Source organism: Schistocerca americana, chromosome X (genome assembly GCF_021461395.2).
Source record: "Schistocerca americana isolate TAMUIC-IGC-003095 chromosome X, iqSchAmer2.1, whole genome shotgun sequence".
Classification (NCBI taxonomy): Eukaryota; Metazoa; Arthropoda; class Insecta; order Orthoptera; family Acrididae; genus Schistocerca; species Schistocerca americana.
In genome coordinates this window covers 47417621-47489709 of record NC_060130.1, presented here as the reverse complement: position 1 = coordinate 47489709, position 72089 = coordinate 47417621, and positions in this window count along the sequence as shown.

Here is a 72089-nt window from a genome sequence, read left to right as displayed (position 1 = left end):
CTATCCCTAGGACCTTCTTATTGACGATGGAACACAGAAATTGCATCGGAACTAAATACAAAAGGCACAATGCCGTTTGAAGTACAAGAAGACTGACTCTTCCTGCTGTCTATGTTTGAACGATTCCTGTGACATTAGTTATAGATTCCGATGCTTCACTTCAGGTTTACTATATCCTTTGGACTTTTTTATTGGCGACGAAGTACAGAAATTGCATTGGAATTAAATAGAAAAGGCACATTGCCGACGTAAGTACAAGAAGACTGACTCTTCTTACAGTCTATGTTCTGAGCCATTCCTGTGACACTAGTTATAGATTCCGATGCTTCACTTCAGGTTCGCTGTATCCCGCTGACATTCTTTTTCACGATGAAACACAGATTTTGCATCGGAATTAAATACAAAAGGCACAATGCCGACTTAAGTACAAGAAGACTGACTCTGCCTACTGTCTATGTTTTGAACCATTCCTGTGACATTAGTTATTGATTCCGATGCTTCACTTCAGGTCTACTGTATCCTTTGGACCTTCTAATTGGCGGCGAAATGCCGAAATAGCTTCGGAATTAAATACAAAATGCACAATGCCGACTTAAGTACAAGATGACTGACTCTTCTTACTGACTGTTTTGAACCATTCCTGTGACACGTGTTATAGATTCCGAGGCTTCACTTCAGGTTTACTGTATCCCTCTGACCTTCTTATTGACGATGAAACACAGAAATTGCATCGGAATTAAATAGAAAAGGCACAATGCCGACTTAAGCACAAGAAGACTGACTCTTCTTACTGAATATGTTTTGAACCATTCCTGTGACACTAGTTATAGATTCCGATGCTTCACTTCAGGTTTACTGTATCCCTAGGACCTTCTTATTGACGATGAAACACAGAAATTGCATCGGAACTAAATACAAAATGCACAATGCCGACTTAAGTACAAGAAGACTGACTCTTCCTACTGTCTATGTTTGAACGATTCCTGTGACATTAGTTATAGATTCCGATGCTTCGCTTCAGGTTTACTGTATTCCTCTGACATTCTTATTGACGATGAAACACAGAAATTGCATCGGAACTAAATACAAAAGGCACAATGTCGACGTAAGTACAAGAAGACTGACTCTTCCTACTGTCTATGTTTGAACGATTCCTGTGACATTAGTTATAGATTCCAATGCTTCACTTCAGGTTTACTATATCCTTTGGACTTCCTTATTGGCGACGAAATACAGAAATTGCATTGGAATTAAATAGAAAAGGCACATTGCCGACGTAAGTACAAGAAGACTGTCTCTTGTTACTGTCTATGTTTTGAACCTTTCCTGTGACACTAGTTATAGATTCCGATGCTTCACTTCAGGTTTACTGTATCCCTTGGACCTTCTTATTGACGATGAAACACAGAGATTGCATCGGAATTAAATAGATAAGGCACAATGCCGACTTAAGTACAAGAAGACTGACACTTCTTCCTGTCTATAATTTGAACCATTCCTGTGACGCTAGTTACAGATTCCGATGCTTCACTTCAGGGTTACTGTATCCCTTGGACCTTTTTATTGACGATGAAACACAGAAATTGCATCGGAATTAAATACAAAAGGCACAATGCCGACTTAAGTACAAGAAGACTGACTCTTCTTACTGACTGTTTTGAACAATTCCTGTGACACTTGTTATAGATTCCGATGCTTCACTTCAGGTTTACTGTATCCCTCTGACCTTCTTTTTGACGATGAAATACAGAAATTGCATCGGAATTAAATACAAAATGCACAATGCCGACTTAAGTACAAGAAGACTGACTCGTCGTACTGACTATGTTTTGAACCATTCCTGTGACACTAGTTATAGATTACGATGATTCAGTTCAGGTTTACTGTATCCGTTGGACCTTCTTATTGACGATGAAACACAGAAATTGCATCGGAATTAAATAGAAAAGGCACAATGCCGACTTAAGTACAAGAAGACTGACTCTTCTTACTGACTATGTTTGGAACCATTTCTGTGACCCTAGTTATAGATTCCGATGCCTCACTTCAGGTTTACTGTATCCCTGTGACCTTCTTATTGACGATGAAACACAGATATTGCATCGGAATTAAATAGAAAAGGCACAATGCCGACTTAAGAACAAGAAGACTGACTCTTCTTACTGACTAAGTTTTGAACCATTCATGTGACACTAGTTATAGATTCCGATGCTTAACTTCAGGTTTACTGTATCCTTCTGACCTTCTTATTGACGATGAAACACAGAAATTGCATCGGAATTAAATACAAAAGGCACAATGCCGACTTAAGTACAAGAAGACTAACTCTTATTACTGTCTATGTTTTGAACCGTTCCTGTGACACTAGTTATAGATTCCGATGCTTCACTCAGGTTTACTGTATCCCTTGGACCTTCTTATTGACGATGAAACATAGAAATTGCATCGGAATTAAATGGAAAATGCACAATGCCGACTTAAGTACAAGAAGACTGACTCTTCTTACTGACTATGTTTGGAACCATTCCTGTGACACTAGTTATAGATTCCGATGCCTCATTTCAGGTTTACTGTATCCCTCTGGCTTTCTTATTGACGATGAAACACTGAAATTGCATCGGAATTAAATAGAAAAGGCACAATGCCGACTTAAGTACTTGAAGACTGACTCTTCCCAGTGTCTATGTTTTGAGCGATTCCTGTGACATTAGTTATAGATTCCGATGCTTCACATCGGGTTTACTGTATCCTTTGGACCTTCTTATTGACGATAAAACACAGAAATTGCATCGGAACTAAATACAAAAGCCACAATGCCGACTTAAGTACAAGAAGACTGTCCATTCCTACTGTCTATGTTTTGAACGATTCCTGTGAAATTAGTTATAGATTCCGATGCTTCACTTCAGGTTTACTCTATCCCTAGGACCTTCTTATTGACGATGAAACACAGAAATTGCATCGGAATTAAATAGAAAAGCACAATGCCGACTTAAGTACAACAAGACTGACTCTTCCTACTGTCTATGTTTTGAACCATTCCTGTGACACTAGTTATAGATTCCGATGCTACACTTCAGGTTCACTGTATCCCTCTGACCTTCTTTTTGACGATGAAACACAGAGATTGCATCGGAATTAAATACAAAACTCACAATGCCGACTTAAGTACAAGAAGACTGACTCTTCTTACCGACTATGTTTTGAACCATTGCTGTGACACTAGTTATAGATTCCGATGCTGCAATTCACGTTTACTCTATCCCTAGGACCTTCTTATTGACGATGGAACACAGAAATTGCATCGGAACTAAATACAAAAGGCACAATGCCGTTTGAAGTACAAGAAGACTGACTCTTCCTGCTGTCTATGTTTGAACGATTCCTGTGACATTAGTTATAGATTCCGATGCTTCACTTCAGGTTTACTATATCCTTTGGACTTTTTTATTGGCGACGAAGTACAGAAATTGCATTGGAATTAAATAGAAAAGGCACATTGCCGACGTAAGTACAAGAAGACTGACTCTTCTTACAGTCTATGTTCTGAGCCATTCCTGTGACACTAGTTATAGATTCCGATGCTTCACTTCAGGTTCGCTGTATCCCGCTGACATTCTTTTTCACGATGAAACACAGATTTTGCATCGGAATTAAATACAAAAGGCACAATGCCGACTTAAGTACAAGAAGACTGACTCTGCCTACTGTCTATGTTTTGAACCATTCCTGTGACATTAGTTATTGATTCCGATGCTTCACTTCAGGTCTACTGTATCCTTTGGACCTTCTAATTGGCGGCGAAATGCCGAAATAGCTTCGGAATTAAATACAAAATGCACAATGCCGACTTAAGTACAAGATGACTGACTCTTCTTACTGACTGTTTTGAACCATTCCTGTGACACGTGTTATAGATTCCGAGGCTTCACTTCAGGTTTACTGTATCCCTCTGACCTTCTTATTGACGATGAAACACAGAAATTGCATCGGAATTAAATAGAAAAGGCACAATGCCGACTTAAGCACAAGAAGACTGACTCTTCTTACTGAATATGTTTTGAACCATTCCTGTGACACTAGTTATAGATTCCGATGCTTCACTTCAGGTTTACTGTATCCCTAGGACCTTCTTATTGACGATGAAACACAGAAATTGCATCGGAACTAAATACAAAATGCACAATGCCGACTTAAGTACAAGAAGACTGACTCTTCCTACTGTCTATGTTTGAACGATTCCTGTGACATTAGTTATAGATTCCGATGCTTCGCTTCAGGTTTACTGTATTCCTCTGACATTCTTATTGACGATGAAACACAGAAATTGCATCGGAACTAAATACAAAAGGCACAATGTCGACGTAAGTACAAGAAGACTGACTCTTCCTACTGTCTATGTTTGAACGATTCCTGTGACATTAGTTATAGATTCCAATGCTTCACTTCAGGTTTACTATATCCTTTGGACTTCCTTATTGGCGACGAAATACAGAAATTGCATTGGAATTAAATAGAAAAGGCACATTGCCGACGTAAGTACAAGAAGACTGTCTCTTGTTACTGTCTATGTTTTGAACCTTTCCTGTGACACTAGTTATAGATTCCGATGCTTCACTTCAGGTTTACTGTATCCCTTGGACCTTCTTATTGACGATGAAACACAGAAAATGCATCGGAATTAAATACAAAAGGCACAATGCCGACTTAAGTACAAGAAGGTTGACTCTTCTTACTGACTGTTTTGAACCTTTCCTGTGACACTAGTTATAGATTCCGGCGCTTCACTTCAGGATTACTGTATCCCTCTGACCTTCTTATTGACGATGAAACACAGAAATTGCATCGGAATTAAATACAAAAGGCACAATGCCGACTTAAGTACAAGAAGACTGACCCTTCTTACCGTCTATGTTTAGAACCATTCCTGTGACACTAGTTATAGATTCCGATGCTTCACTTCAGGTTTACTGTATCCCTTGCACCTTCGTATTGACGATGAAACACAGAAATTGCATCGGAATTAAATAGAAAAGGCACAATGCCGACCTAAGTACAAGAAGACTGACTCTTCTTAGTGTCTATGTTTTGAACCATTCCTGTGACACTAGTTACAGATTCCGATGCTTCACTTCAGGTTTACTGTATCCCTTGGACCTTCTTATTGACGATGAAACACAGAAATTGTGTCGGAATTTAATATAAAAGGTACAATGCCGACTTAAGTACAAGAAGACTGACTCTTCCTACTGTCTATGTTTTGAATAATTCCTGTGACATTAGTTATTGATTCCGATGCTTCACTTCAGGTTTACTGTATCCTTTGGACCTTCTAATTGGCGACGAAATGCCGAAATAGCTTCGGATTTAAATACAAAATGCACAATGCCGACTTAAGTACAAGAAGACAGACTCTTCTTACTGACTATGTCTTGAACCATTCCTGTGACACTAGTTATAGATTCCGATGCTCCACTTCAGGTTTACTGTATCCCTTGCACCTTCTTGTTGACGGTGAAACACAGATATTGCATCGGAATTAAATACAAAACGCACAATGCCAACTTAAGTACAAGAAGACTGACCCTTCTTACTGTCTATGTTTTAAACCATTCCTGTGACACTAGTTATAGATTCCTATGCTTCACTTCAGGGTTACTGTATTCCTCTGACATTCATATTGACGATGAAACACAGAAATTGCATCGGAACTAAATACAAAAGGCACAATGTCGACTTAAGTACAAGAAGACTGACTCTTCCTACTGCCTATGTTTGAACGATTCCTGTGACATTAGTTATAGATTCCGATGCTACACTTCAGGTTTACTATATCCTGTGGACCTTCTTATTGGCGACGAAATACAGAAATTGCATTGGAATTAAATAGAAAAGGCACATTGCCGACCTAAGTACAAGAAGACTGACTCTTCGTACTGCCTATGTTTTGAATCATTCCTGTGACACTAGATATTGATTCCGATGCTTCACTTTAGGTTATGCATCCCTTGGACCTTCTTATTGACGAAGAACACGGAAATTGCATCGGAATTAATTAGAAATGGCACAATGCCGACTTAAGTACAAGAAGACTGACTCTTCCTACTGTCTATGTTTTAAACCATTCCTGTGACACTTGTTATAGATTCCGATGCTTCACTTCAGGTTTACTGTATCCCTCTGACCTTCTATTCGACGATGAAACACAGAAATTGCATCGGAATTAAAAACAAAAGGCACAATGCCGACTTAAGTACAAGAAGACTGACTGTTGTTACTGAATATGTTTTGAACCATTCCTGTGACACTAGTTATAGATTCCGATGCTTCACTTCAGGTCTACTGTATCCCTAGGACCTTCTTATTGACGATGAAACACAGAAATTGCATCGGAACAAAATACAAAAGGCACAATGCCGACTTAAGTACAAGAAGACTGACTCTTCCTAGTGTCTCTGTTTGAACGATTCCTGTGACATTAGTTATAGCTTCCGATGCTTTGCTTCAGGTTTACTATATCCTTTGGACTTTCTTATTGGCGACGAAATACAGAAATCGCATTGGAATTAAATAGAGAAGGCACATTGCCGACGAAAGTACAAGAAGACTGACTCTTCTTACTGTCTATGTTTTGAACCTATCCTGTGACACTAGTTATAGATTCCGATGCTTCACTTCAGGTTTACTGTATACCTTGGACCTTCTTATTGACGATGAAACACAGAAAATGCATCGGAATTAAATACAAAAGGGACAATGCCGACTTAAGTACAAGAAGGTTGACTCTTCTTACTGACTGTTTTGAACCTTTCCTGTGACACTAGTTATAGATTCCGATGCTTCACTTCAGGATTACTGTGTCCCTCTGACCTACTTATTGACGATGAAACACACAAATTGCATCGGAATTAAATACAAAAGGCACAATGCCGACTTAAGTACAAGAAGACTGACCCTTCTTACCGTCTATGTTTAGAACAATTCCTGTGACACTAGTTATAGTCTCCGATGCTTCACTTCAGGTTTACTGTATCCCTTGCACCTTCTTATTGACGATGAAACACAGATATTGCATCGAAATTATTTACAAAAGGCACAACGCCGACTTAAGTACAAGAAGACTGACCCTTCTCACTGTCTATGTTTTGAACCATTCCTGTGACACTAGTTACAGATTCCGATGCTTCATTTCAGGTTTACTGTATCCGTCTGACCTTCTAATTGACGATGAAACACAGAAATTGCATCGGAATTAAATAGAAAAGGCACAATGCCGACTTAAGTACAAGAAGACTGACTCTTTTTGCGTCTATGATTTGAACCATTCCTGTGACGCTAGTTAAAGATTCCGATGCTTCACTTTAGGGTTACTGTAACCCTTGGTCCTTCTTATTCACGATGAAACACAGATATTGCATCGGAATTAAATGCAAATGGCACAATGCCGACTTAAGTACAAGAAGACTGACTCTTCCTACTGTCTACGTTTTGAACCATTCCTGTGACACTAGTTACAGATTCCGATGCTTCACTTCAGGTTTACTGTATCCCTCTGACTTTCTTTTTCACGATTAAACACAAAAATTGCATCGGAATGAAATACAAAAGGCACAATGTCGACTTAAGTACAAGAAGACTGACTCTTCCTACTGTCTATGTTTTGAACCATTCCTGTGACACTAGTTATAGATTCCGATGCTTCACTTCAGGTTCACTGTATCCCTCTGACCTTCTTTTTGACGATCAAACACAGAAATTGCATCGGAATTACATACAAATGGCACAATGCCCACTTAAGTACAAGAAGACTGATTCTTCTTACTGACTATGTTTTGTACCATTCCAGTGACACTAGTTATGGAGTCCGATGCTTCACTTCAGGTTTACTCTATCCCTAGGACCTTCTTATTGACGATGAAACACAGAAATTGCTTTGGAACTAAATACAAAAGGCACAATGCCGACTTAAGTACAAGAAGACTGACTCTTCCTACTGTCTATGTTTGAACGATTCCTGTGACATTAGTTATAGATTCCGATGCTTCACTTCAGGTTTACTATTTCCTTTTGACTTTCTTATTGGCGACGAAATACAGAAATTGCATTGGAATTAAATAGAAAAGGCACATTGCCGACGTAAGTACAAGAAGACTGACTCTTTTTACTGTCTATGCTTTAAACCTTTCCTGTGACACTAGTTATAGATTCCGATGCTTCACTTCTGGTTTACTGTATCCCTCTGACCTTCTTTTTGACGATGAAACACAGAAATTGCACCGGAATTAAATACAAAAGGCACAATGCCGACTTAAGTACTAGAAGACTGACTCTTCCTACTGTCTATGTTTTGAATGATTCCTGTGACATTAGTTATAGATTCCGATGCTTCACAACAGGTTTACTGTATCCTTTGGACCTTCTTATTGACGATAAAACACAGAAATTGCATCGGAACTAAATACAAAAGGCACAATGCCGACTTAAGTACAAGAAGACTGACTCTTCCTACTGTCTATGTTTTGAACGATTCCTGTGACATTAGTTATAGATTCCGATGCTTCAGTTCAGGTTTACTCTATCCCTAGGACCTTCTTATTGACGATGAAACACAGAAATTGCATCGGAATTAAATACAAAAGGCACAATGCCGACTTAAGTACAAGAAGACTGACCCTTCCTACTGTCTATGTTTTGAACCATTCCTGTGTCACTAGTTATAGATTCCGATGCTTCACTTCAGGTTCACTGTATCCCTCTGACCTTCTTTTTGACGATGAAACACAGAAATTGCAACGGAATTAAATACAAAAGGCACAATGCCGACGTAAGTACAAGAAGACTGACTCTTCTTACTGACTATGTTTTGAACCATTCCAGTGACACTAGTTATAGATTCCGATTCTTCACTTCACGTTTACTCTATCCATAGGACCTTCTTATTGACGATGAAACACAGAAATTGCATCGGAACTAAATACCGAAGGCACAATGCCGACTTAGAGTACAAGAAGACTGACTCCGCCTACTGTCTATGTTTTGAACCATTCCTGTGACATTAGTTATTGATTCCGATGCTTCACTTCAGGTTTACTGTATCCCTCTGACCTTCTTATTGGCGATGAAACACAGAAATTGCATCGGAATTAAATAGAAAATGCACAATGCCGACTTAAGTACAAGAAGACTGACTCTTCTTACTGTCTGTGATTTGAACCATTCGTGTGACACTAGTTATAGATTCCGATGCTTCACTTCAGGTTTACTGTATCCCTCTGACCTTCTTATTGACGATGAAACACAGATATTGCATTGGAATTAAATAGAAAAGGCACAATGCCGACTTAAGTACAAGAAGACTGACTCTTCTTACTGTCTATGTTTTGAACCATTCCTGTGACACTAGTTATAGATTCCGATGCTTCAATTCTGGTTTACTGTATCCCTTGGACCTTCTTATTGACGATTAAACACAGATAATGCATCGGAATTAAATACAAAAGGCACAATGCCTACTTAAGTACAAGAAGACTGACTCTTTTTACTGTCTGTGATTTGAACCATTCGTGTGACACTAGTTATAGATTCCGATGCTTCACTTCAGGTTTACTGTATCCCTTGCACCTTCTTATTGACGATGAAACACAGAAATTGCATCGGAATTAAATATAAATGGCAGAATGCCGACTTCAGTACTAGAAGACTGACCCTTCTTACTGTCTATGTATTGAACCATTCCTGTGACACTAGTTATAGATTCCGATGCCTCACTTCAGGTTTACTGTATACCTCTTACCTTCTTATTGACGATGAAACACAGATATTGCATTGGAATTAAATGGAAAAGGCACAATGCCGACTTAAGTACAAGATGACTGACTCTTCCTACTGTTTATGTTTTGAACCATTCATGTGACACTAGTTATAGATTCCGATGCTTCACTTCAGGTTTACTGTATCCCTTGGACGTTCTTTTTGACGAAGAAACACAGAAATTGCATCGGAATTAAATAGAAAAGGCACAATGCCGACTTAAGTACAAGAAGACTGACTCTTCTTACTGACTATGTTTTGAACCATTCCTGTGACGCTAGTTACAGATCCCGATGCTTCACTTCAGGTTTACTGTATCCCTCTGACCTTCGTTTAGACGATGAAACACAGAAATTGCATCGGAGTTAAATACAAAAGGTACAATGCTGACTTAAGTACAAGAAGACTGACTCCTCCTACTGTCTATGTTTTGAACGATACCTGTGATATTAGTTATACATTCCGATGCTTCACTTACGGTTTACAGTATCCTTTGGACCTTCTTATTGGCGACGAAGTACAGAAATTGCATCGGAATGAAATACAAAAGGCACAATGCCGACATAAGTACAAGATGACTGACCCTTCTTACCGACTGTTTTGAACCATTTCTGTGACACTAGTTATAGATTCCGATGTTTCACTTCAGGTTTACTGTATCCCGTGGACATTTATATTGACGATGAAACACAGAAAATGCATCGGAATTAAATGCAAAAGGCACAATGCCGACTAAGTACAAGAAGATTGACTCTTCTTACTGACTGTTTTGAACCATTCCTGTGACACTAGTTATAGATTCCGATGCTTCACTTCAGGTTTACTGTATCCCTCTGACCTTCTTATTGACGATGAAACACAGAAATTGCATCGGAATTAAATACAAAAGGCACAATGCCGACTTAAGTACAAGAAGACCGTCTCTTCATACTGACTATGTTTTGAACAATTCCTGTGACACTAGTTATAGATTCCGATGCTACACTTCAGGTTTACTGTATCCCTCTGACCTTCTTATTGACGATGAAACACAGAAATTCCATCGGAATTAAATAGAAAAGGCACAATGCCGAATTAAGTACAAGAAGACTGACTCTTCCTACTGAATATGTTTTGAACCATTCCTGTGACACTAGTTATAGATTCCGATGCTTCACTTCAGGTCTACTGTATCCCTAGGACCTTCTTATTGACGATGAAACACAGAAATTGCGTCGGATCTAAATACAAAAGGCACAATTCCGACCTAAGTACAAGAAGACTGACTCTTCCTACTGTCTATGTCTGAACGATTCCTGTGACATTAGTTGTAGATTCCGATGCTTCGCTTCAGGTTTACTATATCCTTTGGACTTTCTTATTGGCGACGAAATACAGAAATTGCATTGGAATTAAATAGGAAAGGCACATTGCCGACGTAAGTACAAGAAGACTGACTGTTCTTACTGTCTATGTTTTGAACCTTTCCTGTGACACTAGTTATAGATTCCGATGATTCACTTCAGGTTTACTGTATCCCTTGGACCTTCTTATTGACGATGAAACACAAAAAATGCATCGGAATTAAATACAAAAGGCACAATGCCGACTTAAGTACAAGAAGACTGACACTTCTTGCTGTCTATGATTTGAACCATTCCTGTGACGCTAGTTACAGATTCCGATGCTTCACTTTAGGGTTACTGTAACCCTTGGACCTTCTTATTCACGATGAAACACAGATATTGCATCGGAATTAAATGCAAATGGCACAATGCCGACTTAAGTACAAGAAGTCTGACTCTTACTACTGTCTACGTTTTGAACCATTCCTGTGACACTAGATACATATTCCGATGCTTCACTTCAGGTTTTCTGTATCCCTCTGACCTTCTTTTTCACGATTAAACACAAAAATTGCATCGGAATGAAATACAAAAGGCACAATGTCGACTTAAGTACAAGAAGACTGACTCTTCCTACTGTCTATGTTTTGACCGAATTCCTGTGACATTAGTTATTGATTTCGATGCTTCACTTCAGGTTTACTGTATCCTTTGGACCTTCTAATTGGCGACGAAATGCAGAAATAGCTTCGATATTAAATACAAAAGGCACAATTCCGACTTAAGTACAAGAAGCCTGACTCTTCTTACTGACTGCTTTGAACCATTCCTGTGACACTTGTTATAGATTCCGATGCTTCACTTCAGGTTTACTCTATCCCTCTGAGCTTCTTTTTGACGATGAAACACAGAAATTGCATCGGAATTAAATACAAATGGCACAATGCCGACTTAAGTACAAGAGGACTGACTCTTCCCACTGTCTATGTTTTGAACCATTCCTGTGACACTAGTTATTGATTCCGATGCTTCACTTCAGGTTCACTGTATCCCTCTGACCTTCTTTTTGACGATGAAACACAGAAATTGCAACGGAATTAAATACAAATGGCACAATGCCCTCTTAAGTACAAGAAGACTGACTCTTCTTACTGACTATGTTTTGAACCATTCCAGTGACACTAGTTATGGATTCCGATGCTTCACTTCAGGTTTACTCTATCCCTAGGACCTTCTTATTGACGATGAAACACAGAAATTGCATCGGAACTAGATACAAAAGGCACAATGCCGACTTAAGTACAAGAAGACTGACTCTTCCTACTGCCTATGTTTGAACGATTCCTGTGACATTAGTTATAGATTCCGATGCTTCACTTCAGGTTTACTATATCCTTTTGACTTTCTTATTGACGATAAAACACAGAAATTGCATCGGAACTAAATACAAAAGGCACAATGCCGACTTAAGTACAAGAAGACTGACTCTTCTTACTGACTGTTTTGAACCATTCCTGTGACACTTGTTATAGATTCCGATGCTTCACTTCAGGTATACTCTATCCCTCTGAGCTTCTTTTTGACGATGAAACACAGAAATTGCATCGGAATTAAATATAAAAGGCACAATGCCGACTTAAGTACAAGAAGACTGACTCTTCCTACTGCCTATGTTTGAACGATTCCTGTGACATTAGTTATAGATTCCGATGCTTCACTTCAGGTTTACTATATCCTTTTGACTTTCTTATTGGCGACGAAATACAGAAATTGCATTGGAATTATATAGAAAAGGCACATTGCCGACGTAAGTACAAGAAGACTGACTCTTTTTACTGTCTATGCTTTGAACCTTTCCAGTGACACTAGTTATAGATTCCGATGCTTCACTTCAGGTTCACTGTATCCCTCTGACCTTCTTTTTGACGATGAAACACAGAAATTGCATCGGAATTAAATACAAAAGGCACAATGCCGACGTAAGTACAAGAAGACTGACTCTTCCTACTGCCTATGTTTTGAATAATTCCTGTGACATTAGTTATAGATTCCGATGCTTCACAACAGGTTTACTGTATCCTTTGGACCTTCTTATTGACGATGAAACACAGATATTGAATCGGAATTTAATACAAAAGGCACAATGCCGACTTAAGTACAAGAAGACTGACTCTTCCTACTGTCTATGTTCTGAACCATTCCTGTGTCATTAGTTATTGATTCCGATGCTTCACTTCAGGTTTACTGTATCCTTTGGACCTTCTAATTGGCGACGAAATGCCGAAATAGCTTCGGAATTAAATACAAAATGCACAATGCCGACTTAAGTACAAGATGACTGAGTCTTCTAACTGACTGTTTTGAACCATTCCTGTGACACGTGTTATAGATTCCGAGGCTTCACTTCAGGTTTACTGTATCCCTCTGACCCTCTTATTGACGATGAAACACAGATATTGCATTGGAATTAAATAGAAAAGGCACTATGCCGACTTAAGCACAAGAAGACTGACTCTTCTTAATGACTATGTCTTGAACCATTCCTGTGACACTAGTTATAGATTCCGATGCTCCACTTCAGGTTTACCGTATCCCTTGCACCTTCTTATTGACGGTAAAACACAGATATTGCATCGGAATTAAATACAAAACGCACAATTCCGACTTAAGTACAAGAAGACTGACCCTTCTTACCGTCTATGTTTTCAACCATTCCTGTGACACTAGTTATAGATTCCGATGCTTCACTTCATGTTTACTGTATCCGTTGGACCTTCTTATTGACGATGAAACACAGAAATTGCATCGGAATTAAATAGAAAAGGCACAATGCCGACTTAAGTACAAGAAGACTGACTCTTCTTACTGTCTATGATTTGAACCATTCCTGTGACACTAGTTATAGATTCCGATGCTTCACTTCAGGTTTACTGTATCCCTTGGACCTTCTGATTGACGATGAAACACAGAAATTGCTTCGGAATTAAATAGAAAAGGCACAAAGCCGACTTAAGTACAAGAAGACTGACTCTTCTTTCTGTCTATGTTTTGAACCATTCCTGTGACGCTAGTTACAGATTCCGATGCTTCACTTCAGGTTTACTGTATCCCTTGGACCTTCTTATTGGCGATGAAAAACAGGAATTGCATCGGAATTAAATACAAAAGGCACAATGCCGACTTAAGCACAAGAAGACTGACTCTTCCTACTGTCTACGATTTGAACGATTCCTGTGACATTAGATATAGATTCCGATGTTTCACTTCAGGTTTACTGTATCCCTTGGACCTTCTTATTGACGATGAATCACAGATATTGCATCGGAATTAAATACAAAGGGTACAATGCCGACTTAAGTACAAGAAGATTGACTCTTCTTACTGACTGTTTTGAACCATTCCTGTGACACTAGTAATAGATTCCGATGCTTCACTTCAGGTTTACTGTATCCCTCTGACCTTCTTATTGACGATGAAACACAGAAATTGCATCGGAATTTAATACAAAAGGCACAATCCCGACATAAGTACAAGAAGACTGACTCTTCTTACTGTCTATGTTTTGAACCATTCCTCTGACGCTAGTTACAGATTCCGATACTTCACTTCAGGTTTACTGTATCCCTTGGACTTTCTTATTGGCGATGAAACACAGAAATTTCATCGGAATTAAATACAAAAGGCACAATGCCGACATAAGCACAAGAAGACTGACTCTTCCTACTGTCTACGATTTGAACGATTCGTGTGACATTAGATATAGATTCCGATGCTTCACTTCAGGTTTACTGTATCCCTTGGACCTTCTTATTGACGATGAAACACAGATATTGAATCGGAATTTAATACAAAAGGCACAATGCCGACTTAAGTACAAGAAGACTGACTCTTCCTACTGTCTATGTTTTGAACCACTCATGTGTCATTAGTTATTGATTCCGATGCTTCACTTCAGGTTTACTGTATCCTTTGGACCTTCTAATTGGCGACGAAATGCCTAAATAGCTTCGGAATTAAATACAAAATGCACAATCCCGACTTAAGTACAAGATGACTGAGTCCTCTAACTGACTGTTTTGAACCATTCCTGTGACACGTGTTATAGATTCCGAGGCTTCACTTCAGGTTTACTGTATCCCTCTGACCCTCTTATTGACGATGAAACACAGATATTGCATTGGAATTAAATAGAAAAGGCACAATGCCGACTTAAGCACAAGAAGACTGACTCTTCTTAATGACTATGTCTTGAACCATTCCTGTGACACTAGTTATAGATTCCGATGCTCCACTTCAGGTTTACCGTATCCCTTGCACTTTCTTATTGACGGTAAAACACAGATATTGCATCGGAATTAAATACAAAACGCACAATGCCGACTTAAGTACAAGAAGACTGACCCTTCTTACTGTCTATGTTTTCAACCATTCCTGTGACACTAGTTATAGATTCCGATGCTTCACTTCATGTTTACTGTATCCGTTGGACCTTCTTATTGACGATGAAACACAGAAATTGCATCGGAATTAAATAGAAAAGGCACAATGCCGACTTAAGTACAAGAAGACTGACTCTTCTTACTGTCTATGATTTGAACCATTCCTGTGACACTAGTTATAGATTCCGATGCTTCACTTCATGTTTACTGTATCCGTTGGACCTTCTTATTGACGATGAAACACAGAAATTGCATCGGAATTAAATAGAAAAGGCACAATGCCGACTTAAGTACAAGAAGACTGACTCTTCTTACTGTCTATGATTTGAACCATTCCTGTGACACTAGTTATAGATTCCGATGCTTCACTTCATGTTTACTGTATCCGTTGGACCTTCTTATTGACGATGAAACACTGAAATTGCATCGGAATTAAATAGAAAAGGCACAATGCCGACTTAAGTACAAGAAGACTGACTCTTCTTACTGTCTATGATTTGAACCATTCCTGTGACACTAGTTACAGATTCCGATGCTTCACTTCAGGTTTACTGTATCCCTCTGACCTTCTTTTTGACGATGAAACACAGGAATTGCACCGGAATTAAATACAAAAGGCACAATGCCGACTTAAGTACAAGAAGACTGACTCTTCCTACTCTCTATATTTTCAACGATTCCTGTGACATTAGTTATTGATTCCGATGCTTCACTTCAGGTTTACTGTATCCTTTGGACCTTCTAATTGGCGACGAAATGCAGAAATAGCTTCGGAATTTAATACAAAAGGCACAATGCCGACTTAAGTACAAGAAGATTGACTCTTAGTACTGACTGTTTTGAACCATTCCTGTGACACTTGTTATAGATTCCGAGGCTTCACGTCAGGTATACTGTATCCCTCTGACCTTCTTTTTGACGATGAAACACAGAAATTGCATCGCAATGAAATACAGAAGGCACAAATCCGACTTAAGTATTAGAAGACTGACTCTTCCTACTGTCTATGTTTTGAACGATTCCTGTGACATTAGTTATAGATTCCGATGATTCACATCAGGTTTACTGTATCCTTTGGACCTTCTTATAGACGATGAAACACAGAAATTGCATCGGAACTAAATACAAGAGGCACAATGCCGACTTAAGTTCAAGATGACTGACTCTTCCTACTGTCTATGTTTTGAACGAATCCTGTGACATTAGTTATAGATTCCGATGCCTCACTTCAGGTTTACTCTATCCCTAGGACCTTCTTATTGACGATGAAACACAGAAATTGCATCGGAACTAAATACAAAAGGCACAATGCCGACTTAAGTACAAGAAGACTGACTCTTCCTACTGTCTATGTTTGAACGATTCCTGTGACATTAGTTATAGATTCCGATGCTTCACTTCAGGTTTACTATATCCTTTGGACTTTTATATTGGCATCGAAATACAGAAATTGCATTGGAATTAAATAGAAAAGGCACATTGCCGACGTAAGTACAAGAAGACTGACTCTTCTTACTGTCTATGTTTTGAACCATTCCTGTGACGCTAGTTACTGATTCTGATGCTTCACTTCAGGTTTACTGTATCCCTTGGACCTTCTTATTGACGATGAAACACAGAAATTGCATCGGACGTAAATAGAAAAGGCACAATGCCGACTTAAGTACAAGAAGACTGACTCTTCTTTCTGTCTATGTTTTGAACCAATCCTGTGACGCTAGTTACAGATTCCGATGCTTCACTTCAGGTTTACTGTATCCCTTGGACTTTCTTATTGACGATGAAACACCGAAAATGCATCGGAATTAAATACAAAAGGCACAATACCGACTTATGTACAAGAAGATTGTCTCTTCTTACTGACTGTTCTGAACCATTCCTATGACACTAGTTATAGATTCCGATGCTTCACTTCAGGATTACTGTATCCCTCTGACCTTCTTTTTGACGATGAAACACAGACATTGCATCGGAACTATATACAAAAGGCACAATGCCGACTTAAGTACAAGAAGACTGACCCTTCTTACTGTCTATGTTTAGAACCATTCCTGTGAGACTAGTTATAGATTCCGATGCTTCACTTCAGGTTTACTGTATCCCTTGCACCTTCTTATTGACGATGAAACACTGATATTGCATCGGAATTAAATGCAAAAGGCACAATGCCGACTTAAGTACAAGTAGACTGACTCTTCTTACTGTCTATGTTATGAACCAATCCTGTGACACTAGTTATAGATTCCGATGCTTCACTTCAAGTTTACTGTATCCCTCTGACCTTCTTATTGATGTCGAAACACAGAAATTGCATCGGAATTAAATACAAAAGGCACAATGCCAACTTAAGTACAAGAAGACTGACTCTTCGTACTGACTATGTTTTGAACCATTCCTGTGACACTAGTTTTAGATTACGATGATTCACTTCAGGTTTACAGTATTCCTTGGACCGTCGTATTGACGATGAAACACAGAAATTGCATCGGAATTAAATAGAAAAGGCACAATGCCGACTTAAGTACAAGAAGACTGATTCTTCTTACTGACTATGTTTGGAACAATTCCTGTGACACTAGTTATAGATTCCGATGCCTCACTTAGGGTTCACTGTATCCCTCTGACCCTCTTATTGACGATGAAACACAGTTATTGCATCGGAATTAAATAGAAAGGGCACAATGCCGGCTTAAGTACAAGAAGACGGACTCTTCTTGCTGTCTATGATTTGAACCATTCCTGTGACGCTAGTTACAGATTCCGATGCATCACTTCAGGGTTACTGTATCCCTTGGACCTTCTTATTGACTATGAAACACAGAAATTGCGTCGGAATTCAATAGAAAAGGCACAATGCCGACTTAAGTACAAGAAGACTGACTCTTCTTTCTGTCTATGTTTTGAACCATTCCTGTGACGCTAGTTACAGATTCCGATGCTTCACTTCAAAGTTACCGTTTCCCTTGGACCTTCTTATTGACGATGAAACACAGATATTGCATCGGAATTAAATACAAAAGGCACAATGCCGACTTAAGTACAACAAGACTGACTCTTCCTAATGTCCATGTTTTGAACCATTCCTGTGACACTAGTTAGAGATTCCGATGCTTCACTTCAGGTTTACTGTATCCCTCTGAACTTCTTTTTGACGATGAAACACAGAAATTTCATCGGAATTAAATACAAAAGGCACAATGCCGACTTAAGTACAAGAAGTCTGACCCTTCTTACCGTCTATGTTTAGAACCATTCCTGTGACACTAGTTATAGATTCCTATGCTTCACTTCAGGTTTACTGTATCCCTTGCACCTTCTTATTGACGATGAAACACAGATATTGCATCGGATATAAATACAAAACGCACAATGCCGACTTAAGTACAAGAAGACGGACTCTTCTTGCTGTCTATGATTTGAACCATTCCTGTGACACTAGTTTTAGATTACGATGATTCACTTCAGGTTTACAGTATTCCTTGGACCGTCGTATTGACGATGAAACACAGAAATTGCATTGGAATTAAATAGAAAAGGCACAGTGCCGACTTAAGTACAAGAAGACTGACTCTTCTTACTGACTATGTTTGGAACCATTCCTGTGACACTAGTTATAGATTCCGATGCTTCACTTCACGTTTATTGTATCCCTCTGTCCTTCGTATTGACGATGAAACACAGAATTTGCACCGGAATTAAATAGAAAAGGCACAATGCCGACTTAAGTACAAGATGACGGACTCTTCTTGCTGTCTATGATTTGAACCATTCCTGTGACGCTAGTTACAGATTCCGATGCATCACTTCAGGGTTACTGTATCCCTTGGACCTTCTTATTCACGATGAAACACAGATATTGCATCGGAATTAAATGCAAGTGGCACAATGCCGACTTAAGTACAAGAAGACTGACTCTTCCTACTGTCTATGTTTTGAACCATTCCTGTGACACTAGTTACAGATTCCGATGCTTCACTTCAGGTTTACTGTATCCCTCTGACCTTCTTTTTCACGTTGAAACACAGAAATTGCATCGGAATGAAATACAAAAGGCACAATGCCGACTTAAGTACAAGAAGACTGACTCTTCCCACTGTCTATGTTTTGAACGATTCCTGTGACATTAGTTATTGATTCCGATGCTTCACTTTAGGTTTACTGTATCCTTTGGACCTTCTAATAGGCGACGATATGCAGAAATAGCTTCGAAATTAAATATAAAAGGCACAATGCCGACTTAAGTACAAGAAGACTGACTCTTCTTACTGACTGTTTTAAACCATCCCTGTGACACTTGTTATAGATTCCGATGCTTCACTTCAGGTTTGCTCTATCCCTACGACCTTCTTACTGACGATGAAACACAGAAATTGCATCGGAATTAAATAGAAAAGGCACAATGCAGACTTAAGTACAAGAAGACTGACTCTTCCTCCTGTCTATGTTTTGAACCATTACTGTGACACTAGTTATAGATTCCGATGCTTCACCTTAAGTTCACTTTATCCCTCTGACCTTCTTTTTGACGATGAAACACAGAAATTGCATCGGAATTAAACACAAATTGCACAATGCCCACTTAAGTACAAGAGGACTGACTCTTCTTACTGTCTATGTTTGAACGATTCCTGTGACATTAGTTATAGATTCCGATGCTTCACTTCAGGTTTACTATATCCTTTGGACTTTCTTATTGGCGACGAAATACAGAAATTGCATTGGAATTAAATAGAAAACGCACATTGCCGACGTAAGTACAAGAAGATTGACTCTTCTTACTGACTGTTTAGAACCATTCCTGTGACACTAGTTATAGATTCCGATGCTTCACTTCAGGTTTACAGTATCCCTTGGACATTCTTAATGACGACGAAACACAGAAAATGCATTGGAATTAAATACAAAAGGCACAATGCCGACTTAAGTACAAGAAGATTGACTCTTCTTACTGACTGTTTAGAACCATTCCTGTGACACTAGTTATAGATTCCGATGCTTCACTTCAGGTTTACAGTATCCCTTGGACCTTCTTATTGACGATGAAACACAGAAAATGCATCGGAATTAAATACAAAAGGCACAATGCCGACTTAAGTACAAGAAGACAGATTCTTCTTACTGACTATGTTTGGAACCATTCCTGTGACACTAGTTATAGATTCCGATGCCTCACTTCAGGTTTACTGTATCCCTCTGACCTTCTTATTGACGATGAAACACAGATATTGCATCGGAATTAAATAGAAAAGGCACAATGCCGACTTAAGTACAAGAAGACTGACTCTTCTTACTGACTATGTTTTGAACCATTCCTGTGACACTAGTTATAGATTCCGATGCCTCACTTCAGGTTTACTGTATCCCTCTGACCTTCTTTTTGACGATGAAACACAGAAATTGCATCGGAATTAAATAGAAAAGGCACAATGCCGACATAAGTACAAGAAGACTCACTCTTCTTACTGTCTATGTTTTGAACCATTCCTGTGACACTAGTTATCGATTCCGATGCGTCACTTCAGGTTTACTGTATCCCTTGGTTCTACTTATTGACGATGAAATACAGAAATTGCATCGGAATTAAATAGAAATAGCACAATGCCGACTTAAGTACAAGAAGACTGACTCTTCCTACTGTCTATGTTTTGAACCATTCCTGTGACACTAGTTACAGATTCCAATGCTTCACTTCAGGTTTACTGTATCCCTCTGAATTTCATTTTGACAATAAAGCGCAGAAATTTCATCGGAATTAAATAGAAAAGGCACAATGCCGACTTAAGTACAAGAAGAGTGACTCTTCTTACTGACTATGTTTTGAACCATTCCTGTGACACTAGTTACAGATTCCTATGCTTCACTTCAGGTTTACTGTATCCCTCTGAATTTCATTTTGACAATAAAGCACAGAAATTTCATCGGAATTAAATACAAAAGGCACAACGCCGACTTAAGTACAAGAAGACTGACTCTTCTTACTAAATATGTTTTGAACCATTCCTGTGACACTAGTTATAGATTCCGATGCTTCACTTCAGGTTTACTGAATCCCTGTGACCTTCTTATTGACGATGAAACACAGAAATTGCATCGGAATTAAATACAAAAGGCACAATGTCGACTTAAGTACAAGGCGACTGACTCTTCCTACTGTCTATGTTTTGAACGATTCCTGTGACATTAGTTATTGATTCCGATGCTTCACTTCAGGTTTACTGTATCCTTTGGACCTTCTAACTGGCGGCGAAATGCAGAAATAGTTTCGGAATTAAATACGAAAGGCACAATGCCGACTTAAGTACAAGAAGACTGACTATTCTTACTGACTGTTTTGAACCAATCCTGTGACACTTGTTATAGATTCCGAGGCTTCACTTCAAGTTCACTCTATCCCTAGGACCTACTTATTTACGATGATACACAGAAATTGCATCAGAATTAAATACAAAAGGCACAATGCCGACTTAAGTACAAGAAGACTGACCCTTCTTACTGTCTATGTTTAGAACCATTCCTGTGACACTAGTTATAGATACCGATGCTTCAGATAAGGTTCACTGTATCCCTTGGACCTTCTTATTGACGATGCAACACAGAAAATGCATCAGAATTATGTAAAAAAGGCACAATGCCGACTTAAGTACACGAAGATTGACTCTTTTACTGACTGTTTTGAACCATTCCAGTGACACTAGTCATAGATTCCGATGCATCACTTCAGCTTTACTGTATCCCTGTGACCTTGTTATTGACGATGAAACACAGATATTGCATCGGAATTAAATACAAAAGGCACAATGCCGACTTAAGTACAAGAAGACTGATCCTACTTACTGTCTATGTTTAGAACCATTCCTGTGACACTAGTTATAGATTCCGATGCTTCACTTCACGTTTACTGTATCCCTTGCACCTTCTTATTGACGATGAAACACAGATATTGCATCGGAATTAAATACAAAAGGCACAATGCCTGCTTAAGTACTAGAAGACTGACCCTTCTTACTGTCTATGTTTAGAACCATTCCTGTGACACTAGTTATAGATTCCGATGCTTCACTTCAGGTTTACTGTATCCCTTGGACCTTCTCATTGACGATGAAACACAGAAATTGCATCGGAATTAAATAGAAAAGGCACAATGCCGCCTTAAGTACAAGAAGACTGATTCTTCTTCTGACTATGTTTGGAACCATTCCTGTGACACTAGTTATAGATTCCGATGCCTCACTTCAGGTTTACTGTATCCCTCTGATCTTCTTATTGACGATGAAACACAGATATTGCATCGGAATTAAATTGAAAAGGCACAATGCCGACTTAAGTACAAGAAGACTGACTCTTCTTACTGACTACGATTTGAACCATTCCTGTGACACTAGTTGTGGATTCCGGTGCTTCACTTCAGGTTTACTGTATCCGTCTGACCTTCTTATAGACGATGAAACACAGAAATTGCATCGGAATTAAATAGAAAAAGCACAATGCCGACTTAAGTACAAGAAGACTGACTCTTCTTACTGTCTACGTTTTGAACCTTTCCTGTGGCACTAGTTATAGATTCCGATGCTTCACTTCAGGTTTACTGTATCCCTTGGACCTTCTTATTGACGATGAAACACAGAAATTGCATCGGAACTAAATAGAAAAGTCACAATGCCGACTTAAGTACAAGAAGACTGACTCTTCTTTCTGTCTATGTTTTGAACCACTCCTGTGACGCTAGTTACAGATTCCGATGCTTCACTTCAGGTTTACTGTATCCCTCTGAACTTCTATTTGACGATGAAACACAGAAATTGCATCGGAATTAAATACAAAAGGCACAATGCCGACTTAAGTACAAGAAGACTGACTCTTCCTACTGTCTATGTTTGAACGATTACTGTGACATTAGTTATTATTTCCGATGCTTCACTTCAGGTTTACTGTATCCTTTGGACCCTCTAATTGGCGACGAAATGCAGAAATAGCTTCGAAATTAAATACAAAAGGCACAATGCCGACTTTAGTACAAGAAGACTGACTCTTCTTAGTGACTGCTTTGAACCATTCCTGTGACACTTGTTATAGATTCCGAGGCTTCACTTCAGGTTTACTATATCCCTCTGACCTTATTGACGATGAAACACAGATATTGCATTGGAATTAAATAGAAAAGGCACAATGCCGACGTAAGCACAAGAAGACTGACTCTTCTTACTGACTATGTTTTGAACCATTCCTGTGACACTAGTTATAGATTCCAACGCATCACTTCAGGTTTACTGTATCCCTTGCACCTTCTTATTGACGGTGAAACACAGATATTGCATCGGAATTATATACAAAAGCCACAATGCCGACTTATGTACAAGAAGACTGACCCTTCTTACTGTCTATGTTTTGAACCATTCCTGTGACGCTAGTTATAGAATCCGATGCTTCACTTCAGGTTTACTCTATCCCTAGGACCTTCTTATTGACGATGAAACACAGAAATTGCACCGGAACTAAATACAAAAGGCACAATGCCGACTTAAGTACAAGAAGACTGACTCTTCTTACTGAATATGTTTTCAACCAATCCTGTGACACTAGTTATAGATTCCGATGCTTCACTTCAGGTTTACTGTATCCCTCTGACCTTCTTATTGACGATGAAACACAGAAATTGCATCGGAATTAAATACAAAAGGCACAATGCCGACTTAAGTACAAGAAGACTGACCCTTCTTACTGTCTATGTTTAGAACCATTCCTGTGACACTAGTTATAGATTCCGATGCTTCACTTCATGTTTACTGTATCCCTTGCACCTTCTTATTGACGATGAAACACAGATATTGCATCGGAATTAAATACAAAAGGCACAATGCCGGCTTAAGTACAAGAAGACTGACCCTTCTTACTGTCTATGTTTCGAACCATTCCTGTGACACTAGTTATAGATTCCGATGCTTCACTTCAGGTTTACTGTATCCCTTGGACCTTCTCATTGACGATGAAACACAGAATTTGCATCGGAATTAAATAGAAAAGGCACAATGCCGCCTTAAGTACAAGAAGACTGATTCTTCTTCTGACTATGTTTGGAACCATTCCTGTGACACTGGTTATAGATTCCGATGCCTCACTACAGGTTTACTGTATCCCTCTGACCTTCTTATTGACGATGAAACACAGATATTGCATCGGAATTAAATACAAAAGGCACAATGCCGACTTAAGTACAAGAAGACTGACCCTTCTTACTGTCTATGTTTAGAACCATTCCTGTGACATTAGTTATTGATTCCGATGCTTCACTTCAGGTTTACTGTATCCTTTGGACCTTCTAACTGGCGGCGAAATGCAGAAATAGCTTCGGAATTAAATACGAGAGGCACAATGCCGACTTAAGTACAAGAAGACTGACTCTTCTTACTGACTGTTTTGAACCAATCCTGTGACACTTGTTATAGATTCCGAGGCTTCACTTCAGGTTTACTGTATCCCTTGGACCTTCTTATTGACGATGAAACACAGAAAATGCATCGGAATTAAATAAAAAAGGCACAATGCCGACTTAAGTACAAGAAGATTGACTCTTCTTACTGACTGTTTTGAACCATTCCTGTGACACTAGTTATAGATTCCGATGCTTCACTTCAGGTTTACTGTATCCCTCTCACCTTGTTATTGACGATGAAACACAGAAATTGCATCGGAATTAAATACAAAAGGCACAATGCCGACTTTTGTACAAGAAGACTGACCCTTCTTACTGTCTATGCTTAGAAACATTCCTGTGACACTAGTTATAGACTCCGATGCTTCACTTCAGGTTTACTCTACCCCAAGGACCTTCTTATTGACGATGAAACACAGAAATTGCATCGGAACTAAATACAAAAGGCACAATGCCGACTTAAATACAAGAAGATTGACTCTTCTTACTGAATATGTTTTGAACCATTCCTGTGACACTAGTTATAGATTCAGATGCTTCACTTCAAGTTTACTCTATCCCTAGGACCTACTTATTGACGATGAAACACAGAAATTGCATCGGAAATAAATAGAAAAGGCACAATGCCGACTTAAGTGCAAGAAGACTTACCCTTCTTACTGTCTATGTTTAGAACCACTCCTGTGACACTAGTTATAGATTCCGATGCTTCAATTAAGGTTTACTGTATCCCTGGGACCTTCTTATTGACGATGCAACACAGAAAATGCATCAGAATTATGTACAAAAGGCACAATGCCGACTTAAGTACAAGAAGATTGACTCTTTTACTGACTGTTTTGAACCATTCCAGTGACACTAGTCATAGATTCCGATGCATCACTTCAGCTTTACTGTATCCCTCTGACCTTGTTATTGACGATGAAACACAGAAATTGCATCGGAATTAAATACAAAAGGCACAATGCCGACTTAAGTACAAGAAGACTGACCCTTCTTACTGTCTATGTTTAGAACCATTCCTGTGACTCTAGTTATAGATTCCGATGCTTCACTTCATGTTTACTGCATCCCTTGCACCTTCTTATTGACGATGAAACACAGATATTGCATCGGAATTAAATACAAAAGGCACAATGCCGGCTTAAGTACAAGAAGACTGACCCTTCTTCCTGTCTATGTTTAGAACCATTCCTGTGACACTAGTTATAGATTCCGATGCCTCACTTCAGGTTTACTGTATCCCTCTGACCTTCTTATTGACGATGAAACACAGATATTGCATCGGAATTAAATAGAAAAGGCACAATGCCGACTTAAGTACAAGAAGACTGACTCTTCTTACTGACTATGATTTGAACCATTCCTGTGACACTAGTTATGGATTCCGATGCTTCACTTCAGGTTTACTGTATCCGTCTGACCTTCTTATTGACGATGAAACACAGAAATTGCATCGGAATTAAATAGAAAAGGCACAATGCCGACTTAAGTACAAGAAGACTGACTCTTCTTACTGTCTACGTTTTGAACCATTCCTGTGGTTCTAGTTATAGATTCCGATGCTTCACTTCAGGTTTACTGTATCCCTTGGACCTTCTTATTGACGATGAAACACAGAAATTGCATCGGAATTAAATAGAAAAGTCACAATGCCGACTTAAGTACAAGAAGACTGACTCTTCTTTCTGTCTATGTTTTGAACCATTCCTGTGACGCTAGTTACAGATTCCGATGCTTCACTTCAGGTTTACTGTATCCCTCTGAACTTCTATTTGACGATGAAACACAGAAATTGCATCGGAATTAAATACAAAAGGCACAATGCCGACTTAAGTACAAGAAGACTGACTCTTCCTACTGTCTATGTTTGAACGATTACTGTGACATTAGTTATTATTTCCGATGCTTCACTTCAGGTTCACTGTATCCTTTGGACCTTCTAATTGGCGACGAAATGCAGAAATAGCTTCGAAATTAAATACAAAAGGCACAATGCCGACTTTAGTACAAGAAGACTGACTCTTCTTAGTGACTGCTTTGAACCATTCCTGTGACACTTGTTATAGATTCCGAGGCTTCACTTCAGGTTTACTATATCCCTCTGACCTTATTGACGATGAAACACAGATATTGCATTGGAATTAAATAGAAAAGGCACAATGCCGACGTAAGCACAAGAAGACTGACTCTTCTTACTGACTATGTTTTGAACCATTCCTGTGACACTAGTTATAGATTCCAACGCTTCACTTCAGGTTTACTGTATCCCTTGCACCTTCTTATTGACGGTGAAACACAGATATTGCATCGGAATTAAATACAAAAGCCACAATGCCGACTTATGTACAAGAAGACTGACCCTTCTTACTGTCTATGTTTTGAACCATTCCTGTGACACTAGTTATAGATTCCGATGCTTCACTTCAGGTTTACTCTATCCTTAGGACCTTCTTATTGACGATGAAACACAGAAATTGCATCGGAACTTTATACAAAAGGCACAATGCCGACTTAAGTACAAGAAGACTGACTCTTCTTACTGAATATGTTTTCAACCAATCCTGTGACACTAGTTATAGATTCCGATGCTTCACTTCAGGTTTACACTATCCCTAGGACATTCTTATTGACGATGAAAAACAGATATTGCATCGGAATTAAATACAAAAGGCACAATGCCGACTTAAGTACAAGAAGATTGACTCTTCTTACTGACTGGTTTGAACCATTCCTGCGACACTAGTTTTAGATTCCGATGCTTCACTTCAGGTTTACTGTATCCCTTGCACCTTCTTATTGACGGTGAAACACAGATATTGCATCGGAATTAAATACAAAAGGCACAATGCCGACTTATATACAAGAAGACTGACCCTTCTTACTGTCTACGTTTTGAACCATTCCTGTGACACTAGTTGTAAATTCCAACGCTTCACTTTAGGTTTACTGTATCCCTTGGACCTTCGTATTGCCGAAGAACACAGAAATTGCATCGGAATTAAATAGGAAATGCACAATGCCGATTTAAGTACAAGAAGACTGACTCTTCTTACTGACTATGGTTTGAACCATTCCTGTGACGCTAGTTACAGATTCCGATGCTTCACTTCAGGTTTCCTGTATCCCTCTGACCTTCTTTTTGACGATGAAATACAGAGATTGCATCCTAATTAAATACAAAATGCACAATGCCGACCTAAGTAGAAGAAGACTGACTCTTCGTACTGACCATGTTTTGAACCATTCCTGTGACACTAGTTATAGATTACGATGATTCATTTCAGGTTTACTGTATCCCTCTGACATTCTTATTGACGATGAAACACTGAAATTGCATCGGAATTAAATACAAAAGGCACAATGCCGACTTAAGTACAAGAAGACTGACTCTTCCTACTGTCTATGTTTTGGAAAATTCCTGTGACACTAGTTATAGATTCCGATGCTTCACTTCAGGTTTACTGTATCCCTTGGACGTAATATTGACGATGAAACACAGAAATTGCATCGGAATTAAATAGAAAAGGCACAATGCCTACTTAAGTACAAGAAGACTGACTCTTCTTACTGACTATGGTTTGAACCATTCCTGTGACGCTAGTTACAGATTCCGATGCTTCACTTCAGGTTTACTGTATCCCTTGGACCTTCTTATTGACGATGAAACACAGATATTGCATCAGAATTAAATACGAAAGGCACAATGCCGACTTAAGTACAAGAAGACTGACTCTTCCTACTGTCTATGTTTTGAACGATTTCTGTGACATTAGTTATTGATTCCGATGCTTCACTTCAGGTTTACTGTATCCTTTGGACCATCTAATTGGCGACGAAATGCAGAAATAGCTTCGAAACTAAATACAAAAGGTACAATAACGACTTAAGTACAAGAAGACTGACTCTTCTTACTGACTGTTTTGAACCATTCCTGTGACACTTGTTATAGATTCCGTTGCTTCACTTCAGGTTTACTGTATCCCTCTGTCCTTCTTTTTGACGATGAAATACAGAAATTGCATCGGAATTAAATACAAAAGGAACAATGCCGACTTAAGTACAAGAAGACTGACTCTTCGTACTGACCTTGTTTTGAACCATTCCTGTGACAGTAGTTATAGATTACGATGATTCACTTCAGGTTTACTGTATCCTTTGGACCTTCTTATTGACGATGAAACACAGATATTGCATCGGAATTAAATAGAAAAGGCAGAATGCCGACTTAAGTACAAGAAGACTGACTCATCTTACTGACTATGTTTTGAACCATTCCTGTGACACTAGTTATAGATTCCGATGCTTCACTTCAGGTTTACTCAATCCCTCTGACCTTCTTATTGGCGATGAAACACAGAAATTGAATCGGAAGTAAATAGAAAAGGCAAAATGCTGACTTAAGTGCAAGAAGAGTGACTCTTCTTACTGTCTATGTTTTGAACCATTCCTGTGACACTAGTTATAGATTCCGATGCTTCACTTCAGGTTTACTGTACCCCTTGGACCTTCTTATTGACGATGAAACACAGAAATTGCATCGGAATTAAATAGAAAAGGCACAATGCCGACTTAAGTACAAGAAGACTGACACTTCTTTCTGTCTATGTTTTGAACCATTCCTGTGACGCTAGTTACAGATTCCAATGCTCCACTTCAGGGTTACTGTATCCTTCTGACATTCTTATTGACGATGAAACACTGCAATTGCATCGGAATTAAATACAAAAGGCACAATGCCGACTTAAGGACAAGAAGACTGACCCTTCTTACTGACTATGTTTTGAACCATTCCTGTGACACTAGTTATAGATTACGATGATTCACTTCAGGTTTACTGTATCCCTTGGACCATCTTATTGACGATGAAACACAGAAATAGCATCGGAATTAAATAGAAAAGGCACAATGCCGACTTAAGTACAAGAAGACCTACTCTTCTATCTGTCTATGTTTTGAACCATTCCTGTGACGCTAGTTACAGATTCCGATGCTTCACTTCATGGTTACTGTATCCCTTGGACCTTCTTATTGACGATGAAACACAGATATTGCATCGGAATTAAATACATAAGGCACAATGCCGACTTAAGTACAAGAAGACTGAATCTTCCTACTGTCTACGTTTTGAACGATTTCTGAGACATTAGTTATTGATTCCGATGCTTCACTTCAGGTTTACTGTATCCTTTGGACCTTCTAATTGGCGACGAATTGCAGAAATAGCTTCGAAATTAAATACAAAAGGCACAATGCCGACTTAAGTACAAGAAGGCTGACTCTTCTTACTGACTGTTTTGAACCATTCCTGTGACTCTTGTTATAGATTCCGATGGTTCACTTCAGGTTAACTGTATCCCTCTGACCTTCTTTTTGACGATGAAATACAGAGATTGCATCGGAATTAAATACAAAAGGCACAATGCCGACTTAAGTACAAGAAGACTGACTCTTCCTACTGTCTATGTTTTGAACCATTCCTGTGACACTAGTTATAGATTTCGATGCTTCACTTCAGGTTTACTGTATCCCTTGGACCTTCTTATTGACGATGAAACACAGAAATTGCATCGGAATTAAATAGAAAAGGCACAATGCCGACTTAAGTACAAGAAGACTGACTCAGCTTACTGACTATGGTTTGAACCATTCCTGTGACGCTAGTTACAGATTCCGATGCTTCATTTCAGGTTTACTGTATCCCTTGGACCTTCTTATTGACGATGAAACACAGATATTGCATCAGAATTAAATACAAAAGGCACAATGCCGACTTAAGTACAAGAAGACTGACTCTTCCTACTGTCTATGTTTTGAACGATTTCTGTGACATTAGTTATTGATTCCGATGCTTCACTTCAGGTTTACTGTATCCTTTGGAACTTCTAATTGGCGACGAAATGCAGAAATAGCTTCGAAACTAAATACAAAAGGCACAATGCCGACTTAAGTACAAGAAGACTGACTCTTCTTACTGACTGTTTTGAACCATTCCTGTGACACTTGTTATAGATTCCGATGCTTCACTTCAGGTTTACTGTATCCCTCTGACCTTCCTTTTGACGATGAAATACAGAAATTGCATTGGAAATAAATACAAAAGGCACAATGCCGACTTAAGTACAAGAAGACTGACTCTTCCTACTGTCTATGTTTTGAACCATTCCTGTGACACTAGTTATAGATTCCGATGCTTCACTTCAGGTTTACTGTATCCCTTGGACGTTCGTATTGACGATGAAACACAGAAATTGCATCGGAATTAAATAGAAAAGGCACAATGCCGACTTAAGTACAAGAAGACTGACTCATCTTACTGACTATGGTTTGAACCATTCCTGTGACGCTAGTTACAGATTCCGATGCTTCACTTCAGGTTTACTGTATCCCTTGGACCTTCTTATTGACGATGAAACACAGAAATTGCATCGGAATTAAATAGAAAAGGCACAATGCCGACTTAAGTACAAGAAGGCTGACTCATCTTACTGACTATGGTTTGAACCATTCCTGTGACGCTAGTTACAGATTCCGATGCTTCACTTCAGGTTTACTGTATCCCTTGGACCTTCTTATTGACGATGAAACACAGATATTGCATCAGAATTAAATACAAAAGGCACAATGCCGACTTAAGTACAAGAAGACTGACTCTTACTACTGTCTGTGTTTTGAACCATTCCTGTGTCACTAGTTACAGATTCCGATGCTTCACTTCAGGTTTACTGTATCCCTTGCACCTTCTTATTCAGGATGAAACGCAGATATTGCATCGGAATTAAATACAAAAGGCACAATGCCGACTTAAGGACAAGAAGACTGACCCTTCTTACTGACTGTGTTTTGAACCATTCCTGTGACACTAGTTATAGATTACGATGATTCACTTCAGGTATACTGTATCCCATGGACCTTCTTATTGACGATGAAACACAGAAATAGCATCGGAATTAAATAGAAAAGGCACAATGCCGACTTAAGTACAAGAAGACCTACTCTTCTATCTGTCTATGTTTTGAACCATTCCTATGACGCTAGTTACAGATTCCGATGCTTCACTTCAGGGTTACTGTATCCCTTGGACCTTCTTATTGACGATGAAACACAGATATTGCATCGGAATTAAATTTATAAGGCACAATGCCGACTTAAGTACAAGAAGACTGACTCTTCCTACTGTCTACGTTTTGAACGATTTCTGAGACATTAGTTATTGATTCCGATGCTTCACTTCAGGTTTACTGTATCCTTTGGACCTTCTAATTGGCGACGAAATGCAGAAATAGCTTCGAAATTAAATACAAAAGGCACAATGCCGACTTAAGTACAAGAAGGCTGACTCTTCTTACTGACTGTTTTAAACCATTCCTGTGACACTTGTTATAGATTCCGATGCTTCACTTCAGGTTAACTGTATCCCTCTGACCTTCTTTTTGACGATGAAATACAGAGATTGCATCGGAATTAAATACAAAATGCACAATGCCGACCTAAGTACAAGAAGACTGACTCTTCGTACTGACCATGTTTTGAACCATTCCTGTGACACTAGTTATAGATTACGATGATTCACTTCAGGTTTACTGTATCCCTCTGACATTCTTATTGACGATGAAACACTGAAATTGCATCGGAATTAAATACAAAAGGCACAATGCCGACTTAAGTACAAGAAGACTGACTCTTACTACTGTCTATGTTTTGAACCATTCCTGTGACACTAGTTATAGATTCCGATGCTTCACTTCAGGTTTACTGTATCCTTTGGACAGTCTAATTGGCGACGAAATGCAGAAAAAGCTTCGGAATAAAATACAAAAGGCACAATGCCGACTTAAGTACAAGAAGACTGACTCTTCTTACTGTCTGTTTTGAACCATTCCTGTGACACTTGTTATAAATTCCGTGGCTTCACTTCAGGTTTACTGTATCCCTCTGACCTTCTTTTTGACGATGAACCGCAGAAATTGCATCGGAATTAAATACAAAAAGCACAATGCCGACTTAAGTACAAGAAGACTGACTCTTCCTACTGTCTATGATTTGAACGATTCCTGTGACATTAATTATAGATTCCGATGATTCACTTCAGGTTTACTGTATCATATGGACTTTCTTATTGACGATGAAACACAGAAAATGCATCGGAATTAAATACAAAAGGCACAATGCCGACTTAAGTACAAGAAGACTGACCCTTCTTAATGTCTATGTTTTGAAAAATTTCTGTGACACTAGTTATAGATTCCGATGCTTCACTTCAGGTTTACTGTATCCCTCTGACCTTCTTATTGACCATGAGGCACAGAAATTGCATCGGTATTAAATACAAATGGCACAATGCCGACTTAAGTACAAGAAGACTGACTCTTCTTACTGACCATGTTTGGAACCATTCCTGTGACACTATAGATTACGATGATTCACTTCAGGTTTACTGTATCCCTCTGACATTCTTATTGACGATGAAACACTGAAATTGCATCGGAATTAAATACAAAAGGCACAATGCCGACTTAAGTACAAGAAGACTGACTCTTCCTACTGTCTATGTTTTGAACGATTTCAGTGACATTAGTTATTGATTCCGATGCTTCACTTCAGGTCTACTGTATCCTTTGGACCTTCTAATTGGCGACGAAATGCAGAAATAGCTTCGAAACTAAATACAAAAGGCACAATGCCGACTTAAGTACAAGAAGACTGACTCTTCTTACTGACTGTTTTGAACCATTCCTGTGACACTTGTTATAAATTCCGATGCTTCACTTCTGGTTTACTGTATCCCTCTGACCTTCTTTTTGACGATGAAATACAGAAATTGCATCGGAATTAAATACAAAATTCACAATGCCGACTTAAGTACAAGAAGACTGACTCTTCGTACTGACCATGTTTTGAACCATTCCTGTGACACTACTTATAGATTACGATGATTCACTTCAGGTTTACTGTATCCCTTGGACCTTCTTATTGACGATGAAACACAGATATTGCATCGGAATTAAATAAAAAAGGCACAATGCCGACTTAAGTACAAGAAGACTGACTCTTCTTACTGACTATGTTTTGAACCATTCCTGTGCCACTAGTTATAGATTCCGATGCTTCACTTCAGGTTTACTCAATCCCTCTGACCTTCTTATTGACGATGAAACACAGAAATTGCATCGGAAGTAAATAGAAAAGGCACAATGCTGACTTAAGTACAAGAAGACTGACTCTTCTTACTGTCTATGTTTTGAACCATTCCTGAGACACTAGTTATAGATTCCGATGCTTCACTTCAGGTTTACTGTATCCCTTGGACCTTCTTATTGACGATGAAACACAGAAATTGCATCGGAATTAAATTGAAAAGGCACAATGCCGACTTAAGTACAAGAAGACTGACACTTCTTTCTGTCTATGTTTTGAACCATTCCTGTGACGCTAGTTACAGATTCCAATGCTCCACTTCAGGGTTACTGTATCCCTCTGACATTCTTATTGACGATGAAACACTGAAATTGCATCGGAATTAAATAGAAAAGGCACAATGCCGACTTAAGTACAAGAAGACTGACTCTTCCTACTGTCTATGCTTTGAACCATTCCTGTGACACTAGTTATAGATTCCAATGCTTCACTTCAGGTTTAATGTATCCCTTGGACGATCTTATTGACGATGAAACACAGAAATTGCATCGGAATTAAATAGAAAAGGCACAATGCCGACTTAAGTACAAGAAGACTGACTCTTCTTACTGACTATGTTTTGAACCATTCCTGTGACGCTAGTTACAGATTCCGATGCTTCACTTCAGGTTTACTGTATCCCTTGGACCTTCTTATTGACGATGAAACACAGATATTGCATCAGAATTAAATACAAAAGGCACAATGCCGACTTAAGTACAAGAAGACTGACTCTTACTACTGTCTGTGTTTTGAACCATTCCTGTGTCACTAGTTACAGATTCCGATGCTTCACTTCAGGTTTACTGTATCCTTTGGACCGTCTAATTGGCGACGAAATGCAGAAAAAGCTTCGGAATTAAATACAAAAGGCACAATGCCGACTTAAGTACAAGAAGACTGACTCTTCTTACTGTCTGTTTTGAACCATTCCTGTGACACTTGTAATAGATTCCGTGGCTTCACTTCAGGTTTACTGTATCCCTCTGAGCTTCTTATTGACCATGAGGCACAGAAATAGCATCGCTATTAAATACAAATGGCACAATGCCGACTTAAGTACAAGAAGACTGACACTTCTTACTGACTATGTTTTGAACCATTCCTGTGACACTAGTTACAGATTACGATGATTCACTACAGGTTTACTGTATCCCTTGGACCTTCTTATTGACGATGAAATACAGAAATTGCATCGGAAAAAATTAGAAAAAGCACAATGCCGACTTAAGTACAAGAAGACTGACTCTTCTTACTGACCATGTTTGGAACCATTCCTGTGACACTAGTTATAGATTCCGATGCCTCACTTAAGGTTTGCTGTATCCCTCTGACCTTCTTATTGACGATCAATCACAGATATTGCCTCGGAATTAAATATATAAGGCACAATGCCGACTTAAGTACAAGAAGGCTGACTCTTCTTACTGACTATGTTTTGAACCACTCCTGTGACACTAGTTATAGATTCCGATGTTTCACTTCAGGTTCACTGTATCCCTGTGACCTTCTTATTGACGACGAAACACAGAAATTGCATCGGAATTAAATAGAAAAGGCACAATGCCGACTTAAGTACAAGAAGACTGACTCTTCTCTCTGTCTATGATTTGAACCATTCCTGTGACGCTAGTTACAGATTCCGATGCTTCACTTCAGGGTTACTGTATCCCTCTGACATTTTTACTGACGATGAAACACAGAAATTGCATCGGAATTAAACACAAAAGGCACAATGCCGACTTATGTATAAGAAGACTGACTCTTCTTACTGACTGTTTTGAACCATTCCTGTGACACCAGTTATAGATTCCGATGCTTCACTTCAGGTTTACTGTATCCCTCTGACCTTCTTTCTGACGATGAAACACAGAAATTGCTTCGGAAGTAAATACAAAAGGCACAATGTCGACTTAAGTACAAGAAGACTGACTCTTCTTACTGTCTATGTTTTGAACCATTCCTGTGTCACTAGTTACAGATTCCGATGCTTCACTTCAGGGTTACTGTATCCCTCTGACATCCTTATTGACGATGAAACACTGAAATTGCATCGGAATTAAATAGAAAAGGTCCAATGCCGACTTAAGTACAAGAAGACTGACTCATCCTACTGTCTATATTTTGAACCATCCCTGTGACACTAGTTATAGATTCCGATGCTTCACTTCAAGATTACTGTATCCCTTGGACGTTCTTATTGATGATAAAACACAGAAATTGCATCGGAATTAAATGCAAAAGGCACAATGCCGACTTAAGTACAAGAAGACTGACTCTTCTTACTGACTACGTTTTGAACCATTCCTGTGACGCTAGTTACAGATTCCGATGCTTCACTTCAGGTTTACTGTATCCCTGGGACCTTCTTATTGAGGATGAAACACAGATATTGCATCGGAATTAAATACAAAAGGCAAAATGCCGACTTAAGTACAAGAAGACAGACTCTTACTACTGTCTATGTTTTGAACCATTCCTGTGTCACTAGTTACAGATTCCGATGCTTCACATCAGGTTTACTGAATCCCTCTGACCTTCTTTTTGACGATGAAACACAGAAATTGCATCGGAATTAAATACAAGAGGCACGATGCCGACTTAAGTACAAGAAGACTGACTCTTCCTACTGTCTATGATTTGAATGATTCCTGTGACATTAGTTATTGATTCCGATGCTTCACTTTAGGTTTACTGTATCCTTTGGACCTTCTAATTATCGACGAAGTGCAGAAATAGCTTCGGAATTAAATTCAAAAGGCACAATGCCGACTTAAGTACAAGAAGACTGACTCTTCTTACTGTCTGTTTTGAACCAGCCCTGTGACACTTGTTATAGATTCCGTGGCTTCACTTCAGGTTTACTGTATCCCTCTGACCTTTTTTTTGACGATGAAATACAGAAATTGCACCGGAATTAAATACAAAAGGCACAATGCCGACTTAAGTACAAGAAGACTGACTCTTCTTACTGTCTAAGTTTTGAACCAATCCTGTGACACTAGTTATAGATTCCGATGCTTCACTTCAGATTTACTGTATAACCTTGCTCCTTCTTATTGACGATGAAACACAGATATTGCATCGGAATTAAGTACAAAAGGCACAATGCCGACTTAAATACAAGAAGACAAACCCTTCTTAATGTCTATGTCTTGAACCACTCCTGTGACACTAGTTATAGATTCCGATGCTTCACTACAGGTTTACTGTATCCCTCTGACCTTCCTATTGACCATGAAACACAGAAATAGCATCGGTATTAAATACGAAAGGCACAATGCCGACTTAAGTACTAGAAGACTGACTCTTAGTACTGACTATGTTTGAACCATTCCTGTGACACTAGTTATAGATTACGATGATTCACTTCAGGTTTACTGTATCCCTTGGACCTTCTTATTGACGATGAAACACAGAAATTGCATGGGAAAAAAATAGAAAAGGCACAATGCCGACTTAAGTACCAGAAGACTGACTCTTCTTACTGACTATGTTTGGAACCATTCCTGTGACACTAGTTATAGGTTCCGATGCCTCACTTCAGGTTTTCTGTATAACTCTGACATTCTTATTGACGATGAAACACAGATATTGCATCGGAATTAAATAGAAAAGTCCCAATGCCGACTTAAGTACAAAAAGACTGACTCTTCCTACTGGCTATGTTTTGAACCATTCCTCTGACACTAGTTACGGATACCGATGCTTCACTTCAGGTGTACTGTATCCTTCTGACCTTCTTTTTGACGATGAAACACAGAAATTGCATCGGAATTAAATACAAAAGGCACAATGCCGACTTAAGTACAAGAAGACTGACTCTCCCTACTGTCAATGTTTTGATCGATTCCTGTGACATTAGTTATTGATTCCGATGCTACACTTCAGGTTTACTGTATCCTTTGGACCTTCTAATTGGCGACGAAATGTGGAAATAGCTTCGGAATTAAATACAAAAGGCACAATACCGACTTAAGTACAAGAAGACTGACACTTCTTACTGACGGTTTTGAACTATTCCTGTGACACTTGTTATAGATTCCATGGCTTCACTTCAGGTTTACTGTATCCCTCTGATCTTCTTTTTGACGATGAAACACAGAAATTGCATTGGAATTAAATACAAATGGCACAATGCTGACTTAAGTACAAGAAGACTGACACTTCGCACTGACTATGTTTTGAACCATTCCTGTGACACTAGTTATAGATTACGATGATTCACTTCTGGTTTACTGTATCCCTTGGACCTTCTTATTGACGATGAAATACAGAAATAGCATCGGAAAAAATAGAAAAGGCACAATGCCGACTTAAGTACAAGAAGACTGATTCTTCTTACTGACTGTGCTTGGAACCATTCCTGTGACACTAGTTATAAATTCCGATGTTTCACTTCAGGTTTACTGTATCCCTGTGACCTTTTTATTGACGACGAAACACAGAAATAGCATCGGAATTAAATAGAAAAGGCACAATGCCGACTTAAGTACAAGAAGACTGACTCTTCCTACTGGCTATGTTTTGAACCATTCCTGTGACGCTAGTTACGGATTCCGATGCTTCACTTCAGGTTTACTGTATCCCTCTGACCTTCTTTTTGATGACGAAAGACAGAAATTGCATCGGAATTAAATACAAAAGGCACAATGCCGACTTAAGTACAAGAAGACTGACTCTTCTTACTGACTATGTTTTGAACCATTCCCGTGACGCTAGTTACAGATTCCGATGCTTTACTTCAGGTTTACTGTATCCCTCGGACCTTCTTATTGACGATGAAACACAGATATTGCATCGGAATTAAATACAAAAAGCAAAATGCCGAATTAAGTACAAGAAGACTGACCCTTACTACTGTCCATGTTTTGAACCATTCCTGTGTCACTAGATACAGATTCCGATGCTTCACTTCAGGTTTACTGTATCCCTCTGAGCTTCGTTTTGACGATGAAACACAGAAATTGCATCGGAATTAAATACAAAAGGCACAATGCCGACTTAAGTACAAGAAGACTGACTCTTCCTACTGTCTATGTTTTGAACGATTCCTGTGACATTAGTTATTGATTCCGATGCTTCACTTCAGGTTTACTGGATCCTTTGGACCTTCTAATTGGCGACGAAATGCAGAAATAGATTCGGATTTAAATACAAAAGGCACAATGCCGACTTAAGTACAAGAAGACTGACTCTTCTTACTGACTGCTTTGAACCATTCCTGTGACACTTGTTATAGATTCCGTGGCTTCACTTCAGGTTTACTGTATCCCTCTGACCTTCTTATTGACCATGAAACACAGAAATAGCATCGGTATTAAGTACAAAAGGCACAATGCCGACATAAGTACAAGTAGACTGGCTCTTCGTACTGACTATGTTTTGAACCATTCCTGTGACACTAGTTATATATTACGATGATTCACTTCAGGTTTACTGTATCCCTCTGACCTTCTTATTGACGATGAAACACAGATATTGCATCGGAATTAAATAGATAAGGTACAATGCCGACTTAAGTACAAGAAGACTGACTCTTCTTACTGACTATGTTTTGAACCATTCCTGTGACACTAGTTATAAATTCCGATGTTTCACTTCAGGTTTACTGTATCCCTGTGACCTTTTTATTGACGACGAAACACAGAAATTGCATCGGAATTAATAGAAAAGGCACAATGCCGACTTAAGTACAAGAAGACTGACTCTTCTTACTGTCTATGTTTTGAACCATTCCTGTGACACTAGTTATAGATTCCGATGCTTCACTTCAGGTTTACTGTATCCCTGGGACCTTCTTATTGACGATGAAACACAGACATTGCATCGGAATTACATAGAAAAGGCACAATGCCGACTTAAGTGCAAGAAGACTGACTCTTCTTTCTGTCTATGTTTTGAACCATTCCTGTGACGCTAGTTACAGATTCCGATGCTTCCCTTCAGGGTTACTGTATCCCTCTGACATTCTTATTGACGATGAAACAGAGAAATTGCATCGGAATTAAATACAAAAGGCACAATGCCGACTTAAGTACAAAAAGACTGACTCTTTTTACTGTCTATGTTTTGCATCATTCCTGTGACACTAGTTATAGTTGCCGACTCTTCACTTCAGGTTTACTGCATACCTATGACCTTCTTATTGTTGATGAAACATAGAAATTGCACCGGAATTAAATACAAAAGGCACAACGCCGACTTAAGTACAAGAAAACTGACTCTTCTTACTGTCTATGATTTGATCCACTCCTGTGACACTAGTTGTGGATTCCGATGTTTCACTTCAGGTTTACTGTATCCTTTGGACCTTCTTATTGGCGACGAAGTACAGAAATTGCATCGGAATTAAATACAAAATGCACAATGCCGACTTAAGTACAAGAAAACTGACTCTTCTTTACTGTCTATGTTTTCAACCATTTCTGTGACACTAGTTATATATTCCGATGCTTCACTTCTAGTTTACTGTATCCCTCTGACCTTCATATTGACGATGAAACACAGAAATTGCATCGGAGTTAAATACAAACGAAACAATGCCGACTTAAGTGCAAGAAAACTGACTCTTCTAACAGTCTATGCTTAAACCAATCCTGTGACACTAGTTACAGATTCCGATGCTTCATTTCAAGTTTACTGTATTCCTCTGACCCTCTTAGTGACGATGAAAGACAGAAATTGCATCGGAATTAAATACAAAAGGCACAATGCCGACATAAGTACAAGAAAACTGACTCTTCTTACTGTCTATGTTTTGAACTATTCCTGTGACACTACTTATAAATTCCGATGCATAACTTTAGGTTTACTGTATCCCTCTGACCGTCTTATTGACGATGAAACACAGAAATTGCATCGGAATTAAATACAAAAGGCACATTGCCGACTTAAGTACAAGGAAACTGACTCTTCTTACTGTCTATGTTTTGAACCATTCCTCTGACACTAGTTATAGTTGCCGATTCTTCACTTCAGGTTTACTGCATACCTCTGACCTTCTTATTGTTGATGAAACACAGAAATTGCACCGGAATTAAATAAAAAAGGCACAATGCCGACTTAAGTACAAGAAAACTGACTCTTCTTACTGTCTATGATTTGATCCACTCCTGTGACACTAGTTGTGGATTCCGATGCTTCACTTCAGGTTTACTGTATCCCTCCGACCTTCTTATTGACGATGAAACATAGAAATTGCATCGGAATTAAATAGAAAAGGAACAATGCCGAATTAAGTACAGGAAGACTGACTCTTCTTACTGTCTATGTTTGAACCATTCCTGTGACACTAAATAGTGATTCCGATGCTTCACTTCAGGTTTACTGTATCCCTCTGACCTTCTTATTGACGATGAAACACTGAAATTGCGTCGGAATTACATACAAAAGGCACAATGCCGACTTAAGTACAAGAAAACTGACTCTTCTTACTGTCTGTGTTTTGAACCATTCCTGTGACACTAGTTATAGATTCCGTTGCTTCGCATCCGGTTTACTGTATCCCTCTGACCTTCTTATTGACGATGAAACACAGAAATAGCTTCGGAATTAAATACAAAAGGCACAATGCCGACTTAGGTACAAGATAACTGACTCTTCTTACTGTCTATGTGTTCTGCCATTCATGTGACACCAGTTATAGATTCCGATGCTTCACTACAATTTTACTGTATCCCTCCGACCTTCTTATTGACGATGAATCACAGAAATTGCATCGAAATTAAATACAAAAGGCACAATGCCGACTTAAGTACAAGAAAACTGACTCTTCTTACTGTCTATATTTTAACCATTCCTGTGACACTAGTTATAGATTCCGATTTTTCACTTCAGGTTTACTGTATCCCTCTGTCCTTCTTATTGACGAGGAAACACAGAAATTGCATCGGAATTAAATACAAAAGGCACAATGCCGACTTAAGTACAAGAATACTGACTCTTGTTACTGTCTATGTTTTGAACCGTTCCTGTGACACTAGTTATAGATTCCGATGCTTCACTTCCGGTTTGCTGTATCCCTCTGACCTTCTTATTGACGATGAAACACAGAGATAGCATCGGAATTAAATACAAAAGGCACAATGCCGACTTAAGTACAAGATAACTGACTCTTCTTACTGTCTATGTGTTGAACCATTCATGTGACACCAGTTATAGATTCCGATGCTCCACTTCATTTTTACTGTATCCCTCTGACCTTCTTATTGACGATGAAACACAGAAATTGCATCGGAATTAAATACAAAATGCACAATGCCGACTTAAGTACAAGAAAACTGACTCTTCTTTACTGTCTATGTTTTGAACCATTCCTGTGACACTAGTTATATATTCCGATGCTTCACTTCTGGTTTACTGTATCCCTCTGACCTTCATATTGACGATGAAACACAGAAATTGCATCGGAGTTAAATACAAAAGGAACAATGTCGACTTAAGTACAAGAAAACTGACTTTTCTTACAGTCTATGCTTTGAACCATTCCTGTGACACCAGTTATAGATTCCGATGCTTCACTTCAGGTTTACTGTATCCCTCTGACCTTCTTATTGACGATGAAACACAGATATTGCGTCGGAACTAAATACAAATGGCACAATGACGACTTAAGTACAAGAAAACTGACTCTTCTTACTGTCTATGTTTTGAACCATTCCTGTGACACCAGTTATAGATTCCGATGCTTCACTTCATTTTTACTGTATCCCTCTGACCTTCTTATTGACGATGAAACACAGATATTGCATCGGAATTAGATACAAAAGGCACAATGCCGACTTAAGTACAAAAAGACTGACTCTTCCTACTGGCTATGTTTTGAACCATTCCTGTGACACTAGTTACGGATTCCGATGCTTCACTTCAGGTTTACTGTATCCCTCCGACCTTTTTTTTGACGAAGAAACACAGAAATTGCATCGGAATAAAATACAAAAGGCACAATGCCGACTTAAGTACAAGAAGACTGACTCTTCTTACTGACTATATTTTGAACCATTCCTGTGACGCTAGTTGCAGATTCCGATGCTTTACTTCAGGTTTACTGTATCCCTTGGACCTTCTTATTGACGATGAAACACAGATATTGCATCGGAATTAAATACAAAAGGCACAATGCCGACTTAAGTAGAAGAAGACTGACTCTTACTACTGGCTATGATTTGAACCATACCTGTGTCACTAGTTACAGATTCCGATGCTTCACTTCAGGTTTACTGTATCCCTCTGACCTTCTTTTTGACGATGAAACACAGAAATTGCATCGGAATTAAATACAAAAGGCACAATGCCGACTTAAGTACAAGAAGACTGACTCTTCCCACTGTCTATGTTTTGAACGATTCCTGTGACATTAGTCATTGATTCCGATGCTTCACTTCAGGTTTACTGTATCCTTTGGACCTTCTAATTGGCGACGAAATGCAGAAATTGCTTCAGAATTAAATACAAACGGCACAATGCCGACTTAAGTACAATAAGATTGACTCTTCTTACTGACTGCTTTGAACCATTCCTGTGACACTTGTTATAGATTCCGTGGCTTCACTTCAGGTTTACTGTATCCCTCTGACCTTTTTTTTGACGATGAAACACAGAAACTGCACCGGAATTAAATACAAGTGGCACAATGCCGACTTAAGTACAAGAAGACTGGCTCTTCCTACTGTCTATGCTTTGAACGATTCCAGTGACATTAATTATAGATTCCGATGCTTCACTTCAGGTTTACTGTATCCTATGGACCTTCTTATTGACGATGAAACACAGAAAATGCATCGGAATTAAATACAAAAGGCACAATGCCGACTTAAGTACAAGAAGACTGACTCTTCTTACTGTCTAAGTTTTGAACCAATCCTGTGACACTAATTATAGATTCCGATGCTTCACTTCAGGTTTACTGTATAACCTTGCACCATCTTATTGACGATGAAACACAGAAATTGCATCGGAATTAAGTACAAATGGCACAATTCCGACTTAAGTACAAGAAGACTAACCCTTCTTAATGTCTATGTTTTGAACCATTCCTGTGACACTAGTTATAGATTCCGATGCTTCACTTCAAGTTTACTGTATCCCTCTGACCTTCCTATTGACCATGAAACACAGAAATAGCATCGGTATTAAATACAAAAGGCACAATGCCGACTTAAGTACAAGAAGACTGACTCTTCGTACTGACTATGTTTTGAACCATTCCTGTGACACTAGTTATAGATTACGATGATTCACTTCAGGTTTACTGTATCCCTTGGACCTTCTTATTGACGACGAAACACATAAATTGCGTGGGAAAAAAATAGAAAAGGCACAATGCCGACTTAAGTACAAGATGACTGACTCTTCTTACTGACTATGTTTGGAACCATTCCTGTGACACTAGTTATAGATTCCGATGCCTCACTTCAGGATTTCTGTATTCCTCTGACCTTCTTATTGACGATGAAACACAGATATTGCATCGGAATTAAATAGATAAGGCACAATGCTGACTTAAGTAAAAGAGGACTGACTCTTCTTACTGTCTATGTTATTAACTATTCCAGTGACATTAGTTATAGATTCCGATGCTTCACTTCAGGTTTACTGTATCCCTTGGACCTTCTTATCGACGATGAAAGACAGAAATTGCATCGGAATTAAATAGAAAAGGCACAATGCCCACTTAAGTACAAGAAGACTGACTCTTCTTTCAGTCTATGCTTTGAACCATTCCTGTGACGCTAGTTACAGATTCCGATGCTTCACTTCAGGGTTACTGTATATGTCTGACATTCTTATTGACGATGAAACACTGATATTGCATCGGAATGAAATAGAAAAGGTACAATGCCGACTTAAGTACAAGAAGACTGACTCTTCCTACTGTCTATGTTTTGAACCATTCCTGTGACACTAGTTATAGATTCCGATGCTTCACTTCATGTTTACTGTATCCCTTGGACCTTCTTATTGACGATGAAACACAGAAATTACATCGGAATTAAATACAAAAAAACAATGCCGACATAACTACAAAAAGACTGACTCTTCCTACTGTCTATGTTTTTGAACGATTCCTGTGACATTAGATATAGATTCCGATGCTTCACTTCAGGATTACTGTATCCCTCTGACCTTCTCATTGACAATAAAACACAGAAATTGCATCGGAATTAAATAGAAAAGGCACAATGCCGACTTAAGTACAAGCAGACTGACTCTTCTTTCTGTCTATGTTTTGAACCATTCCTGTGACGCTAGTTACAGATTCCGATGCTTCACTTCAGGTTTACTGTATCCCTCTGACCTTCTCATTGACAATAAAACACAGAAATTGCATCGGAATTAAATAGAAAAGGCACAATGCCGACTTAAGTACAAGAAGACTGACTCATCCTACTGTCTATGTTTTGAACGATTCCTGTGACATTAGTTATTGATTCCGATGCTTCACTTCAGGTTTACTGTATCCTTTGGACCTTCTAATTGGCGACGAAATGCAGAAATAGCTTCGGAATTAAATACAAAAGGCACAATGCCGACTTAAGTACAAGAAGACTGACTCTGCTTACTGACTGTTTTGAACCATTCCTGTGACACTTGTTATAGATTCCGTGGCTTCGTTTCAGGTTAACTGTATCCCTCTGACCTTCTTTTTGACGATGAAACACAGAAATTGCATCGGAATTAAATACAAAAGGCACAATGCCGACTTAAGTACAAGAAGACTGACTCTTCCTACTGTCTATGTTTTGAACGATTCCTGTGACATTAATTATAGATTCCGATGCTTCACTTCAGGTTTACTGTATCCTATGGACCTTCTTATTGACGATGAAACACAGAAAATGCATCGGAATTAAATACAAAAAGCACAATGCCGACGTAAGTACAAGAAGACTGACTCTTCTTACTGTCTAAGTTTTGAACCAATCCTGTGACACTAGTTATAGATTTCGATGCTTCACTTCAGATTTACTGTATAACCTTGCACCTTCTTATTGACGATGAAACACAGATATTGCATCGGAATTAAGTACAAAAGGCACAATGCCGACTTAAGTACAAGAAGACTAACCCTTCTTAATGTCTATGTTTTGAACCATTCCTGTGACACTAGTTATAGATTCCGATGCTTCACTTCAGGTTTACTGTATCCCTCTGACCTTCTTATTGACCATGAAACACAGAAATAGCATCGGTATTAAATACAAAAGGCACAATGACGACTTAAGTACAAGAAGACTGACCCTTCGTACTGACTATGTTTTGAACCATTCCTGTGACACTAGTTATACATTACGATGACTCACTTCAGATTTACTGTATCCCTCTGACCTCGACGATGAAACACAGATATTGCATCGGAATTGAATAGATAAGGCACAATGCCGACTTAAGTACAAGAAGACTGACTCTTCTTACTGTCTATGTTTTGAATCATTCCTGTGACACTAGTTACAGATTCCGCTGCTTCACTTCAGGTTAACTGTATCCCTCTGACCTTCTTTTTGACGATGAAACACAGAAATTTCATCGGACTTAAATACAAAAGGCACAATGCCGACTTAAGTACAAGAAGACTGACACTTCCTACTGTCTATGTTTTGAACGATTCCTGTGACAATAGTTATAGATTCCGACGCTTCACTTCAGGTTTACTGTGTCCTTTGGACCTTCTTATTGGCGACGAAGTACAGAAATTGCATCGGAATTAAATACAAAAGGGACAATGCCGACTTATGTACAAGAAGACTGACTCTTCTTACTGACTGTTTAGAACCATTCCTGTGACACTAGTTATAGAATGCGATGCTTCACTTCATGTTTACTGTATCCTTTGGTCCTTCTTTTTGGCGACGAAATACAGAAATTGCATTGGAATTAAATACAAAACTCACATTGCCGACTTAAGTACAAGAAGGCTGACTCTTCTTACAGTCTATGATTTGAACCATTCCTGTGACACTAGTTATAGATTCCGATGCTTCACTTCAGGTTTACTGTATCCCTTGGACCTTCTTATTGACGATGAAACACAGAAAATGCATCGGAATTAAATACAAAATGCACGATGCCGACTTAAGTACAAGAAGATTGACTCTTCTTACTGACTGCTTTGAACCATTCCTGTGACACTAGCTAAAGATTCCGATGCTTCACTTCAGGTTTACTGTTTCCCTCGGACCTTCTTATTGACGATGAAACACAGAAATTGCATCGGATTAAATACAAAAGGCACAATACCGACTTAAGTACAAGAAGACTGACTCTTCTTACTGTCTATGTTTTGACCTATTCCTGTGACACTAGTTATAGATTCCGATGCTTCACTTCAGGTTTACTGTATCACTTGCACCTTCTTGTTTACGATGAAACACAGATATTGCATCGGAATTAAATACAAAAGGCACAATGCCGACTTAAGTACAAGAAGACTGACCCTTCTTACTGTCTATGTTTAGAACCATTCCTGTGACACTAGTTATAGATTCCGATGCATCACTTCTGGTTTACTGTATCCCTCTCACATTCTTATTGACGATGAAACACTGAAATTGCATCGGAATTAAATACAAAAGGCACAATGCCGACTTAAGTACAAGAAGACTGACTCTTAGTACTGACAATGATTTGAACCATTCTTGTGACACTAGTTATAGGTTACGATGATTCACTTCAGGTTTACTGTATCCCTTGGACGTTCTTATTGACGATGAAACACAGATATTGCATCGGAATTAAATAGAAAAGGCACAATGCCGACTTAAGTACAAGCAGACTGACTCTTCTTTCTGTCTATGTTTTGAACCATTCCTGTGACGTTAGTTACAGATTCCGATGCTTCACTTCAGGGTTACTGTATCCCTCTGACATTCTTATTGACGATGAGACACTGAAATTGCATCGGAAGTAAATAGAAAAGGTCCATTGCCGACTTAAGTACACTAAGACTGACTCTTCCTACTGTCAATGTTTTGAACGATTCCTGTGACATTAGTTATTGATTCCGATGCTTCACTTCAGGTTTACTGTATCCTTTGGACCTTCTAATTGGCGACGAAATGCAGAAATAGCTTCGGAATTAAATACAAAAGGCACAATGCCGACTTAAGTACAAGATGACTGACTCTTCTTACTGACTGTTTTGAGCCATTCCTGTGACACTTGTTATAGATTCCGTGGCTTCACTTCAGGTTTACTGTATCCCTCTGACCTTCTTTTTGGCAACGAAACACAGAAATTGCATCGGAATTAAATACAAAAGGCACAATGCCGACTTAAGTACAAGAAGACCGACTCTTCGTACTGACTATGTTTTGAACCATTCCTGTGACACTAGTTATAGATTACGATGATTCACTTCAGGTTTACTGTATCCCTTGGAACTTCTTATTGACGATGAAACACAGAAATTGCATCGGAAAAAAATAGAAAAGGCACAATGCCGACTTAAGTACAACAAGACTGATTCTTCTTACTGACTATGTTTGGAACCATTCCTGTGACACTAGTTATAAATTCCGATGTTTCACTTCAGGTTTACTGTATCCCTGTGACCTTTTTATTGACGACGAAACACAGAAATTGCATCGGAATTAAATAGAAAGGCACAATGCCCACTTAAGTACAAGAAGACTGACTCTTCCTACTGGCTATGCTTTGAACCATTCCTGTGACACTAGTTACGGATTCCGATGCTTCACTTCAGGTTTACTGTATCCCTCTGACCTTCTTTTTGACGATGAAACACAGAAATTGCATCGGAATTAAATACAAAAGGCACAATGCCGACTTAAGTACAAGAAGACTGACTCTTCTTACTGACTATGTTTTGAACCATTCCTGAGACGCTAGTTACAGATTCCGATGCTTCACTTCAGGTTTACTGTAACCCTTGGACCTTCTTATTGACGATGAAACACAGATATTGCATCGGAAATAAATAGAAAAGGCACAATGCCGACTTAAGTACAAGAAGACTGACTCTTACTACTGTCTATGTTTTGAACCATTCCTGTGTCACTAGTTACAGATCCCGATGCTTCACTTCAGGTTTACTGTATCCCTCTGACCTTCTTTTTGACGATGAAACACAGAAATTGCATCAGAATCAAATACAAGAGGCACAATGCCGACTTAAGTACAAGAAGACTGACTCATCCTACTGTCTATGTTTTGAACGATTCCTGTGACATTAGTTATTGATTCCGATGCTTCACTTCAGGTTTACTGTATCCTTTGGACCTTCTAATAGGCGACGAAATGCAGAAATAGCTTCGGAATTAAATACAAAAGGCACAATGCCGACTTATGTACAAGAAGACTGACTCTGCTTACTGACTGTTTTGAACCATTCCTGTGACACTTGTTATAGATTCCGTGGCTTCGTTTCAGGTTAACTGTATCCCTCTGACCTTCTTTTTGACGATGAAACACAGAAATTGCATCGGAATTAAATACAAAAGGCACAATGCCGACTTAAGTACAAGAAGATTGACTCTTCCTACTGTCTATGTTTTGAACGATTCCTGTGACATTAATTTTAGATTCCGATGCTTCACTTCAGGTTTACTGTATCCTATGGACCTTCTTATTGACGATGAAACACAGAAAATGCATCGGAATTAAATACAAAAGGCACAATGCCGACTTAAGTACAAGAAGACTGACTATTCTTACTGTCTAAGTTTTGAACCAATCCTGTGACACTAGTTATAGATTTCGATGCTTCACTTCAGATTTACTGTATAACCTTGCACCTTCTTATTGACGATGAATTACAGATATTGCATCGGAATTATGTACAAAAGGCACAATGCCGACTTAAGTACAAGAAGACTAACCCTTCTTAATGTCTATAATTTGAACCATTCCTGTGACACTAGTTATAGATTCCGATGCTTCACTTCAGGTTTACTGTATCCCTCTGACCTTCTTAGTGACCATGAAACACAGAAATAGCATCGGTATTAAATACAAAAGGCACAATGCCGACTTAAGTACAAGAAGACTGACTCTTCGTACTGACTATGTTTTGAACCATTCATGTGACACTAGTTATACATTACGATGGCTCACTTCAGGTTTACTGTATCCCTCTGACCTTGACGATGAAACACAGATATTGCATCGGAATTGAATAGATAAGGCACAATGCCGACTTAAGTACAAGAAGACTGACACTTCTTACTGACTATGTTTTGAACCATTCCTGTGACACTAGTTATAAATTCCGATGTTTCACTTCAGGTTTACTGTATCCCTGTGACCTTTTTATTGACGACGAAACACAGAAATTGCATCGGAATTAATAGAAAAGGCAATATGCCGACTTAAGTACAAGAAGACTGACTCTTCTTACTGTCTATGTTTTGAACCATTCCTGTGACACTAGTTACAGATTCCGATGCTTCACTTCAGGTTTACTGTATCCCTCTGACCTTCTTTTTGACGATGAAACACAGAAATTTCATCGGATTTAAATACAATAGGCACAATGCCGACTTAAGTACAAGAAGACCGACACTTCCTACTGTCTATGTTTTGAACGATTCCTGTGACATTAGTTATAGATTCCGACGCTTCACTTCAGGTTTACTGTGTCCTTTGGACCTTCTTATTGGCGACGAAGTACAGAAATTGCATCGGAATTAAATACAAAAGGGACAATGCCGACTTATGTACAAGAAGACTGCCTCTTCTTACTGACTGTTTAGAACCATTCCTGTGACACTAGTTATAGATTCCGATGCTTCACTTCATGTTTACTGTATCCTTTGGTCCTTCTTATTGGCGACGAAATACAGAAATTGCATTGGAATTAAATACAAAACTCACATTGCCGACTGAAGTACAAGAAGGCTGACTCTTCTTACAGTCTATGATTTGCACCATTCCTGTGACACTAGTTATAGATTCCGATGCTTCACTTCAGGTTTACTGTATCCCTTGGACCTTCTTATTGACGATGAAACACAGAAAATGCATCGGAATTAAAAACAAAAGGCACGATGCCGACTTAAGTACAAGAAGATTGACTCTTCTTACTGACTGCTTTGAACCATTCCTGTGACACTAGCTATAGATTCCGATGCTTCACTTCAGGTTTACTGTTTCCCTCGGACCTTCTTATAGACGATGAAACACAGAAATTGCATCGGAATTAAATACAAAAGGCACAATGCCGACTTAAGTACAAGAAGACTGACTCTTCTTACTGTCTATGTTTTGACCTATTCCTGTGACACTAGTAATAGATTCCGATGCTTCACTTCAGGTTGACTGTATCACTTGCACCTTCTTATTTACGATGAAACACAGATATTGCATCGGAATTAAATACAAAAGGCACAATGCCGACTTAAGTACAAGAAGACTGACTCTTCTTACTGACTGTTTAGAACCATTCCTGTGACACTAGTTATAGATTCCGATGATTCACTTCATGTTTACTGTATCCTTTGGTCCTTCTTATTGGCGACGAAATACAGAAATTGCATTGGAATTAAATACAAAACTCATATTGCCGACTGAAGTACAAGAAGGCTGACTCTTCTTACAGTCTATGATTTGAACCATTCCTGTGACACTAGTTATAGATTCCGATGCTTCACTTCAGGTTTGCTGTATCACTTGGACCTTCTTATTGACGATGAAACACAGAAATTGCATCGGAATTAAATACAAATGACACAATGCCGACATAAGTACAAGAAGACTGACTCTTCCTACTGTCTATGTTTTTGAACGATTCCTGTTACATTAGTTATAGATTCCGATGTTTCTCTTCAGGTTTACTGTATCCCTCTCACCTTCTCATTGACGATGAAACACAGAGATTGCATCGGAATTAAATAGAAAAGGCACAATGCCGACTTAAGTACAAGCAGACTGACTCTTCTTTCTGTCTATGTTTTGAACCATTCCTGTGAGGCTAGTTACAGAATCCGATGCTTCACTTCAGGGTTACTGTATCCCTCTGACATTCTTATTGACGATGAAACACTGAAATTGCATCGGAATTAAATAGAAAAGGTCCAATGTCGACTTAAGTACAATAAGACTGACTCATCCTACTGTCTATGTTTTGAACCATTCCTGTGACACTAGTTATAGATTCCGAAGCTTCACTTCAGGTTTACTGTATCCTTTGGACGTTCTTATTGATGATGAAACACAGAAATTGCATCGGAATTAAATAGAAAAGCGACAATGCCGACTTAAGTACAAGAAGACTGACTCTTCTTACTGACTATGCTTTGAACCATTCCTGTGACGCTAGTTACAGATTCCGATGCTTCACTTCAGGTTTACTGTATCCCTTGGACCTTCTTATAGACGATGAAACACAGATATTGCATCGGAAATAAATACAAAAGGCACAATGCCGACTTAAGTACAATAAGACTGACTCTCCCTACTGGCTATGTTATGAACCATTCCTCTGACACTAGTTACGGATTCCAATGCTTCACTTCAGGTGTACTGTATCCTTCTGACCTTCTTTTTGACGATGAAACACAGAAATTGCATCGGAATTAAATACAAAAGGCACAATGCTGACTTAAGTACAAGAAGACTGACTCTTCCTACTGTCTACGTTTTGAACGATTCCTGTGACATTAGTTATTGATTCCGATGCTTCACTTCAGGTTTACTGTATCCTTTGGACCTTCTAATTGGCGACGAAATGCAGAAATAGCTTCCGAATTAAATACAAAAGGCACAATGCCGACTTAAGTACAAGAAGACTGACTCTTCTTACTGACTATGTTTTGAACCATTCCCTTGACGCTAGTTACAGATTCCGATGCTTTACTTCAGGTTTACTGTATCCCTTGGACCTTCTTATTGACGATGAAACACAGATATTGCATCTGAATTAAATACAAAAGGCACAATGCCGACTTAAGTACAAGAAGACTGACTCTTACTACTGTCTATGTTTTGAACCACTCCTGTGTCACTAGTTACAGATTCCGATGCTTTACGTTAGGTTTACTGTATCCCTCTGTGATTCTTTTTGACGATGAAACACAGAAATTGCATCGGAATTAAGTACAAAAGGCACAATGCCAACTTGAGTACAAGAAGACTGACTCATCCTACTGTCTATGTTTTGAACGATTCCTGTGACATTAGTTAATGATTCCGATGCTTCACTTCAGGTTTACTGTATCCTTTGGACCTTCTAATTGGCGACGAAATGCAGAAATAGCTTCGGAATTAAATACAAAAGGCACTATGCCGACATAAGTACAAGAAGACTGACTCTGCTTACTGACTGTTTTGAACCATTCCTGTGACACTTGTTATAGATTCCGTGGCTTCACTTCAGGTTTACTGTATCCCTGGCACCTTCTTATTTACGATGAAACACAGATATTGCATCGGAATGAAATACAAAATGCACAATGCCGACTTAAGTACAAGAAGACTGACCCTTCTTACTGTCTATGTTTAGAACGATTCCTGTGACACTACTTATAGATTCCGATGCATCACTTCTGGTTTACTGTATCCCTATGACATTCTTATTGACGATGAAACACAGAAATTGCATCGGAATTAAATACAAAAGGCACAATGCCGACTTAAGTACAAGAAGATTGACTCTTAGGACTGACTATGATTTGAACCATTCCTGTGACACTAGTTATGGGTTACGATGATTCACTTCAGGTTTACTGTATCCCTTGGACCTTCTTATTGACGATGAAACACAGATATTGCATCGGAATTAAATAGAAAAGGCACAATGCCGACTTAAGTACAAGAAGACTGACTCTTCTTACTGACTTTCTTTGGATCCATTCCTGTGACACTAGTTATAGATTCCGATGCCTCACATCAGGTTTACTGTATCCGTCTGACCTTCTTATTGACGATGAAACACAGAAATTGCATCGGAATTAAATAGAAAAGGCACAATGCCGACTTAAGTACAAGAAGACTGACTCTTCTTACTGTCTATGTTTGAACCATTCCTATGACTCTAGTTATGGATTCCGATGTTTCACTTCAGGTTTACTGTATCCCTTGGACCTTCGTATTGACGATGAAACGCAGAAATTGCATCGGAATTAAATAGAAAAGGCACAATGCCGACTTAAGTACAAGAAGACTGACACTTCTTTCTGTCTATGTTTTGAACCATTCCTGTGACGCTAGTTACAGATTCCGATGCTTCACTTCAGGGTTACTGTATCCCTCTGACCTTTTTTTTGAGGATGAAACACAGAAATTGCACCGGAATTAAATAGAAAAGGAACAATGCCGACTTAAGTACAAGAAGACTGACTCTTCCTACTGTCTATGTTTTGAACGATTCCTGTGACATTAATTATAGATTCCGATGCTTCACTTCAGGTTTACTGTATCCTATGGACCTTCTTATTGACGATGAAACACAGAAAATGCATCGGAATTAAATACAAAAGGCACAATGCCGACTTAAGTACAAGAAGACTGACTGTTCTTACTGTCCATGTTTTGAACCTTTCCAGTGACACTAGTTATAGATTCCGATGCTTCACTTCAGGTTTACTGTATCCCTTGTACATTCTTATTGACGATGAAACACAGAAATTGCATCGGAATTAAATAGAAAAGGCACAATGCCGACTTAAGTACAAGAAGACTGACTCTTCTTTCTGTCTATGCTTTGAACCATTCCTGTGACGCTATTTACAGATTCCGATGCTTCACTTCAGGGTTACTGTATCCCTCTGACATTCTTATTGACGATGAAACACTGATATTGCATCGGAATTAAATAGAAAAGGTCCAATGCCGACTTAAGTACAATAAGACTGACTCATTCTACTGTCAATGTTTTGAACCATTCCTGTGACACTAGTTATGGATTCCGAAGCTTCACTTCAGGTTTACTGTATCCCTTGGACGTTCTTATTAATGATGAAACACAGAAACTGCATCGGAATTAAATAGAAAAGCGACAATGCCGACTTAAGTACAAGAAGACTGACTCTTCCTACTGTCTATGTTTTGAACGATTCCTGTGACGTTAGTTATTGATTCCGATGCTTCACTTCAGGTTTACTGTATCCTCTGGACCTTCTAATTGGCGGCGAAATGCAGAAATAGCTTCGGAATTAAATACAAAATGCACAATGCCGACTTAAGTACAAGAAGACTGACTCTTCTTACTGACTGTTTTGAACCATTCCTGTGACACTTGTTATAGATTCCGTGGCTTCACTTCAGGTTTACTGTATTCCTCTGACCTTCTTTTTGACGATGAAAGACAGAAATTGCATCGGAATTAAATACAAAAGGAACAATGCCGACTTAAGTACAAGAAGACTGACTCTTCGTACTGACTATGTTTTGAACCATTCCTGTGACACTAGTTATAGATTACGATGATTCACTTCAGGTTTACTGTATCCCTTGGACCTTCTTATTGACGACGAAATGCAGAAATAGCTTCGGAATTAAATACAAAAGGCACTATGCCGACATAAGTACAAGAAGACTGACTCTGCTTACTGACTGTTTTGAACCATTCCTGTGACACTTGTTATAGATTCCGTGGCTTCACTTCAGGTTTACTGTATCCCTTGCACCTTCTTATTTACGATGAAACACAGATATTGCATCGGAATTAAATACAAAATGCACAATGCCGACTTAAGTACAAGAAGACTGACCCTTCTTACTGTCTATGTTTAGAACGATTCCTGTGACACTACTTATAGATTCCGATGCATCACTTCTGGTTTACTGTATCCCTATGACATTCTTATTGACGATGAAACACAGAAATTGCATCGGAATTAAATACAAAAGGCACAATGCCGACTTAAGTACAAGAAGACTGACTCTTCTTACTGTCTATGTTTGAACCATTCCTATGACTCTAGTTATGGATTCCGATGTTTCACTTCAGGTTTACTGTATCCCTTGGACCTTCGTATTGACGATGAAACGCAGAAATTGCATCGGAATTAAATAGAAAAGGCACAATGCCGACTTAAGTACAAGAAGACTGACACTTCTTTCTGTCTATGTTTTGAACCATTCCTGTGACGCTAGTTACAGATTCCGATGCTTCACTTCGGGGTTACTGTATCCCTCTGACCTTATTTTTGAGGATGAAACACAGAAATTGCACCGGAATTAAATAGAAAAGGAACAATGCCGACTTAAGTACAAGAAGACTGACTCTTCCTACTGTCTATGTTTTGAACGATTCCTGTGACATTAATTATAGATTCCGATGCTTCACTTCAGGTTTACTGTATCCTATGGACCTTCTTATTGACGATGAAACACAGAACATGCATCGGAATTAAATACAAAAGGCACAATGCCGACTTAAGTACAAGAAGACTGACTGTTCTTACTGTCCATGTTTTGAACCTTTCCAGTGACACTAGTTATAGATTCCGATGCTTCACTTCAGGTTTACTGTATCCCTTGGACCTTCTTATTGACGATGAAACACAGAAATTGCATCGGAATTAAATAGAAAAGGCACAATGCCGACTTAAGTACAAGAAGACTGACTCTTCTTTCTGTCTATGTTTTGAACCATTCCTGTGACGCTATTTACAGATTCCGATGCTTCACTTCAGGGTTACTGTATCCCTCTGACATTCTTATTGACGATGAAACACTGATATTGCATCGGAATTAAATAGCAAAGTCTAATGCCGACTTAAGTACAATAAGACTGACTCATTCTACTGTCTATGTTTTGAACCATTCCTGTGACACTAGTTATGGATTCCGAAGCTTCACTTCAGGTTTACTGTATCCCTTGGACGTTCTTATTAATGATAAAACACAGAAACTGCATCGGAATTAAATAGAAAAGCGACAATGCCGACTTAAGTACAAGAAGACTGACACTTCCTACTGTCTATGTTTTGAACGATTCCTGTGACGTTAGTTATTGATTCCGATGCTTCACTTCAGGTTTACTGTATCCTCTGGACCTTCTAATTGGCGACGAAATGCAGAAATAGCTTCGGAATTAAATACAAAAGGCACAATGCCGACTTAAGTACAAGAAGACTGACTCTTCTTACTGACTGTTTTGAACCATTCCTGTGACACTTGTTATAGATTCCGTGGCTTCACTTCAGGTTTACTGTATCCCTCTGACCTTCTTTTTTACGATGAAAGACAGAAATTGCATCGGAATTAAATACAAAAGGAACAATGCCGACTTAAGTACAAGAAGACTGACTCTTCGTACTGACTATGTTTTGAACCATTCCTGTGACACTAGTTATAGATTACGATGATTCACTTCAGGTTTACTGTATCCCTTGGACCTTCTTATTGACGATAAAACACAGAAATTGCATCGGAAAAAAATAGAAAAGGCACAATGCCGACTTAAGTACAAGAAGACTGATTTTTCTTGCTGACTATGTTTGGAACCATTCCTGTGACACTAGTTATACATTCCGATGTTTCACTTCAGGTTTACTGTATCCCTGTGACCTTCTTTTTGACGATGAAACACAGATATTGCATCGGAATTAAATAGAAAAGGCACAATGCCGACTTAAGTACAAGAAGACTGACTCTTCTTACTGACTATGTTTTGAACCATTCCTGTGACGCTAGTTACAGATTCCGATGCTTTACTTCAGGTTTACTGTATAGCTTTGACCTTCTTTTTGACGATGAAACACAGATATTGCATCGGAATTAAATAGAAAAGGCACAATGCCGACTTAAGTACAAGAAGACTGACTCTTCTATCTGTCTATGTTTTGAACCATTCTTGTGACGCTAGTTACGGATTCCGATGCTTCACTTCTGGGTTAGTGTATCCCTCTGACATTCTTATTGACGATGAAACACTAAAATTGCATCGAAGTTAAATAGAATAGGTCCAATACCGACTTAAGTACAATAAGACTGACTCATCCTACTGTCTTTGTTTTGAACCATTCCTGTGACACTAGTTTTTATATTCCGAAGCTCCACTTCAGGTTTACTGTATCCCTTGGACGTTCTTATTGATGATGAAACACAGAAATTGCATCGGAATTAAATAGAAAAGCGACAATGCCGACTTAAGTACAAGATGACAGACTCTTCTTACTGACTATGTTTTGAACCATTCCTGTGACGCTAGTTACAGATTCTGATGCTTCACTTCAGGTTTACTGTATCCCTTGGACCTTCTTATTGACGATGAAACACAGATATTGCATCGGAATTAAATACAAAAGGCACAATGCCGACTTAAGTACAAAAAGACTGACTCTTCCTACTGGCTATGCTTTGAACCATTCCTCTGACACTAGTTACGGATTCCGATGCTTCACTTCAGGTGTACTGTATCCTTCTGACCTTCTATTTGACGATGAAACACAGAAATTGCATCGGAATTAAATTCAAAGGGCACAATGCCGACTTAAGTACAAGAAGACTGACTCTTCCTACTGTCTATGTTTTGAACGATTCCTGTGACATTAGTTATTGATTCCGATGCTTCACTTCAGGTTTACTGTATCCTTTGGACCTTCTAATTGGCGACGAAATGCAGAAATAGCTCCGGAATTAAATGCAAACTCAAAATGCCGACTTAAGTACAAGAAGACTGAGTCTTCTTACTGACTGTTTTGAACCATTCCTGTGACACTTGTTATAGATTCCGTGGCTTCACTTCAGGTTTACTGTATCCCTCTGACCTTCGTTTTGACGATGAAAGACAGAAATTGCATCGGAATTAAATACAAAAGGCACAATGCCGACTTAAGTACAAGAAGACTGACTCTTCGTACTGACTATGTTTTGAACCATTCCTGTGACACTAGTTATAGATTACGATGATTCACTTCAGGTTTACTGCATCCCTTGGATCCTTCTTATTGACGATGAAACACAGAAATTGCATCGGAAAAGAATAGAAAAGGCACAATGCTGACTTAAGTACAAGAAGACTGATTCTTCTTACTGACTATGTTTGGGACCATTAGTGTGACACTAGTTATAAATTACAATGTTTCACTTCAGGTTTACTGTATCCCTGTGACCTTTTTATTGACGACGAAACACAGAAATTGCATCGGAATTAAATAGAAAAGGCACAATGCCGAATTAAGTACAAGAAGACTGACTCTTCCTACTGGCTATGTTTTGAACCATTCCTGTGACACTAGTTACGGATTCCGAAGCTTCACTTCAGGTTTACTGTATCCCTCTGACCTTCTTTTTGACGATGAAACACAGAAATTGCATCGGAATTAAATACAAAAGGCACAATGCCGACTTAAGTACAAGAAGACTGACTCTTCCTACTGTCTATGTTTTGAACGATTCCTGTGACATTAATTATTGATTCCGATGCTTCACTTCAGGTTTACTGTATCCTTTGGACCTTCTAATTGGCGACGAAATGCAGAAATAGCTTCGGAATTAAATACAAAAGGCACAATGCCGGCTTAAGTACCAGAAGACTGACTCTGCTTACTGACTGTTTTAAACCATTCCTGTGACACTTGTTATAGATTCCGTGGCTTCACTTCAGGTTTACTGTATCCCTCTGACCTTCTTTTTGACGATGAAACACAGAAATTGCATCGGAATTAAATACAAAAGGCACAATGCCAACTTAAGTACAAGAAGACTGACTCTTCTTACTGTCTAAGTTTTGAAGCAATCCTGTGACACTAGTTATAGATTTCGATGCTTCACTTCAGATTTACTGTATAACCTTGCACCTTCTTATTGACGATGAATTACAGATATTGCATCGGAATTATGTACAAAAGGCACAATGCCGACTTAAGTACAAGAAGACTAACCCTTCTTAATGTCTATGTTTTGAACCGTTCCTGTGACACTAGTTATAATTTCCGATGCTTCACTTCAGGTTTACTGTATCCCTCTGACCTTCTTATTGACCATGAAACACAGAAATAGCATCGGTATTAAATACAAAAGGCACAATGCCGACTTAAGTACAAGAAGACTGACTCTTCGTACTGACTATGTTTTGAACCATTCCTGTGACACTAGTTATAGATTACGATGATTCCCTTCAGGTTTACTGTATCCCTCTGACCTTCTTATTGACGATGAAACACAGATATTGCATCGGAATTAAATAGATAAGGCACAATGCCGACTTAAGTACAGGAAGACTGACTCTTCTTACTGACTATGTTTTGAACCATTCCTGTGACACTAGTTATAAATTCCGATGTTTCACTTGAGGTTTACTGTATCCCTGTGACCTTTTTATTGACGACGAAACACAGATATTGCATCGGAATTACATAGAAAATGCACAATGCCGACTTAAGTACAAGAAGACTGACTCTTCCTTCTGACTATGTTTTGAACCATTCCTGTTACGCTAGTTACAGATTCCGATGCTTCACTTCAGGGTTACTGTATCCCTCTGACATTCTTATTGACGATGAAACAGAGAAATTGCATCGGAATTAAATACAAAAGGCACAATGCCGACTTAAGTACAAAAAGACTGACTCTTCCTACTGTCTATCGTTTGAATCATTCCTGTGACACTAGTTACAGATTCCGATGCTTCACTTCAGGTTTACTGTATCCCTCTGACTTTCTTTTTGACGATGAAACCCAGAAATTTCATCATACTTAAATACAAAAGGCACAATGCCGACTTAAGTACAAGAAGACTGACACTTCCTACTGTCTATGTTTTGAACGATTCCTGTGACATTAGTTATAGATTCTGACGCTTCACTTCAGGCTTACTGTATCCTTTGGACCTTCTTATTGGCGACGAAGTACAGACATTGCATCGGAATTAAATACAAAAGGCACAATGCCGACTTAGGTACAAGAAGACTGACTCTTCGTACTGACTATGTTTTGAACCATTCCTGTGACACTAGTTATAGATTACGATGATTCACTTCAGGTTTACTGTATCCCTTGGACCTTCTTATTGACGATGAAACACAGAAATTGCTTTGGAAAAAAATAGAAAAGGCACAATGCCGACTTAAGTACAAGAAGACTGACTCTTTGTACTGACTATGTTTTGAACCATTCCTGTGACACTAGTTATAGATTCCGATGACTCACTTCAGGTTTACTGTATCCCTGTGACCTTTTTATTGACGACGAAACACAGAAATTGCATCGGAATTAAATAGAAAAGGCACAATGCCGACTTAAGTACAAGAAGACTGACTCTTCCTACTGGCTATGTTTTGAACTATTCCTGTGACACTAGTTATAAATTCCGATGTTTCACTTCAGGTTTACTGTATCCCTGTGACCTTTTTATTGACGACGAAACACAGAAATTGCATCGGAATTAATAGAAAAGGCACAATGCCGACTTAAGTACAAGAAGACTGACTCTTCTTACTGTCTATGTTTTGAACCATTCCTGTGACACTAGTTACAGATTCCGATAATTCACTTCAGGGTTACTGTATCCCTCTGACATTCTTATTGACGATGAAACAGAGAAATTGCATCGGAATTAAATACAAAAGGCACAATGCAGACTTAAGTACAAAAAGACTGACTCTTCCTACTATCTGTGTTTTGAATCATTCCTGTGACACTAGTTACAGATTCCGATGCTTCACTTCAGGTTTACTGTATCCCTCTGACCCTCTTTTTGACGATGAAACACAGAAATTTCATCGGACTTAAATACAAAAGGCACAATGCCGACTTAAGTACAAGAAGACTGACACTTCTTACTGTCTATGTTTTGAACGATTCCTGTGACATTAGTTATAGATTCCGACGCTTCACCTAAGGTTTACTGTATCCTTTGGACCTTCTTATTGGCGACGAAGTACAGAAATTGCATCGGAATTAAATACAAAAGGCACAATGCCGACTTATGTACAAGAAGACTGACTCTTCTTACTGACTGTTTTGAACCATTCCTGTGACACTAGTTATAGATTCCGATTCTTCACTTCAGGTTTACTGTATCCTTTGGACCTTCTTATTGGCGACGAAATACAGAAATTGCATTGGAATTAAATACAAAACTCACATTGCCGACTCAAGTACAAGAAGGCTGACTCTTCTTACTGTCTATGATTTGAATCATTCCTGTGACACTAGTTATAGATTCCGATGCTTCACTTCAGGTTTACTGTATCCCTTGGACCTTCTTATTGACGATGAACCCAGAAAATGCATCGGAATTAAATACAAAAGGCACAATGCCGACTTAAGTACAAGAAGATTGACTCTTTTTACTGACTGTTTTGAACCATTCCTGTGAGACTAGCTATAGCTTCCGATGCTTCACTTCAGGTTTACTGTTTCCCTCTGACCTTCTTATTTACGATGAAACACAGATATTGCATCGGAATTAAATACAAAAGGCACAATGCCGACTTAAGTACAAGAAGACTGACCCTTCTTACTGTCTGTGTTTAGAACCATTCCTGTGACACTAGTTATAGATTCCGATGCATCACTTCTGGTTTACTGTATCCCTCTGACATTCTTATTGACGATGAAACACAGAAATTGCATCGGAATTAAATACAAAAGGCACAATGCCGACTTATGTACAAGAAGACTGACTATGATTTGAACCATTCCTGTGACACTAGTTATAGGTTACGTAGATTCACTTCAGGTTTGCTGTATCCCTTGGACCTTCTTATTGACGATGAGACACAGATATTGAATCGGAATTAAATAGAAGAGGCACAATGCCGACTTAAGTACAAGAAGACTGACTCTTCTTACTGACTTTGTTTGGATCCATTCCTGTGACACTAGTTATAGATTACGATGCCTCACTTCAGGTTTACTGTATCCCTCTGACCTTCTTATTGAAGATGAAACCCACTAACCTTCTTTTTGACGATGAAACATAGAAATTGCATCGGAATTAAATACAAAAGGCACAATGCCAACATAAGTACAAGAAGACTGACTCTTCCTACTGTCTATGTTTGAACGATTCCTGTGACATTAGTTATTGATTCCGATGCTTTACTTCAGGTTTACTGTATCCTTTGGACCTTCTTATTGGCGACGAATTACAGAAATTGCATCGGAATTAAATAGAAAAGGCACAATGCCGACTTAAGTACAAGAAGACTGACTCTCCTTTCTGTCTATGCTTTGAACCATTCCTGTGACGCTAGTTACAGATTCCGATGCTTCACTTCAGGTTTACTGTATCCCTCTCACCTTCTTATTGACGATGAAACACAGAGATTGCATCGGAATTAAATACAAAAGGCACATTGCCGACTTCAGTACAAGAAGACTGACTCTTCTTACTGTCTATGTTTTGAACCATTCCTGTGACACTAGTTATAGATTCCGATGCTTCACTTTAGGCTTACTGTATCCCTTGCACTTTCTTATTAACGATGAAACACAGAAATTGCATCAGAATTAAATACAAAAAGCACAATGACGACTTAAGTACAGAAAGACCGACCCTTCTTACTGACTATGTTTGGAACCATTCCTGTGACACTAGTTACAGATTCCGATGCTTCACTTCTGGTTTACTGTATCCCCTGGACCTTCTTATTGACGATGAATCACAGAAAATGCATCGGATTTAAATACAAAAGGCACATTGCCGACATAAGTACTAGAAGACGGACTCTTCTTACTGTCTATGTTTTGAACCATTCCTGTGACACTAGTTATAGATTCCGATGCTTCACTTTAGGTTTACTGTATCCCTCCGACCTTCTTTTTGACGATGAAATACAGAAATTGCATCGGAATTAAATACAAAAGGCACAATGCCGACTTAAGTACAAGAAGACTGACTCTTTCTACTGTCTATGCTTTGAACGATTCCTGTGACATTAGTTATAGATTCCGATGCTTCACTTCAGGTTTACTGTATCCCTGGCACCTCCTTATTGACGATGAAACACAGATATTGCAACACAATTAAGTACTAAAGGCACAATGCCGACTTAAGTACAAGAAGACTGACCCTTCTTACTGACTATGTTTTGAACCATTCCTGTGACACTAGTTATAGATTCCGATGCTTCACTTCTGGTTTACTGTATCCCTCTGACCTTCTTATTGTCGATGCAACACAGAAATTGCATCGGAATTAAATAGAAAAGGCACAATGCCGACTTAAGTACAAGAAGACGGACTCTTCTTACGGTCTATGTTTTGAACCATTCCTGTGACACTAGTTATAGATTCCGATGCTTCACTTTAGGTTTACTATATCCCTCCGACCTTCTTTTTGACGATGAAACACTGAAATTGCTTCGGAATTAAATACAAAAGGCACAATGCCGACTTAAGTACAAGAAGACTGACTCTTTCTACTGTCTATGCTTTGAACGATTCCTGTGACATTAGTTATAGATTTCGAACATTGCCGACTTAAGTACAAGAAGACTGACTCTTCTTACTGTCTATGATTTGAACCAGTCCTGTGACACTAGTTATAGATTCCGATGCTTCACTTCAGGTTTACTGTATCCGTTGGACATTCTTATTGACGATGAAACATAGAAAATGCATCGGAATTAAATACAAAAGGCAGAATGCCGGCTTAAGTACAAGAAGATTGACTCTTCTTACTGACTGTTTTGAACTATTCCTGTGACACTAGTTATAGATTCCGATGCTTCACTTCAGGTTTACTGTATCCCTCTTACCTTCTTATGGACGATGAAACACAGAAATTGCATCGGAATTAAATACAAAATGCACAATGCCGACTTAAGTACAAGATGACTCACTCTTCTTACTGTCTATGTTTTGAACCATTCCTGTGACACTAGTTATAGATTCCGATGCTTCACTTCAGGTTTACTGTATCCCTTGCACCTTCTTATTGACGATGAAACACAGATATTGGATTGGAATTAAATACAAAAGGCAAAATGCCGATTTAAGTACAAGAAGACTGACCCTTGTAACTGTCTATATCTTGAACCATTCCTGTGACACTATTTATAGATTCCGATGCTTCACTTCAGGTTTATTGTATCCCTCAGACCTTCTTATTGACGACGAAACACAGAAATTGCATCGGAATTAAATACAAAAGGCACAATGCCGACTTAAGTACATGAAGATTGACTCTTCGTACTGACTATGTTTAGAACCATTCTTGTGACACTAGTTACAGATTACGATGATTCACTTCAGGTTTACTGTATCCCTTGGACGTTCTTATTGACGATGAAACACAGAAATTGCATCAGAAATAAATAGAAAAGGCACAATGCCGACTTAAGTACAAGAAGACTGACTCTTCTTACTGACTATGTTTGGAACCATTCCTGTGACACTAGTTATAGATTCCGATGCCTCACTGCAGGTTTACTGTATCCCTCTTACCTTCTTATTGACGATGAAACACAGATATTGCATCGGAATTAAATGGATAAGGCACAATGCCGACTTAAGCACAAGAAGACTGACTCTCCTTACTGACTAATTTTTGAACGATTCCTGTGACACTAGTTAAAAATTCCGATGCTTCACTTCAGGTTTACTGTATCCCTTGGACCTTCTTATTGACGATGAAACACAGAAATTGCATCGGAATGAAATACAAAAGGCACACTGCCGACTTAAGCACAAGAAGACTGACTCTTCTTACTGACTGTTTTGAACCATTCCTGTGACACTAGTTACGGATTCCGATGCTTCACGTTAGGTTTCCTGTATCCCTCTTACATTCTTTTTGACGATGAAACACAGAAATTGCATCGGAATTAAATACAAAAGGCACAATGCCGACTTAAGTACAAGAAGACTGACTCTTTCTACTGTCTATGATTTGAACGATACCTGTGACATTAGTTATAGATTCCGATGCTTCACTTCAAGTTTACTGTATCCTTTGGACCTTCTTATTGGCGACGAAATACAGAAATTGCATTGGAATTAAATAGAAAAGGCACATTGCCGACTTAAGTACAAGAAGACTGACTCTTCTTACTGTCCATGATTTGAACCATTCCTGTGACACTAGTTATAGATTCCGATGCTTCACTTCAGGTTTACTGTATCCCTCAGACCTTCTTATTGACGACGAAACACAGAAATTGCATCGGAATTAAATACAAAAGGCACAATGCCGACTTAAGTACAAGAAGACTGACTCTTCGTACTGACTATGTGTAGAACCATTCTTGTGACACTAGTTACAGATTACGATGATTCACTTCAGGTTTACTGTATCCCTTGGACGTTCTTATTGACGATGAAACACAGATATTGCATCGGAAATAAATAGAAAAGGCACAATGCCGACTTAAGTACAAGAAGGCTGACTCTTCTTACTGACTATGTTTGGAACCATTCTTGTGACACTAGTTATAGATTCAGATGCCTCACTTCAGGTTTACTGTATCCCTCTTACCTTCTTATTGACGATGAAACACAAATATTGCATCGGAATTAAATGGATAAGGCAGAATGCCGACTTAAGCACAAGAAGACTGACTCTCCTTACTGACTATCTTTAGAACTATTCCAGTTACACTAGTTAAAAATTCCGATGCTTCACTTCAGGTTTACTGTGTCCCTTGGATCTTCTTATTGACGATGAAACACAGAAATTGCATCGGAATGAAATACAAAAGGCACACTGCCGACTTAAGTACAAGAAGACTGACTCTTCTTACTGACTGTTTTGAACCATTCCTGTGACACTAGTTATGAATTCCGATGCTTCACGTTAGGTTTACTGTATCCCTCTGACATTCTTTTTGACGATGAAACACAGAAATTGCATCAGAATTACATACAAAAGGCACAATGCCGACTTAAGTACAAGAAGACTGACTCTTACTACTGTCTATGCTTTGAACGATTCCTGTGACATTAGTTATAGATTCCGATGCTTCACTTCAGGTTTACTGTATCCTTTGGACCTTCTTATTGGCGACGAAATACAGAAATTGCATTGGAATTAAATAGAAAAGGCACATTGCCGACTTAAGTACAAGAAGACTGACTCTTCTTACTGTCCATGATTTCATCCCACCTGTGACACTAGTTATAGATTCCGATGCTTCACTTCAGGTTTACTGTATCCCTCGGACCTTCTTATTGACGATGAAACACAGAAAATGCATCGGAATTAAATACACTTCAGGTTTACTGTATTCCTCTGACCTTCTTATTGGCGATGAAACACATAAATTGCATCGGAATTAAATACAAAAGGCACAATGCCGACTTAAGAACAAGAAGACTGACTCTTCTTACTGTCTATGTTTTGAACCATTCCTGTGACACTAGTTATAGATTCCGATGCTTCACTTAAGGTTTACTGTATCCCTTGCACCTTCATATTGACGATGAAACACAGATATGGCACCTGAATTAAATACAAAAGGCACAATGCCGACTTAGGTACAAGAAGACTGACCCTTCTTACTGTCTATGTTTTGAACCATTCCTGTGACACTATTTATGGATTCCGATGCTTCACTTCAGGTTTACTGTATCCCTCAGACCTTCCTATTGACGACGAAACACAGAAATTGCAACGGAATTAAATACAATAGGCATAATGCCGACTTAAGTACAAGAAGACTGACTCTTCGTACTGACTACGTTTAGAACCATTCTTGTGACACTAGTTATAGATTCCGATGCCTCACTTCAGGTTTACTGTATCCCTTGGACCTTCTTATTGACGATGAAACACAGATATTGCATCGGAATTAAATGGAAAAGGCACAGTGCCGACTTAAGCAAAAGAAGACTGACTCTTCTTACTGACTATCTTTTGAACCATTCCTGTGACACTAGTTATAGATTCCGATGCTTCACTTTAGGTTTACTGTATCCCTTGAACCTTCTTATTGACGATGAAACACAGATATTGCATCGGAATTAAGTAGAAAAGGCACAATGCCGACCTAAGTACAAGAAGACTGACTCTTCTTTCTGTGTATGTTTTGAACGATTCCTGTGACATTAGTTATAGATTCCGATGCTTCACTTCAGGTTTACTGTATCCTTTGGACCTTCCTATTGGCGACGAAATACAGAAATTGCATCGGAATTAAATACAAAAGGCACAATGCCGACTTAAGTACAAGAAAACTGACTCTTCTTACAGACTGCTTTGAACCATTCCTGTGACACTAGTTATAGATTCCGATGCTTCACTTCAGGTTTACTGTATCCGGCTGACCTTCTTAATGACGATAAAACACAGAGATCGGATCGGAATTAAATACAAGAGGCACAATGCCGACTTAAGTACAAGAAGACTGACTCTTCTTACTGTCTATGTTTTGAACCATTCCTGTGACACTAGTTATAGATTCCGATGCTTCACGTCTGGTTTACTGTACCCCTTGGACCTTCGTATTGACGATGAAACACAGAAATTGCATCGGAATTAAATAGAAAAAGCACAATGCCGACTTAAGTATAAGAAGACTGCCTCTTCCTACGGTCTATCTTTTGAACCATACCTGTGACACTAGTTATAGATTCCGATGCTTCACTACAGGTTCACTGTATCCTTGGACCTTCTTATTGACGATGAAACACAGAAATTGCATCGGAATTAAATAGAAAAGCCACAATGCCGACTTCAGTACAGGAAGACTGACTCTTCCTACTGTCTATGTTTTGAACCATTCCTGTGACACTAGTTATAGATTCCGATGCTTCACTTTAGGTTTACTGGATCCCTTGAACCTTCTTATTGACGATGAAACACAGAAATTGCATCGGAATTAAACACAAAAGGCACAATGCCGACTTAAGTACAAGAAGACTGACTCTTCATACTGACTATGATTTGAACCATTCCTGTGACACTAGTTATAGATTCCGATGCTTCACTTCAGGTTTACTGTATCCCTCTGACCTACTTTTTGACGATGAAACACAGAAATTGCATCGGAATTAAATAGAAATGGCACAATGCCGACTTAAGTACAAGAAGACTGACTCTTCCTACTGTCTATGTTTGAACCATTCCTGTGACATTAGTTATAGATTCCGATGCTTCACTTTAGGTTTACTGTATCCTTTGGACCTTCTTATTGGCGACGAAACACAGAAATTGGATCGGAATTAAATACAAAAGGCACAATGCCGACTTAAGGACAAGAAGACTCACTCTTCTTACTGTCTATGTTTTGAACCATTCCTGTGACACCAGTTATAGATTCCGATGCTTCACGTCAGGTTTACTGTACCCCTTGGACCTTCGTATTGACGATGAAATACAGAAATTGCATCGGAATTAAATAGAAAAGGCACAATGCCGACTTAAGTACAAGAAGACTGACTCTTCCTACTGTCTATGATTTGAACCATTCCTGTGACACTAGTTATAGATTCCGATGCTTCACTTCAGGTTCACTGTATCCTTGGACCTTCTTATTGACGATGAAACACAGAAATTGCATCGGAATTAAATAGAAAAGCCACAATGCCGACTTCAGTACAGGAAGACCGACTCTTCCTACTGTCTATGTTTTGAACCATTCCTGTGAACTAGTTATAGATTACGATGCTTCACTTCAGGTTTACTGTATCCCTCTGACCTTCTTTTTGACGATGAGACACAGAAATTGCATCGGAATTAAATAGAAAAGGCACAATGCCGACTTAAGTACAAGAAGACTGACTCTTCCTACTGTCTATGTTTGAACCATTCCTGTGACACTAGTTATTGATTCCGATGCTTCAATTCAGGTGTACTGTATCCCTCTGACCTTCTTTTTGACGATGAAACACAGAAATTGCATCGGAATTAAATACAAAAGGCACAATGCCGACTTAAGTACAAGAAGACTGACTCTTCTTACTGTCAATGATATGAACCATTCTGTGACACTAGTTATAGATTCCGATGCTTCACTTCAGGTCTACTATATCCCTTGGACCTTCTTATTGACGATGAAACACAGAAATTGCCTCGGAATTAAATACAAAAGGCACAATGCCGACTTCAGTACAAGAAGACTGACACTTCTTACTGTCTATGCTTTGAACCATTCCTGTGACACTAGTTACAGATTCCGATGGTTCACTTCAGGTTTACTGTATCCCTCTGACCTTCTTATTGACGATGAAACACAGAAATTGCATCGGAATTAAATACAAAAGGCACAATGCCGACATAAGTACAAGAAGACTGTCTCTTCTTACTGACTGTTTTGAGCAATTCCTGTGACACTAGTTATAGATTCCGATGCTTCACTTCAGGTTTACTCTGTCCCTCTGACCTTCTTATTGACGATGGAACACATAAATTGCATCGGAATTAAATAGAAAAGGCACAATGCCGACTTAAGTACAAGAAGACTGACTCTTCCTACTGTCTATGTTTGAACCATTCCTGTGACACTAGTTATTGATTCCGATGCTTCAATTCAGGTGTACTGTATCCCTCTGACCTTCTTTTTGACGATGAAACACAGAAATTGCATCGGAATTAAATACAAAAGGCACAATGCCGACTTAAGTACAAGAAGACTGACTCTTCTTACTGTCAATGATATGAACCATTCCTGTGACACTAGTTATAGATTCCGATGCTTCACTTCAGGTCTACTATATCCCTTGGACCTTCTTATTGACGATGAAACACAGAAATTGCCTCGGAATTAAATACAAAAAGCACAATGCCGACTTCAGTACAAGAAGACTGACACTTCTTACTGCCTATGTTTTGAACCATTCCTGTGACACTAGTTATAGATTCCGATGCTTCACTTCAGGTTTACCGTATCCCTCTGACCTTCGTATTGACGATGAAACACAGAAATTGCATCGGAATTAAATACAAAAGGCACAATGCCGACATAAGTACAAGAAGACTGACTCTTCTTACTGACTGTTTTGAACCATTCCTGTGACACTAGTTATAGATTCCGATGCTTCACTTCAGGTTTACTCTATCCCTCTGACCTTCTTATTGACGATGAAACACATAAATTGCATCGGAATTAAATACAAAAGGCACAATGCCGACTTAAGTACAAGAAGACTGACTTTTCTTACTGACTATGTTTTGAACCATTCCATTGACACTAGTTATAGATTCCGATGCTTCACTTCAGGTTTACTGTATCCCTCAGACCTTCTTATTGACGACGAAACACAGAAATTGCATCGGAATTAAATACAAAAGGCACAATGCCGACTTAAGTACAAGAAGACTGACTCTTCTTACAGACTGCTTTGAACCATTCCTGTGACACTAGTTATAGATTCCGATGCTTTACTTCAGGTTTACTGTATCCCTCTGACCTTCTTATTGACGATGAAACACAGAAATTGGATCGGACTTAAATACAAAAGGCACAATGCCGACTTAAGTACAAGAAGACTGACTCTTCTTACTGTCTATGTTTTGAACCATTCCTGTGACACCAGTTATCGATTCCGCTGCTTCACGTCAGGTTTACTGTACACCTTGGACCTTCGTATTGACGATGAAACACAGAAATTGCATCGGAATTAAATAGAAAAGGCACAATGCCGACTTAAGTACAAGAAGACTGACTCTTCCTACTGTCTATGATTTGAACCATTCCTGTGACACTAGATATAGATTCCGATGCTTCACTTCAGGTTCACTGTATCCTTGGACCGTCTTATTGACGATGAAACACAGAAATTGCATCGGAATTAAATAGAAAAGCCACAATGCCGACTTCAGTACAGGAAGACTGACTCTTCTTACTGACTATTTTTTGAACCATTCCTGTGACACTAGTTATAGATTCCGATGCTTCACTTCAGGTTTACTATATCCCTCTGACCTTCGTATTGACGATGAAACACAGATATTGCATCGGAATCAAATCCAAAAGGCACAATGCCGACTTAGGTACATGAAGACCGACTCTTCTTTTTGTCTATGTTTTGAACCATTCCTGTGGCACTAGTTATAGATTCCGATGTTTCACTTCAGGCTTACCGTATCCCTTGGACCTTCTTATTGACGCTGAA